This window comes from Oryza glaberrima, chromosome 5 (genome assembly GCF_000147395.1).
Source record: "Oryza glaberrima chromosome 5, OglaRS2, whole genome shotgun sequence".
NCBI lineage: Eukaryota > Viridiplantae > Streptophyta > Magnoliopsida > Poales > Poaceae > Oryza > Oryza glaberrima.
In genome coordinates, this window is record NC_068330.1 from 4,484,759 (window position 1) to 4,550,280 (window position 65,522).

General features: G+C 40.5%; 4 protein-coding genes across 4 annotated transcripts; 3 read left to right on the plus strand and 1 right to left on the minus strand.

The window, feature by feature from the left end:
• Positions 1-12,987: 12,987 nt before the first annotated feature.
• LOC127773410 (uncharacterized) lies at positions 12,988-15,637 on the plus strand. The gene is made up of 5 exons (XM_052299473.1): positions 12,988-13,166; positions 13,273-13,642; positions 13,682-14,014; positions 14,141-14,269; positions 15,422-15,637. The coding sequence occupies exons 1-5, from the start codon at positions 12,988-12,990 to the stop codon at positions 15,635-15,637; spliced, it is 1,227 nt and encodes a 408-aa protein (XP_052155433.1).
• An 11,702-nt stretch (positions 15,638-27,339) lies between these two features.
• On the plus strand, positions 27,340-33,948 carry LOC127772765 (protein IQ-domain 26-like). Its single transcript, XM_052298729.1, has 4 exons — positions 27,340-27,844; positions 30,947-31,431; positions 31,518-31,730; positions 31,812-33,948. The coding sequence occupies exons 2-4, from the start codon at positions 30,988-30,990 to the stop codon at positions 32,553-32,555; spliced, it is 1,401 nt and encodes a 466-aa protein (XP_052154689.1). The 5' UTR covers positions 27,340-27,844; positions 30,947-30,987; the 3' UTR covers positions 32,556-33,948.
• Positions 33,949-53,527: 19,579 nt separating this feature from the next.
• Positions 53,528-55,710, plus strand: LOC127775184 (aspartic proteinase 39-like). Its single transcript, XM_052301505.1, has 6 exons — positions 53,528-53,771; positions 53,902-54,031; positions 54,115-54,581; positions 54,674-54,836; positions 54,920-54,990; positions 55,443-55,710. The coding sequence occupies exons 1-6, from the start codon at positions 53,563-53,565 to the stop codon at positions 55,708-55,710; spliced, it is 1,308 nt and encodes a 435-aa protein (XP_052157465.1). The 5' UTR covers positions 53,528-53,562.
• A 4,983-nt stretch (positions 55,711-60,693) lies between these two features.
• On the minus strand, positions 60,694-64,402 carry LOC127775107 (derlin-1). The gene is made up of 7 exons (XM_052301414.1): positions 64,243-64,402; positions 62,413-62,548; positions 61,990-62,063; positions 61,793-61,886; positions 61,561-61,689; positions 61,282-61,442; positions 60,694-61,170 (listed from the first exon to the last, which is right to left on the minus strand). The coding sequence occupies exons 1-7, from the start codon at positions 64,257-64,259 to the stop codon at positions 61,053-61,055; spliced, it is 729 nt and encodes a 242-aa protein (XP_052157374.1). The 5' UTR covers positions 64,260-64,402; the 3' UTR covers positions 60,694-61,052.
• Between the last annotated feature and the right edge of the window lie 1,120 nt (positions 64,403-65,522).

Below are 65,522 nucleotides of genomic sequence, written 5' to 3' on the forward strand. Positions count from 1 at the left end.
ATATACATATCTAGATTCGTAGCTAGGATTTTCTTTTTTTTTTGACAGAGTAGTATATATGTATCTAAGAAAATATTTTATGATAGATTAATGATGAAAGTTTAATCATTAATAGTTTTTAGACTAAACTATGAGTACGTGTTATAAAAAATCACATGGCAGGAGCAGTAAACTAGTGATACAAGGCCTATCTGAAGGTGATATCTCATCCTATGTCGTGATCCCTCTACATCTCTTTCACTATCTACTTTTGATGTAAGCTGCAACCTTTGACTTATGAACCACTTCAGTATACGGCAGAAATTTAGGCCTCTTATGATACGTATGGATTTTTCATTTCTTATTAGTGATTTTTTTATCTTTTTCCTTACAAAATTTTATATGATCTTTATATGAAACAACAACAATTGTTGTCGTAAACAAATGCGCACGCAGCCTGTATTATTAGTCACGCATGTGCTACATCCTTTGTCTCAAAATAAGTTTGCATTTATATATGGATTTAAAGATGGAGGGCGCAAGTGATATGGCTAATATTATACGGTTAGAATACATTTTTTTTTGTTAAAAACAATTGGAATACACAGACTACACAATATAAGTTCATAGGTTTTTCCTCCTTTTTTTGAAAAGCAATACTTGTGCGGTTGGCAGTTGAACACACAGTTTATAGTAGTAGTTGCTTGGAATTTATTGTCTTGATACTCCTATTTGAGAAGTGTGTCTTCAGGTTCAGAACAAAAGCTTATAGTCAAAAGATACGAGTAGTATTCCCTACACAAATTTTGGGAGCTACTCCATCCGTCCTAAAATGTACTTCCTCCGTTTTATAATGTAAGACTTTCTATCATTGTCTATATTTATTTAGGTGTTAATAAATCTAGACATATATATGCGTTTAGATTCATTAACATCTATATGAATGTGGGCAATGCTAAAAAGTCTTACATTGTGAAACGGAGGGAATAAGTATTTTTAGTTATGAATCTAGATAATTGTGTGTCTATCTTAGCTAAAAATTGCTATATTTTAGGACAGAGGTAGGTGGACAAAAGCAAAGACTTAAATTTGATGGCAGCAGCAGCCAGGTTAGTTGAGTCAAACCAACAAACTAATCAGCCACTGATCTAAAAGACTAGAAGAACAAAAGAGAATTATCTCAACATACTCCCAAACCAAAATCGTTGGACAATCCTAGTGTACGGCTCTGCAAAAAAAAAAATACAAAGCAGGTGGCTGCGAGAGAAGAGGCCGGTTTCAAGGAATTTGACCTGGACTCCCCTCGTTCTGGACTCGGAATAGCCATTAGCCAATAGCAGCCGGGTTTGGATTAGATATTTTAGGTGGATAAGGGTTTCATGGCACCTCACTCTGACGTGAGAAAACACTGCCTTTTGCATTGTCATGCTATCAACATCCTACTAACAAATAGTAAGAGAATAAAAATTTAAGATAGGAGAGCGTGCATGGCATTGTTATTAGTATTATTTAAAGTAGATACAGTGTTTGAGCTCTCGATTTTCAGTTTTAGATTTCTGTTGTCTTTTGTAACTTATGTCCCTTTTGGTCTTTTGGGTCTTATGCAGTAACGGAGGCAAGATTTTCGTGAAGCCGGGGTAATTCTAATTAAAACTGTTACCCACATATTACGGTTAAAAAAGTAAAACTATTTTATTGAAAACAATGGACTATTAGTAGGCGTGATCTCCTGCATGCATTGATGCTTAGGTGTTTTAATTCACATAACTAATTATTGTGGCCTCAAGTGCATGCACAAACAGACTCAACCAAACGGGCATGCATGGAACAGGAAAAATCAGGCACCATCTTGTTATTTGCGTTCTAAAGTATGAAATCCATATACTCTATGAAGTGTCTATATTACACTTTGTCAGGGTTACGGATAAGACATACCCTCTATACTACGACTTATGAAATATACCGATAAGGTATACCTTCACGTATACGGCTTATTTCCGTATACGCTGTTGGAAATTTATCTCAAGTTATGAAAAATATCTCTATGAGTTAGTGAATAGCCGGAATCCTACTCGGAGGGGATAAAATCCTTGGTTATACTATGCCAGTTTACATATCTCTAAGTCTTTCTTGGGGTCAAGGTATTCCACGGTATAAAAAGGACCCCTAGGGAGAGGCAAAGCGCATCGCATCTCATCGCCAACACATCCACCAAAGTTTACGAAGCCAGAGTCCACGGAGCCAACTCGCCGGGAAATCTCGTCGAGACCTTTGACTACGATCTCGTCGGTATCAAGTGTTTCGGTTACTCTCTTTGTAATCTGTTCTCATCATCATCAATCCCATATAAACTGGACTAGGGCTATTACCTGATAAGAGGCCTGAACCAGTATAATCCTTGTCCTTTGTCTGTTTTGATGTCGTACTACGTAGGCCCCTGTTCCAATGTACCACAATACTCTATTCATCCGGTCCGCGAGTATCACTCGTCGACACACTTTGACCGGGAAGATAGCAAATTGTTGCACAAAAGTCACTCTATCTCAATGGGTCGTGGATGGGGAGCTTGGGCAACTGCCCGCCCTAGTCGGGCGGTAAATCCGCCGCTGGTCTTATGCCTTGAACCACTAAGAGCTTAAGGATAAAGGTTGTGTACTTTAAATTTTCATTTTTATTACCAATCACAAGAATTGTGAATATAGGTTACGGTAGGTTATTGCCATGTTCGGCAATGCTGGGTTATTCGTCCGCCACGTGTATGCCACATAGGATAATACCGCTTTAGATTAGGTCAGGGGGGCTATTTGTCCGGTATAGACAGTTCAGGGTATAAAATATCTGGTTTTGTGGTTAGGGGGTAATTTATACTATCGTCATAGTTCGAGAGGTAATTCGTACTTTTTTTCCTTCACAATATAAGCGCGTAAAACACTACTACAGGATAGATTTTCCTGGACGCCCCTCTTTTTTTTCCATGCGGTTTGTAAGTGGAACCACATGGAAATATAGAGGACAGGCTCCAGGATGTCGCCCGCACGGGATAACACATTATCCCGTGCGGGCGGGTTAAGCCAACCGCACACCCGCGTGGTCCACTGCATTTAACCTGGCTGCCCACCTCCCTCCGCCTGCTCTCCCTCGATCTCTCCCACTCCACTCCTCCCTCCCACTCTCCTCTCCTCTCCTCTCTCTCTCCCTCAGTGCACAGCGCGCCCCTCCTTCTCTCCCTCAGTGCACGGCGGCAGGCGAAGAGGGCGGCGGATCCGGCGGCACCCGCCCCATCCCCTCCTTTCCCTTGCAGATCCGGGGGAGGGGGCGGCGGATCCGGCTGCGCGCGGAGGCGAGCGAAGGGGACGGCGGCGGACCCGGCGGCGGCGGTGCACAGCGGCAGCAGCGGCGCGCCCCCACCTCCCCTCCCTCCCCGTGCAGATACGGTGGAGGGGAGGCTTGGGGGCAGCAGATACGGCGGTGCCCGCCCCCTCCCCTCCTTCCCCTTGCTGATCCGGGGGAGGGGGCGGCGGATTTGGCCGCGCGCGGCGGCGGGCGAAAGGGGTGGCAGCGGGCGAGAGGCGCGGCGGCAGGCGAAGGGGACGGCGACGGATCCGGTGGCGCCCGCCCCCTCTCCTTCTTCCCCTTGCAGATCCGGGGCAGGGGGCGGCAGATCCGGCCGGCGAAGCGCGACTCTCCTCCTCTCCCTTGCAGATCCGGCGGAGGGGAGGGGGAGGACCGGTGGAGTGGCGGCATACGTCGGCGACCGGCGACCGGATCTATCTCTCCCTCCTCTCTTTGTTATTTGTGATTGTTTGTGTGATTTGTTCATGTGAGATGTGTTCTTGTTGATATGAGATGTGTTAATGTGTGTTCTTGTGATGTGTTCTTGTGAGATGTGAGATGTGTTCTCGTGAGATGGTTCATTTGCGCCGGCGACGGGAGCGAGCGGCGGATCCGTAGTCGGCGACCACGAGGGCGACGGCGGCGGGCCTCGGCTAGGCGGCGGCGGACTAGGGTTAGGGTTAGGGTTTCTTTTTTCTCTTTTTTTTGTTTCTTTTTTTTTCTCCGTGTGGGCGCCCGCACGCAAAGATCGGTTTTCGCGTGTGGGTGCGCCACCCGCACGCGAAAATCGCGATTTTTCCAGACGACTGGGTGCGTGCGGGCCACCCACCCGCACGCGAAAATTGGATAGCCCGCCCGGAAAATTCGGTGTCGTAGTAGTGAAAGAAGCACAGAGGTCAGCAACGAAAGAAATTAACGATGAAGAGATAATAAGAAAGCCAAGTACACCATTTGCTTTGATCGAATTCGGCTCCAACTTTTCTTCGCGTTTTTGCTCTCTATTATACGTAGGACTAGCAGTAATCAAATTGCAATTGAGATGATCCATAATTAATCAGTTGTTTACTCTTCGCCGACTTGTGTACATCGGAATCAGGTCTGTGGGCCGGCCACCTGCATCTCCGTGTCGGCCCAGTCCAACAAAACTGATCATGATCAATTGTGCAGCCATGATTCGGTCCAATCTTATTTCAGAGGCCGAGATTGTTAGCCCGTTCACAAAAATTAGGTACCAAAAATGTAATAATTGTAAAATATAGGTAAAAATATATGAATGCACTGTTTGGATAAACAGCAGGAATTAGAGAAGAGATTCAAAGTGAATTTTTCATGGGAGTCGGATCTCATGCTAACTTTTCTACAAAACCTCCTTGTCTTGACCATAGGAATTTCATAGGATTGTTCAGTCTCAATCTTTTGTTTCAATAAATCGAATAGGAAATTTATGATTCAAATCGTACAAATTTCATATGTTTTCCCTACAAATCGGTGCCCTAGGTTTTGTTTTTTCACACGGAGAGAAGTATAATTCTTATAGTTTTCTCGTTGAGATCAGACTAAACTCCGAAAATCCTATTGGCACATAATCCCTCCATCCAAAAACAGCCAAATAGTAGCTATGTATGTGTGGACATCGGATGTCCTGATACATAGCGAAGATTTAATTTAATTTATTCTTTTTTAACGAAGGGAATAAGTGCTGGCAGCCAGCGCACGCGCATGTGCATGTTGGGCCTGGTGGGCCACCTTTGGAAACGACAAGAATCAAAATCACGATTAGCGCTAATTACTGATTCCGCATTATCTGTTTTCCTATAAGTACGGACAATCCATGTGCTTAATTTGACGAGCCTCCTGCGGTTTTTTTTTTCCTCAAACTGTTGTTGCAGTTTTTTACCAAAAAAAAAAAAGAAATCTATACTTAGAATTTGAAACTTTTAACCAGAAATTGTAAAACTCTACTTAAATTCTGAAAATTTCAACTTAAACTCTGAAACTTACAACTCAATATTCCAAACTTTCATCTCAAAATTCAAAACTTTAAACTTAAATTTAAAAAACTTTCAACTCAAGTTTTGAAACTTTCATCCTAAAATTCAAAACTTCCATCGTAAAATTAAAAAATTTCAACTCAAATGTTAAAATTACAACTAAAAATCTAAAATCTTTCAACAATTTCTTAAAACCGTTTAACTAAATCCGCTCGGTCGACCTCCGCCCGGTAAGGCTAGTGAGGGGGCGGGGAGGCTAGCGGCAGCGACGATGTCGTCGAAAGGAAGGGCCTTCGACGGTAACGGCGACGGCTTTATCTCCACCACCAAGCTCGCACGCTCTATGGCCGACATCAACACCGACCTTTTCGACCTGTCCCTCTCCGCCTGCGCGATGGCCTCTCCCTCTCCCCTGACATGGCGCTCCCGCTGGCCACCCTTCTCTCTGTCGTCCGCGGCTGGTCGCCGGATGCCATCAGGGGAAGAAGCAAGAAAAGACAAAAAAAGAAAAAGGAAAGGAAAAGAAAAGGTGAAGGATATAGAGGAGAGGGGAGTACTGAGGATGATATGTGGAGCCACATGGCCCACTTTTTTTTATTTTTTTATTTTTGTAACTGATTATGTGGGCCTCACATATTTTATTATTATTTCGCATTGAATTGCCTCGTAAGTGTGAAGTCAATGCCATTTGGCAACGAAGACCTAGTCAACTGATCCATGTATACGCCACATCCGCTAAAACTAGGGTCAATACTGCCGAGGGACCTCGTTTGCATTGTTTTGTAAGTTGAGGGATGTGTTGTATCTAGTTTTCTGGACTGAGAATGGAAAATAAGACTACAGGACAATGGAGGGACCTAGAGTGAACTTATTCCAAAAAATCACAAGAACAGGGGAAGGTCCAGTCGAACAAAACAAGCCATGGTTTGGCCCAAGCTTATTTCAGAGGCTGAAATTGTTGGCCCAAGCTTATTCAGAGGCCGAAATCGTTGGCCCATTCCTGTAGATAGGAGACTTTACTCCAAAATCCCTGCAGCTTCAGTTTTTTTAGAGAGAGACAAAGTCGTACAACTCGTACAGTTCCTGGTTGAGATCAGACCAAGCCCAAGTACCCAACTGCAAATCAAATCCAAAACAGGTTAGCTAAAAAAATATCAACAATTCTTTTCTTGACAAAAACAATTACAATTTACAAAGGCACCGATCAATCCCCAACCTCGCAGATGTATTTTTGTATGTGAGTTGCATACAAATTACATTATATTGTAACTATAACATGATACAATTACATCATAATTATATTATATAATGATGATATTTGAAAGTGTTTCACTCCAGAACTGACTAAAGCTGTATAGGCAGCCTGTCTAAACTGAAAGAAAAAAAAGGAGCAACAGAAGAGCAAGGGCGGCATGAGCGTGGCATGTACAGTATATATGCACGTGCCTGCATGATAATGCAACTTGTCCTGTCTGCCTCAGGTCGTCATGATTCTTTGGGAGCTCGCTCGCTCGCACGCAAACATCGGTGGTAGCCTTCATTGTGTCGCGAGGCCCGCCCGGGCAGAGACACCATCGTTAGTCCACAGGCTTCTTTTTCTTTTCTTTTTTTTTTAATTTCTCCCAGTTCTCTTCTCTGCTGGCTTCAGCGATGAGCTTAGATCTACTCCGTCCGTCCCAAAATAAACACAACCATAAATTTTCGTGTCAAACTTTAATAGTTCACCTTATTTAATTTTTTATGACTAGTATTTTTATTGTTATTAGATTATAAAACATGAATTATACTTTATGTGTGACTTATTTTTTTAGTTTTTTTTTTAAAAAATAAATAAAACGGACTATTAAAGTTGGACACGGAAACTTATGGTTGAGTAGTAACTACTCCCTCCATCTACTTTTGATAGTTATATTTTCAAATATGAAAATTCTATTTTTATAAGCATATTTCAATCCAACAACATATCCTCTTAATGACTTTCTCCGATTTAATACATGACTCTCCATTATTCTACACAAGATTGGCTACATGGGCATCGAAAAATGTAAATATTAATGAATCGCTTGTTTACGAGGAATGACTAGTACCATGTTTAAATTAATGATAAGTAGAATTACTTATCCTTAGTCTGTATGTCAAGATGAAATATGACTATCAAAAGTAGATGGAAAGAGTATTATACAAGTTGCATTGACTTTTTTATTTAAACTTATATTTTGATTAAATTTATAGAAAAATTTAACAACGTCTTTAATACTAAAATGATTTTATTAAATCTTAGATTTGTCGACGTTTGATGTCGCGATTCCGGCATTTACATAGTATAGGGATTTTTTGGTACTAGGATATACGCGAGACTGAGGTAAAAGATGGAGACGGGGATTTTTATACAGGTTCGGGCCCCTGAATTGTGAGGTAATAACCCTACATCCTGTTGGCCGAAGCCGGTGTTGCTCTTTATTCATCTGGATCACACAAGTACAATATTTGGGGTAGCCTATCTAACTGTTGCCGACATGGCGGTCTGAATTGAAGGTCTGACTCGTAGTCGATAACAGGGTAATCTTCCTCCTCGAATCCGTGCCCGGCGAGATCAGAAACAGCGCTAGATCCCTACGGCCGGCCTCTGTAGGTACCGAATAGGGTTGATCCAGGCGTATCTCTGAAGTCGATATCCCGCGGCTTGTCTTGGCATATGTTGGCTTGTATGTTGTGGCTTCTGTTGTTCCGTGTATGTTGATTGTCCCCTCTCCTCCTAGGGGGTCTTGTATTTATACCCATAGGTATCCCCTTGTCCAAATAGAACTAGGGAAACCAATATGGATACAATCCGAGTAGTTCTTGTCGTTTCCATGTACAACTCTGGTTGTCTTTCCTTATCTGGAACTCCTCCTATATCCGCAGGTTGTTTCCATATAGGACATGGTATGTGATGGGTCATGCCGAGATTTAGTCAACTGCTATTAGGTATGTGGTATTCATAACCCTAACAATAGCCCCCGACTTCGATGCAAATGAACGAGTTCATATTCTCAACCGCCCGCAGACCTTGGAGTAACTGTTATCGTGCTCACGTGACCATTCTCGGTGAATTCAGAGATAACGTTAGACTTCCTTTTTCAGCCTCGTGCGGGCATATAAAGGGTTTATCTGAGTCAATCTTACACGACCAGATCTTACCTTTTTCAGAACTCTTACACGACCAAATCTTACATGGTCTTTTGTCTCTACAGGATCCGACAAGGCCTTATCGGCTCTGGGCATCCCCAGCTGAAGTTCCCTTAGGTTCCTCGGAGGCCTTGTCAAGACGGTGTAAACGGAAAGTAGGATAGGTTTCAACGCTAGGTGTCATCATGGTAAGGGATCTCTGGGTAAAACACTTGACGATATTGTGTACCTGATATCAACTTCGTTGAAGTAGAGGTAATGGGAGAATCGCTACACCGCTGGTCGAGAACCAGATAGTAGTCGTAGCTCGACCACTAGAAGTGGAAATAGTGGGAGAATCGCTACACCACTGGTCGAGAACCAGGTAGTAGTCATAACTCGACCACTAGAAGTGGAAATAGTGGATGAAATCGCTTCACCGCTGGTCGAGGACCAGATAGTAGTCTAAACTCGACCACTTGAATTGGAAATAGTGGGTGAATCACTACACCTCTGGTCAAGAACCAGTTAGTAGTCGTAACTCAACCACTAGAAGTAAATGTACGAGAGATCGCTACGATTGACTGGTTGAGAACCAGTGAATAGGTGTCTCTCGATCATTTGGAGTCGTGGTACGAGGACCGCTACGCTGCCGGTCGAAGACCAGTCGTAGCTGTTCCTCAACCATTTGAAGTCATGGTGCGAGGACCGCTGCGTTATTACTGTAGTCGTACCTCGACCATCTGAAGTTAAGGTGCGAGAGATTGCTACGTTTTACTAGTTCGAGAACCAGCGAGTGAGTAGAATTATCTCTCGAACACCAATGGAAGTTGCGGTGCGAGAGATTGCTACGTGCTGGTTCGAGAACTAGCGAGCGAGTAGAGTTATCTCTCGGACACCAATGGAAGTTGTGCCGTGAGAGAGATTGCTACGTGCTGGTTCGAGAACCAGCGAGCGAGTAGAGTTATCTCTGGGAACACCAATGGATGTTGCGGTGCGAGAGATTGCTACGTGCTGGTTCGAGAACCAGCAAGCGAGTAGAGTTATCTCTCGAACACCAATGGAGGCGCTAGAGTTGGTTTATTACACGTGCCTCTCATGTGGCCAGCATGACTCACACACCCAACTTGTAGCATATCCGGATGTCCGTTCGCAATCATGTCGGGTGATCAAGCCGACAACGTTCACGAGGAATTATCTGTTAACATCCTTTTCTCGAATAGTCCAGCCACAGCCAGTGCTATGAGATAGGTCGTCGGTCTTCATTGGTAGGTTGGGCGCGACAACTCTGCATTTGTCGAGATTATTCTCGATAATGCGGTGTACTCGACCACAACCTACTCGAGTGCTCAATTGTTCCTGAAAAATATTTTCTAGAAGGCAAGACATACAGCAGAGAATATCGAGTATGTACTCAAAAAACTGTATGGGTCTTCTAGTATTATCAGGATATAACAAGCAGATGTAAATATCAGGCATTATGTAAACCGTAAACAAGCATGATTTATACAGAAGAAAATAGAGCGAGCCCCCAATGTTAGATCGTAGTCGATTTAACATCGGGGACACTCGCGCAATAGATAGTGTATAAAAGACATGCTCTAGGTAAACGTAATAAATTATTGATCTGACAATGCTGTATGATCTGAATATGTATGATAAATTCGTAGATAAAATATTACATACCTTTATAGATACATGCCAGATGTATCTACGAAATTAGTAAATCAATTTAAAAATTGATCTAACTAATTACCTTCTGTGCACCTGTCTGAGTAGCCCAGACATATCTTACCAAAGCAATTGTACATATGCACTGTGTGGATAAATGTTGATTGGTCCAAACATGCATGCACGTTTTTTTGGCTTGGATCTGTCTGTTGGTGTACTCGGTCGATGATAGTAGATGCCGTGTCCAGCTTGGACTCAGCGGGCCGATGCCTTGCACCAGCTAGCCGTAGGAGTTGATGCCACGCGCGGAACGATTTGTTTGCACCTTAACCTGGCTAGGACAGTGCGACGTTTGATCTCGATTCAAATCGGGCCCGTGTCCGAGGACACCCCATTGGGAATAGGACCGACTCATATTGGATCAATCTCTCGTGCTGTCGATACCGTTGGTCTTCCACCGCGACGAAGGCTTGAACCTTGGTCGATCTCGCCGGATCGAATATAGTTGATGACGATAATTCCGATCTCAACGGGAGACATATTTCGGTCGGGTTAAATCTTCCCATAGCCGAAGTCGTCGAGTAGCTTGTTGTCGGAGAATCCATCTCTTGAACCCATCTCGTCAAAATCCTGAAGCACCAAAGTCCCCTACCTGGTGCGCCACTATCGACGTTTGATGTCGCGATTCCGGTATTTGCATAGTATGGGGATTTTTTGGTACTAGGATATACGCGAGACTGAGGTAAAAGATGGAGACGGGGATTTTTATACAGTTTCGGGCCCCTGAATTGTGAGGTAATAACCCTACATCCTGTTGGCCGAAGCCGGTGTTGCTCTTTATTCATCTGGATCACACAAGTATAATATTTGGGGTAGCCTATCTAACTGTTGCCGACATGGCGGTCTGAATTGAATGTCTGACTCGTAGTCGATAACAGGGTAATCTTCCTCCTCGAATCCGTGCCCGGCGAGATCAGAAACAGCGCTAGATCCCTACGGCCGGCCTCTGTAGGTATCGGATAGGGTCGATCCAGGCATATCTCTGAAGTTGATATCCGGCGGCTTGTCTTGGCATATGTTGGCTTGTATGTTGTGGCTTCTGTTGTTCCGTGTATGTTGATTGTCCCCTCTCCTCCTAGGGGGTCTTGTATTTATACCCATAGGTATCCCCTTGTCTAAATAGAACTAGGGAAACCAATATGGATACAATCCGAGTAGTTCTTGTCGTTTCCATGTACAGCTATGGTTGTCTTTCCTTATCCGGAACTCCTCCTATATCCGCAGGTTGTTTCCGTATAGGACATGTTATGTGATGGGTCATGTCGAGATTTAGTCAACTGCTATTTGGTATGTGGTAGCTATAACCCTGACAAGATTAAATAAATTTGTTTTGTATTGAATAATTTGTCCCACATAAGGCGACACATATCTTAATTTAATTCGAAAAAAAAAACTAATCATGCTAACTCCTCCGCTTCAAAATGTTGTTTGAGAGTTTGAGGGGCCGTACATAACACGGCGAAATGGCGGTGGTGCCCTTGGGCGCCCTGTTTTGAATTGGAGAGTTGATTAATCTCCAATGGGCTAATGGATGGGGTCCGGTGGATCGCCTGCTCCTGCTCCGGCGCGCCAACCGGGGAGGGGAATAAAAAACCGACCATGACGTCACCTGACGTCACCCCCGAGAAGATTCCTTTTTCTCTCTCATCGCTCGCCTGTCATCTGTATGAGTATGCAGGTACGGGTACGTAAGCTTGCTGTCGCCGTACGTGTCCACAACCAAACTTCAAAAAGATTCCGCCCAGGATCCTTCTGTAAAAGACGAGTTGCTAGCTAGGTGACCATTTCTTTTTTCTATACTCCTATTATAATACGGCTACATGCGTATACGGTAGTGGCCACAGCAACCAGAAACCAACAACCAGAAATATATGGTAGCTAAAATAAATCTTACTCCGTATCAAATTTTGATAACATCATCAAGTTTTAATAAGATTTCTCATGTGTCTATCAAAGTTTGGTAAAAAGACTAAATAAATATATGTATATATATTTTTATAAGTTTATCAAAAGAATAATATGGTTTAAAATGACATCGACGGTTTTTCACCGTATCTTGCGGCACGTACGCTCCGGAATCCGGTACTACTCCAACTTGTGGGATCGCCGTACATTTGGAATCCGGTGGTCCACCAGGCGGCAGACGCGCAACCCGTGCAATCCTGTGGCTGCGAGCATCCTACACGTACGTACGTACGGATCAAACTCACTCACCCCTTGTAACAACGGGTTTACCGTTCACTTGCTTGATACTACTACGACTGCAGCAGCACTAGCTACTGAATATTTGTTGGACGACCAAATCGCACTGGTGTTGCATCAACTTAATTAATGTGCAATCTGCTTAGTACCACTATCACCTTTCAAAACGCCAATTCCACCGTACCAATTTTTACATGGTACTCCCTCCGTCCCAGAAAGGAGGACGTTCTGCTCCTAACTATTTGTCCCATAATTCTTGACGCTGGCAGCCTGGCAGCCTGGCAGGCACTAGCAAACTCCTAGACAAGCACACATAAAAAAAAGGGTAAATAAAAAAAAGAAGTGGGGCCATCTAAAACAGTACTAGCGAACTCTTTCTCCTCCAAACGATTTTTGCTCTAAAGCGCTACCTTATCCTCTCCTCTCGTATTCTCTTCTTCCCCATCGCTCGTCTCTCGTTTTCTTCTCCTTCCATGCCGCGTCTTCCACACCAGCACCCCGCTTCTCCCTCCCATCAGCACACCGCACCAATCCCCATCCATCCCCCCTCCCCTCCCCCACCCCCAGACGAGCAAGCCATATCCGGTGTGCGACAACATGCTCAATGGCCGCGGCAACACTGAGAGCGCCATCAGCAGCAATGGCAGAAACCCTAGGGGTTGCAGCGGCGGCGAACCTAGGGGCTATGGCGGTTGAGGCCGTAGGGATGGCTACGGCGCTGGCTTTGGCGAGAGATTGGGTTGTGGAGGTGATGATGGAGGCGGAAACTGTAGGGGCCGCGATGTCGGAGGCCCTAAGGGCTACAACAGCAGCAGCCCTAGGGGTGGCGGTGGCGCGGCTTCGGCGAGAGATTGGGTTGCGGCTTCGACGATGGCAACGCAAACCCTAGGGGCTGCATCGGCGGCGAACCTAGGGGCTGCGGAGGTGGAGGCCCTAGGGGCGGTGGCTTCGGCAAGAGATTGGGTTGTGGCGGTGATGACAGCGGCAGGTTGCGAAGTGCCAGACAGATGCGCGGTAAGAAACGGCGTCGAGGCATGTGGTACTGTCGAATATCTGGCCAATCATTGGAAGAAGGTGAGAATTTTGTTTTGGATACACAAGATGGGTCCGACGACGACCAGATTGAGTTCATCCCTGATTCTGATGATGAAGGCATCGAGTACTGCTTCTCCTCAGATCAGGAGTTTGTGCCCGAAACTGAGTTCCAGGATTGTGGGGAAGTGGAGGAGAAGGGTGGTGGGATTCAGGATTGTGGGGAGGTGAACGAGAAGGGTGGTGGGATTCAGGATTATGGGGAGGTGAACGAGAAGGATGGTGGGATTCAAGATTGTGGGGAAGCGAAGGAGAATGGTGGTGAGATTCAGGATTGCGGGGAAGTGGAGAAGGGTGGTGGGATTTGTGGCGGCAGCAACATAGTGCACTCAAATGATGAATGCAAACAGCCTGCCCAGATGTGGTGCGGGCAGCGGGTTCAAGGCAAGTGGTTTCATCGTGAATCTGGCCGATGTTTAGAAGAAGGCAAGAACGTGATCTTTGATACCCAGGATGGGCCCGATATGGATGAGTATGAGTTCTGGCCTGATTTGGATGATGAAGGAGGCGACTTCGTATTTGAAGATTGGTTCATTGACGTTGTGCCCAAGAAAAAGATGCACGATGGTGTTGCAATGGAGAAGAAGCGAGGCGGTAAAATTGGCAAGCTGATGAGCTCCAATGTGACTTATGGCATGGGACGACCCAGTTCTACCATTACTAAGGCCTCCTTTTCGTCGAATGCTTCTTACCCGCAGGGAGGTGACCTGTGGCAGGGGACAATGGCCAACCACAGTGCTAAACCGAGCAAGCACTTTGTGGTGGAGTCCTCCAATATCAGCGAGCAGAGCAAGGTGTGTGCTATTAATTTATTTGAGTAAACTTTGCATAAAAAATTGAAAATATATTATTTAATAACTATGGAAACTTACAGATAAACTCCTGAGGAGCCTGCTATGTATAATATATCCATATACTTCTAGCTAGTAACAATTAGGTAACCATAGATATTTAATCACTCTAACTTTAATGCATTATGTAATGTGCAACCAAAGCCACAAGTTAGTAAGCAGTATAGTGCCATATAGCTGGAAGACTTGATCTGTTCAATGTAGAGTCATGCACCATCTAATGTTCTAGCCGTTACCACACAGGATCTTTATTGCATTCCATTTAATATTGTTTTGCCATGATAAGAGTCCTGCAACGCATAATATTACTATTATTAATTTTAGCTTTTATAAAACTAAGATAATAAAATGTGTTGTGAAGTCTGAACATAGTCTCTATCTACCACCTACTGATTTTGTAAGTATGTAACAAAAATAGAAATTCATACTTTTCAGTCCTCTTCTTCTCCAATACTGCAACTTGCCTAGTAGACCAGATATTATAATTATTAGACATGTGCTTAAACATCAGAAACTGGCTGCAACAGAGAAAGGGAAGTTCACCATTTTAACTCCATTGAATAAAATTATTGGTAATACATAATTTAGTACTGCATTTTAACTCCATTAAGGAAGTTCTTACTGCATACTTTGTCAAACCGGTGTAGTACCATTATGCATGGTTTGGTCAGCCGATCATGAAGCATCAATTCAATTCGCAAATCACAGAATTGGGGAATGGAATTGAACAACCAAGAATAAACCGAGTGTATAGTGGATCTATAAACATGTGCCAAACACAAAAATTCCCTTCTTAAAAATAATATAATAAACAATACAGAAAGAATAAGTAATCTAATCTTTTTTTATGAACTGATACTATAAATAAAAGCAGGAATAGCAGTCAGGATGTCTACACCTTCATATGAACTAGAAAAGACTATGAATGGTTCCAAAGTGATAAACTAAGGAAATTCTTGAAAATAGGTGCTTGACATGAATATTTCACACGAACAAAATATATGATCTTGTGCAAGCACTCGGCATACAATGTATTGATTACTATTATTAAATTTCTGTAGCTTCCAATTTTGATTTGTTTTCATATATGTTCAGGAGGTGTCCATCCAATTTATGCCCAACGAGGAGGAGATACCCAGCGAGGAGAAGATGCCGAGCGACAAAGAAAATGGTGATGGTCAGTTTGTAGGCGTGGACCTTTGGGTTGATTCACAGGAGGAAGAATACGAGCTCATTGATGACACGAAGTTGGAAATTCTACGTCTACTGATCCCAGGTTACACCGAGTGTTTCCAAGTAAAAAAAAAGTAGTGTGTTGATTAAGTGACATGAATAGTGTGCCGTCTACGTACTTCTTGTTGTTAGTCCAAAATACGAACTCATAGTTAGTCAGCTGCATAGTGGCATCCTATCATGTTATATATTATGTGGTTCTGTTTGGTGACATCTTTTGGAATATATGGTTATTCAACATCTTATTGAAATGTCATGCATCTCTATGAAATACTAGTGCTTGTTTTTTTTTATTGTGCATATGGACAATCAACTTGTTAATAGAACCTAGGATAAAACATTCATACAAGCAAACATATTATATATTTAGTTTCCACAATTACATAGACGACACATGTACATAGATGACAAAAGTACATATTATGACGCAAGTGCACAATTAGTTGCCTAGAAGTTGTATGACTTTCTCATACAACTGACGATCACAGCGAAAGGCTTTAGGAAGAATGCCAAGTGCCTCTAGCCTCGCTTTGCGGATCTTTTACTTATTCCCTCCATTAGCTTCCATTACTTCAATGCAACAGCTTTGTAGTGTCATGAACACTCTATTCAGAGTCTTTGGATCGTAGTCATTATATTCCTTCTGAACATTCTCTATTAGCTCCTCCATGTTTTTAGACACCCTATTAGCAGTTAAGGACTGAAGTGATGCAAAGAAGCCAAGATCTAGACAATTCATATCGGGGGAATTGGGAGGTTGATTCACGAGGCGAATATCAAGCCCCATTTGAGCTACTGCAACACTGAACTGCTCATCGTCAATTGGTACATGAGTTCTAGCATTGTCTTGTTGAATAAATATTGTTCTTCTTGCATCTTCTAGAGGCCAACATGCTCTAATAGCTGGGAGAACTTTAGAGATTATAAATGATCTCATAGTGTCTCTATCAACCTTAATTGTCTTTGTTACAAGTGTCCCCCTCTCTCTATTACGGCTTCTCCTTTGTGCGGGTTCCTGTTAGTACATCAAATAGGCTAGGTTTAAACATAAAAAACAGAAGTAAATAACACTTGTATAAGAAGGTTGTGTTACCTTTCTAACAAAAGGCCAAATGTCTATCTTACCATCAAAAGTACAATTGCCTTCAGCATCATACCTAGGCCTCGCAACTGCTGATAGAAACATTACTTTCTCAATTGCATTCTTATTTTGGACAGGTCTATAGGGTTCCTCCTCAAGGGGATGCAGGTAGAAAGTCCTGTCCTTTTTGGTGGCATTGAACCATTTTCATCTATGTGGACAATGTTTTCCATTTCAATAAACTTGGGGTCATTTGGTAACGTACGATGATCTAGCATACCAACACACCACTGCAGCCTTTCTTTTTTGTTTGCCTCCTTCAAATAAGGCTTTAGTGAGTTAGAGTGACGTCGTAGATGCCCTTCTTTGAACAACCTATGCAATGTGCTTTTTGACACACCTAGGGCTTCAGCAAGTGACCGTATAGTGCTTCTTTGGCGCAATGGAATAGCTGATACAACCGACAAGTCTATTACAACCTTTTTGCGGCCACAATTGTAACGCTTCCTCGAGTCAACATTAACTTGTACTCCATGTGCGATGCAAAGCTTTGCTCTCTTCCAAATACGCTGGACTGTACGGATGCTGACATTGAACACTTGAGCAACTGCACGTGTGGTGTCTTTTTCTAGTTTTCCATCCTTACTTTTTGCAAGCAACAATTCATAAATTCTTTGCCTTTGTGGGTTTGTCAATTCTCTAGAACTGTTTTCCTCATTTCCATTTGCATCTGGATTTGGATTTGGATTTGGATTTGCATCTTCTTCTTCTTCTGAGTCCGACAACTCCTCTCTATCAAAGACAACATTGACAGTATCTGTATACACGCCATAGTCCCGAAGCTCATCCTCCAAGGCTTCCAGCTCATGTTGCAATTCATTGTCATTGTCTACAAAAAAATTTACATGGTAAGTTAATGTGTGTTAATCAGATTGTGTAGATTTATTCAGTCCTAAAATCAAGAATGTAAACATGTTTGTAACTGATCAAAAAGTAATGAAATTTTACCCAGTTGAATTTCTTGTTCCTCATTTCCATTTGCATGCATATCCAGGTCATGCTCCATGTCTTGCTGATAATTGTCTAAAAAAAACTACTTGCTGGTCAGTGCCGCACAAAGAATATTGAATATGTTTAGGATTTGCAATGTCATGACTCATAACTATAGTTTACAATAGTACTAACTCTTCCATATTTCCATATCAAGATCCATGACTTATTCATACATCTGTTCGTAAGGTAGCATTGATTTGTTGTCATGCTAATTCAGTTATGTATTTAATTCTACCTCTAGCTCTATTTAAGTTCTAGTGCTGTACAAGTAATTTTTTTCAGGTACTTAATTCAGTTCTTGCTTATTTTCAGTAGCAGGTCAACAGGAATATTGTGTCTGGGACTAGGAGCTGGAGTTAAGGATGTTTCACAATTCAAATTTCACAAGTATGTGACCATCTAAGCATGATTCAATATTTCGCATCATAAACACGTGATTTGTTGATGAATATTAAATACTTAAATTTGGCAAGACGTGTGGGTTCTTGGCAATAAATTGGTTCTTTGTACTAGCAATTAACAAAATTAGTTAGTAAATCTTGACATCGTTCTGCTCACCAATAGGTTGTGCCTGTTAATTCTTCCAACATGCTCTGGCCATGACCAAAGTTACTTCCTCCCTAATTCGATGTTAGGTAACAATGTACTATTTACAGTTCATTTGTTTTCTCTATCTTCTGTAAAGTCCAGATGCTCTAGGATTCTGAAAAGAAATGGTCAGATGTGAACTAAAATTTCATACTAGGCTTTGAAATCTAATCTATTTGTTTGCCAATGCTTTAATCTATTTGAAACCATAGTGACATGTCTTGAGTTTTACTCTCTATGATTACTACACTTGTTGTCTAGTTTCTAAAGTGTCTTCTGATACATGATAATGGAACTAGAAGAACTAAACTCTACAAAACTGTCACAGTAGCAACCTTTTGTTCTTTTCAGATCGTGTGTGTGTGTGAGAGAGAGAGAGAGAAAGAGAGAGAGAGAGATAGAGCATGTGTGCTGATGAGGGGGTATAATCTGCTGTTGCATGTCATACAACACCATAGTTTTTTAGAGCCAGATTTACTAATGCAATCAACATGCACTGAGAAAGAACCCATTTTATGCATTGAGAAAGATTAGATGAAGTAAAAAACCTGGATGCAGTTGTTCTTGTTCTTCTGTTGCTTCCAAGTTGAGATCAAAAGCTCCCAAGTTGAGATCAAAAGAATGTACAACTTGATCATTTCCATGGCAAGCAACTCGAGCAAGGTCATCTACCTGGATAACATGCCTTCCAGGAACTTCTTCTTCTAGATTGGCTTGTGCTTCATTGAGGTCAGGTAAAGCCCCTCCATCTTCCTCTTCTTCTGCTAATATGTTTAGATCTATAGCCATTGTGATGGGTGGGTGTGGAGTTGGTTTGTAGGATGATGGATGAAGTGATAAAAGGCTTGTAGCTGCCTCTCTGCTTGAGGATTATGGAGGGTACCCTTGGGCGGCAAAGCACCATCCATGGAGTTTTTGAATTTGATTAGACCGGTTGGATTCTTTTAAGCCCTTATGTTTTGGCGCCATATCACTCGAATTAGGTGTATAACACCAATCTGTAGTGTTGATACTAGTAGTAGCACCCAGCATTAATTGGATGCTTCAAATATTCCTTTTGTACAGATGTGGCAGTGTACTTGTCGTACTCCTACTAAGCATTCAAATGATTAGCCCCAATTCTATAAATTGAGGGCAAAATGGTCATTTTCACACAACACTAATTTTTCCTAACTAACCTAGAACGTCCTCCTTTCTGGGACGGAGGGAGTACGTACTACGCACCTTAGTATACGAGCCCAAGGACGAAAGGATGATAGTATGATATACCATGCCTATGAGAAACTTTCAGGGATCTTCCAGCTAGCTTCACAAGGTGGTGGGATACATGATCTGAGTTCGAAGCCTCACCCCTCCTAATTATTTGATATTAGGTCATTTTCTAATATTCTCGTCTTTTTTATACCATGCCTATAGTATATATTTGAGCCCAAGAATGAAACGATATATCATGCATATAGTCTTGTTAAGTAGGCGCTGATTAGAACGTCATGTAGCAGTGATAGAAATAGTACTAAGTATATGAGGTTATTTACCTATACTACTAAATAAATGATCTTCACAGAACCCCTTTCTCCAACTCACATGCGGGTCGTTACAACGCCTGCCTACAATATACTCTATCCCCGAGGGAGGGTAGATGGGCCACCTGCAAAAAGACATCTTTGCAGACGGGCCTCTTCCCTCTACGAAAAAACCTCCCTTCACTTGCCTCTCTTTTCACCTACGAAAATACATTTCACAGGCGGTATCTTACCACTACAAGATAATTGAGCTATTGCCACCAAATTATTACAATAAAAAATAATTCGTAGCAATATATTATACTATTGCAATGATAATTTTTCTATGGTAAATAAGTATATTTTATTGCAACGATCTACGATCGTTGTTTTATTAGTACTTTTGTTGCAATAGAAAATGAGATATCGCCACAAAAAATCGTACTGTTGTAAAAAACATGTTCTATCGCCATAATTTTAATTTTCGTGGCAATTTACATAGTCCATGGTACTTTTCACTATTTTTTTGTTGCCACAATCAACAAATTCATTGCAATAAAAAAAATTGTCGTCTCATAATGTAACTTATTTTTTTTATGTGGACACGGATTGAGACAAATTTTATATGGAAACTAGAAAGATAGCCCGCACACATGCGCGGGCACCTTATATAATGTGTGTGAATTTTATTATGAATATGTATGTGTGGCTGACTTTTTATTAAAATATTTTTTACTATATTCTAAACTAAAATTAAGCTTATTTAGTGTGCTTTGGATGCTAGTTATTTTCTTACAATTACACTTGCAACATATAAATTCTAAAATAAAATTACTTGAGATCATCCAGTTTTGAAATTATGAGAAAGCATTATGTCAAAACAAAGAAGGTGGTTCCTATGAGAAAATTTAGGGTATTTTGACTCCCCAGAAGGATATCTCAATACCCAAAAGAAATCCAATAATATCAATTTTTGTTTGATTTTATTTTAAGTTATATATATATACACACACACACACATATATATTGTCACAGTCCTCATAAAATGTTTTTTTTCTATTTAGAATGGGTTTTAAATCCAGCAACATTTTTTTAGTTTTCAATTTATTTCAAGCCCTATTTTTTTTCAAAGTTCCATTCTATGAATCATCCTTGAAATGCTTTAATCTTTGCAATTTAGGGTGAAAATATAAATGCATTTATGGCATGGGGTAAAGGTATATGTTATAAATTTTATCTCATGAAATATTGAAGTAGTGGTCATAGTATTTTTTGTGAATTATCACTAAATTGAAGTGTCTTATAACAAATAATACTCCCTCCATTCCATAATATAAAGCACAACTATTTTTTTCTGATGTTCCATAATTAATATAAGGCGTGCATGCATGCATGCAATTAATTAGCACATCTTATCCATTAAATTATTATTTTTTAAAATCCTCCACCCTCAAGATCTCTAATCTATTGGGTGTATGCATTATATTTATTAGGGTGATACAAATTAGGAGGTGATAATAATAGTTTCTTGGTATTTGGGTTAAGGGTGGTTGTGCCTTATATTTTGGAACGGAGGGAGTACATGTTTCTAGATTGTTCTACATCAGGACTCATGATTTAAAATGTTAGCATGTTTTACCAGAAAAATAAAAAAAATGGACATGGCCTTTAATTCTTATATGGAATTGACTTGATATATTTCTAAGGCCACCTCAAGGTTGTATCATTATTAAGATTCCTAGGTGCAATCCACATGCTTATTGGTATGATCTTCAACCGACCGCATATTTATTTTCAACTTGTTGTCTATAATGCTAGATGAGTACATTTATGATTAAAAAATTATATATGTCACTTAAAATTCTTTTTCTCTAATTTATTAGTGACTTCATAGATCATATTTGTAAGTTGGATGCTATGAACATCATTATTAAGAACATTTATTTATTTCTGAAAAAGATTGTTTTAAAAGTATCAAGGTCAATTTGTATAAGTACATCACCCCGTATGCATGTTAAGAGAAATTAATTAAGTCGGTAGAAAGTCACTATATGTCTAACGGGATATAAGTAATAGATAGAGGTCCATTTGTTTTTTTTGCCCATATAGATAATTTTAATTTTAATTGTTAAGGAGATAGAAAACAAAGAGAAAATAATGGCAAGGAGAGAGGGAGGTTTGGGATGTTTTTCTAAATGATCAATCTAACCATCTAAAATAATGTATTGGATGTTTAAGTCAAAACTGATGGTCGGATGTTTTGTTTTCTTGTCAGAATTTTTAGGATTTTATCTGATCTATGAGAGCAACGTAACATCTTAAGAGTGTTTATAGGTGGACTTTTAACACCGCATGCCGCAACGGAGTAAGAGAGATGCAAGGAGGTTTGGGCTTTTTTTTTTAAAAAAAAGATCTAATGACCCAAAATAATGTGTCAATCGACTGAAAATAATATTTCCATAGATTTAAATAAAAACCAATGGTTGGATTATTTTTTCAAAAATTCAAAGATTTTTCTTTGCTTTAAGAATGCCATATAATAGTTTAGAAGCATCTATGCGATGTTTAATGGATTTGAATGTCGCATAGGGGTGGGGAGAGGAGAGAGGTTTGGGTTTTTCTATTTAAAAATACTAACAATCTAAAAAAAAGTATTGGAGTACGTACGTACTCCAGTACGTGGGAGGACGAGAGGTGGGGTTTTACATGAGGAGGTAAAAACAGTCACAGAAATTCCTGATCGAACGAGCGTCGTTTCTGTATAAGGGGTATTGTTTCCGATCATACCTTTTTGGCTATTTTTAAATTTTGTTTTTTCTAATTTATTTCTGCATTGTATTAATGTTGACACTGAGAAGTTTAAATGATAAATATGGTCAGTTACCGGCCGATCGAGCATCGTTTTCGAAGAGATGCTACCGATTCCAACTGTTTCCGACCGTTTTCACCCTGGAGGTGTGCCTAATCAATCTAATCTAACGGTTGATAATGTTGGACCACCGATTTAATTGAAAGTCGAGGGATGGATGTTTTGCTTTATCTAATCTAATGGTGTAAAATAATGGGTCCACCAATTTAAGTAAAATCGACGTTGAGATTAAATAATGCCACATGGCAATGTATCCATCAATTTAAGTAGAAATCGATAATCGATTACTTCTTTTTTTTTATGATTTTATAGTATTTCTCTAATTTAATAGCACCAAGTAGCGGTTTAAAAGTGTTTGTTGTAAGATGTATAAAGTGACAGAGGGAGAGTTAGTAGACCTAGTAGGTGAAAGTCTATTTGTGGGGCCTTTTTGCCTGTGAAAATAATTTTGGTTTTAATTAATTTTTCATAAAGACAAAGAAAGAAACATATAGAAGTACGTAGGTACATTGCACGTTACGTACGCTTGTTTGTTTGTAGAGGGGAGTTTCCAGATGTGATTTTTACTGCCAAATAGATCTAACGATCTAAAATAATGGGTCCACCAATTTAAATTAAAATCAATGGTCGGATTTCTTTTTTTTATTAGAATGCCACTTGGCGACTCGAGAGCGTTTATAGGAAGTTTAATGGACTTTTAGTATATAATAGATTATAGCTCTCGACGAGATCTACAATTTTGTAGGTGATAACTTTTTCATTTGAAATCTTTTAGATATTCAAATCTATGATTCAAATCTTAGTTAGGTAGGCTCAAATGGAACGATATGCATTTTCCAACATAATTGATGCATAGGTGAGTTGGTAAAAGAGAGCACGTGTGAAGGATATATCTTAAGTTTGAATCCTAGCCAAGACACGATATCAAAAAAAATAAACAGATAGGATGATAGATTAATATTTGAACTTTTAATTTGGTACGCAAAACTATTGCCACATATGGAGTGGTGGCAATAATTTTTATTACAACGATGTGAAGCGTTGCAATATGACTTTTTACCACATCCATTCCATGGCAACATCTAAATTTATTGCTACTAAATAAAAATCGTTGCAATAACCTATTACTACGCTATTTATTACCACGGCTAGCAACAATTTTAAAATTGTGGCAACATGTATCTATTGTCAAAATTTTAGTATTGATGCCACGTTTTTTTTCGTAGCATCAAATGATTTTTCTAGTAGTGTACCTAAGTACACTTATATTTTGCACTATGTGACTATTGCTTCTGTTTTTATAAATATGATTTCTATTTTGCAGACAAAACAAATAATATCTTCAATATAATGTTAAGTTTGAACCCGTCACGTTCAAAGATGAACATGTACATTCATGCATTTGCAAAAAGGTGAACCTACCCATCGGACAAGGTGGGTCGATCGACCCAGCTATAGCCCGTGTCACCCCCACACCCCACATAGACACCTCTAGCCCTCCTAGCAAGAGTATCAAGCATATCCTGTCAACCCACCAGCCTGATAAGTCAACAACTGCCCATCATCAACGTTAGTCATGTACTCCCTCTGTCCCAAAAAGAGACAACTCCTAGCTTCCCAATGCATAATTAAAAGAGAGGATAAAGGACCAAAACACCCCTCATAAATAGCAAATTAGTATTGATGGATAGGTAGATAAGGGGTACTAAAGGAATAAAATTTTTCGATTTGTGAACCAAGAGTAGATGAGAAGGTAGAAGTTGATTTATTTTGGGATAAAGTTTAAATTGCAGAAGTTGATTTATTTTGGGACGGAGGTAGTACGTCTCACGTACATGGAACGATCAACGTCTTTCTTTTTGAACTCCGATTGGCATCACTGTTGGAGTTGGATGGTTCGTCTTGCAACCAACGCCGATGTTATACCGCCGTTCTGCCTGTTATTTTGGTGTATGGTGAATGTTATGGAGTATTGCTTCATTTTTAAATGAAAGGCACCATCTTAGATTTTTTTTTCTTTAGTTGATTGGTTGTAGTACTATATTTTCTAAGTTATTATAAAATAAATATGCGATATATATTTGATTGCCATTATCGAGTTAGTATATCTTCACTCTGTTTATATTTTAAAGCTGTGTACTCCTAGCTATAGCACTAAAGACCGAACTTAGTATGGACTAATTACAGCGATAACCATCGGTAATTGCTACTACTCCATGCAGTACTTGGTTTCCATATTTTTGCATGCGTGCTGTCTGCGTCGGTCGTTGGAGGCAAGCAAGCAAGCTGCAGCGTCGTCAGAGGTAGACGCATCGATGTTGTTCTTCCATGTCCTTCGAATCTTCATGATTGCCGCTCTCTGCTTAATTACTGTTCTCTTCACGCACACCGTCCAAATCCCATCCATCTATCCATCCGTCCACACACCTGCAAGTTTAAATTCCCATGCAGTTACTACATGAACAGTACTGCTGTCAAGTTTAATTAATTTCTACTACACACGAATTGAATTCAAATGGTACTAGGTACAAGTACTCCACTAGTACGACCATGATGTTTCCCACCTGAAAGCAACACAGAATACGTTCGTACGTACACGTACAGTAAACCACAATAATGCACAAGAGTAGGGATCGATGGAGAGTACATGCAATTGCTCATCACTTGTCACCATCACTGGTTCAAATTTGCCTACTCTAGATCTCGATCGTGGTACTGCTTCTAACCATAATGATCGGTACATGTTCAAATTCGAAACTCAAAAAATGTGTGTACAATACGGCCGGGAGAGATGAACATATATATATATACAGTACTCATAATTATTAACCATGCATGGGCATTAATAAAAGTAGTACTCCGTATATAGCTTCCAAGCAAGGCTACATACTAGAATCATACTGTATCTTGATTGCCAGAGGTGCAATCATGCATAGACATACTTAAGATCAGGGCTAGCTAGTTCAGGTGATGAACACATGCTTTGTACCCCTTGTAGGATGCATGGCACCAAGTCGACATTGGAGTACACACACCCTGGCCCTGCTGCACGTGTAGATAAGAGTACCACCTATCATCATCAATCACGCAATATGGTCTACTGTGTCTCTTTGATTGGGTGTAATATAATATCGGCCACTGTAAAAATTTAAAATTTAAAACTTAGTAATTTTAATTTCGAAGTTGATTTTATGATATGCTCAACGTATCTCTTTTTTTTCAAGCTAGCGTTGGTCTTTAAAAGTGCGTTTGTTTATAAGGTTAGGGTGAGACTTTTAGCTTGTGTTTGGTTGGTGGGATATGGAATGAGATGGGTTAGGTCGATCCCATTTTTTAAGCTGTTTGGGTAGAGGGATGTGTAGGATGGGATGATCCTAGATGGGAATATTCTTCCCAGATCCAGGACGAGGTGGTCCGCCAAAATCGGCTGGACTAATCCATCCCACTTTGATGGAGCGAACGGCGTTAGCTCCTTCTACCTCCTGCTCGGCTCCGCCACTGGCCGCCCGTTCCTCCTCCTCCGTCTGCTCCCTCCCACGGCGTCCATCCCTCCTCCTCTTCCTGCTCCCTCCCCCGATGCCGCTCCGTCCTCCTCCGCCTGCTCCCTCCCCCGGCGCCCGTCCCTCCTCCTCTGCCCGCTCGCCAAGTTGCCGGCTGCACCGCCCGCTCGTGCAGCTCCTCCTGCCATCCGCGCCGCCGGTCGCTGATCGCGCCGCTCCTCCTTCTGCCTACTCCCTCCCCCGACACCGCTCCTCCTTCTGCCTACTCCCTCCCCCGGCACCGCTCCTCCTTCTGCCTACTCCCTCCCTCGGCACCGCTCCGTCCTCCTCCGCTTGCTCCCTCCCCCGGCGCCGCTCCCTCCCCCAGTGCCCGTTAGTCCTCCTCTACCCGCTCATGCAGCTCCTTCCCTACACACGCTCGCTCGCCCGCGCCGCTCCTCATTCTGCCGTTCGCCGCTCACGCCTGTGCCTGCTCGCTTGCGCGCCGCTCCTTCCATCCATGCCGCCGGTCGCCGGTCGTTTGCCGCTCCTGCTTCCACCGCCCGCCGTTCGCTGCTCCTTCCTCACTAGGAGTAGACGTGGTGCTAACATCTCCAAACGTCATTCATCCCATCCCCACCCCTATCCATTCTACCAAACAAAAAACTGGCATCATCTCATCCTATAAACCAAACAAGTAAGTGAGATCACCCAATCCCTAAAATCAGGGATGGTTTCATCCTATCCCACATAGTCCCCAAACAAAACACATGCTTAGTTGTACGCAAAACGAGAAAGCTTATGAGCACATGGTTTATAACTATCATAAACTCAAAATTTTGGTTTTTTTGAAAGAAACTAATTATATGTAGAAAAGTTTTTTTAAAAAAAATAAACATAGTTTAACAGTTTAGAAAACGTACTAACAGAAAACGAGACAGTTACCGCTCAGATCTTAGACTTAACTCCATAGACACATGAAAGGTCACTCATAAATTATTTTTCACGAATAAGCTGTTTGGTATATAAATCAGCTCTCGGTCAACCGATGAGGTTGTACTTTGGATACATGTGTGCGAGTGCGTCTTTTGTGTATAACGTGGCCCTGTTCTTCCCCTCCCCACACACATGTATGTGTGTGTATTTAAACGGCTTTTGGGGGGTCACCTTTCGCAGGTACTATACCCCAAGAGCTGCAAAAATTGCAAGGCCGGGGCTTAGCCATATCTGCTAGCAGAAACCTGTAGGCTGGATCATGTACCAGCTGCATTTGATGCATACCCTATGCTTTAGCTAAGGAGGAGTACGATCGATTCATCAATATCGCTCGATCGGTGACGACGTCGTCCCTGCGACATCAGATCGTACTACTGCTACAGTACAGCTTTTGCCTGTTCCAATCACTAACCAGCCTGCCTCTCTCTCTCTCTCTGCCATGGATGGCTAGCTAGCTAGATCGATCTATCGATGCAGAGTGATTAGCTAGCTAGCTAGAATTGGTGAATTGTGGCGACGACGAGATCGTTAGCAACAGTGGCCACGAGTCAAGATGCTGTATATATGTATGGATGAGTCATCAGTGTGATGCATGATCTCACATCTCGTCACTGATGATCTCCAGCTTGAGCTTGAGCTGAGGTGAGCTGAGCTACACTGCTGCTTCTTTCACCTTCTCCATCGATCGAATCCCGTGGTGATAAACTGTTAACTGAGGTAATTGTAACTACTGCAGCTTCGTCTCTCTCTCTCTCTCTCACGAAAGATGCGTGATGCTGATGCATATGCGGTTTTTTGGATGTACTGTTTGGACGGTTGCATACTGTGCCCGTTCAATGTCAGCATCTCCAACTTCATATGTTGCTGCCCCGCCTCATCTCGATCGCCAACTTCTATTGTTTCGCTTGTGCTTATACTTATAAGTTAAAATTTAAATTTTAAAATTTAGTTTTGAAGTTAATTTTAAGATTTTTTTTATCATAGTTTATTTCACACCATTATTTGCTTTTCAGTAGTTTAATAACATATAAATAAAAGTTATATTTATAGGTTAGTTTTGAGAGCACTGCTCCCGTCCAGCAAACGGTACCCCCAGGTACCGGTACCCCGGTACGAAACTTAATCTGACCATTGAATTAGAGCGGGGCACGATCGGGATTGAACTTAATCTCGCGAGGACTCAGTCTCCTACCCACGCGCTGCATCCGCATCTAAAGTCTACGCCGCGTCACCGCCGCAATCCTTTCGCCCTACTCCGACGCGGTGTCCAAGTGCCGTCCTCTTCCGGCCTCCGATGCGGTGGTGTGGCGGCTCCTCCTTTGGCCGCAGCTTTTCCCCTCCCCTTGGTCCCCTCCTCCCCTACGCCTCTCGGCTGCCCCTGTGCGGTGCGGCAGCTCGTCCTTCGTCCACGGCCACAACTTGTCCCCTCCCCTCCGTCCTCTATGCATCTCGGCTGGTGGCACCTACGCAGTCTCCGGCACAGGATCACAACACCCTAAGTTTCTTTACGGAAGATGTATGAGAGAGATGAAGTATTTCTTTCCTACTGGACATTGCTTTGCTGCTATATTCATTGGAAGAATCTGCTATGTTGATGGGAGAGGCTGAGTTTGATTTATGTTGTGTGCCAAGTTCTGGACCTAGTTCCTTGTCTTTTGATATATATAATGAACCTACTTGATTTTGCTGAAAGTATGAATGTAATAGTAGTAAAAAAGTAGATGTTCTGAAAGTTTGTAGTTTCTTGCTCTGATGTGTAAACTGTTCTTTCGTTGTAGACCTTAAGCTTACTGTTTCATCTTAAACAAAATTAACATCGGCAGTCATTGAGCAAATTGTCAACTATCTTGAATAAAAGGGACACTATTATAACTAGTGATCCCATAAATAAACTTCTGAAATTCTTCGATCTCTTTTCTTTGCTTGCCCAATTTCTTCTTGCTTGTGCGATCCATGGCCAAAAGCCTTTCAACCATCTCAATATCTAGCTTCGTTTTTTCTTCTTTCTGTCCCCTCCTTCCAGGTTTGCTAGTGCTCGCGATCCAATGCATACCACAGCGATGGCAATTCCACGAACAAAGGCTTGCGATGGCGTCGGTAGACGAGCTGTCGAGGCCATATTCGCCGCGCTGAGCTCGTCGCCATGGTCACCTCTTCTTGTTGGTGCATTGAGGTCATCATCATCCAGGGGTAGATCGACTCCCAGAAGTCGGCGGCGGCCGGCCTGGACCGGCTACGGGAAGGGCAAGTTGGGAATGGGCAGGTTGGCGACGGCTGGTTGCAGTGAGGGAGGAAGCGAAGTCCGGCGAGATTGGCTGCGCCGCCGCCAGGGACGACGGAAGGGGATCGGGAAGAGACAGATTACCGGGTCGGGGACTTGTACCGTCTCTACGAAAATTGACTAACCACGCAAAAATCCAATTCTGCCCTTCCACTAGTTCCATACACGCGAACAAAGGGGGAGGTACCCCGCACCGGATTCCTGTACCTCGCGGTACCGATGATTGTGGGTCGTTTGATCTGGCTGAATGGACGGTTACGATTGCAGTACCGCGCGGTACCAAAAATTCTGCTGGACAGTAAAAAATCTCTAGTTTTGATTTGCTAATAAGCAGTATGAATAAACATATGCATAAGCGAAAGGCTAGGTGCTACTACTTCTACTGTGGAAGTGCTCATGGAGGGGGGCCGAATGGCCGATCGATCGAGAAAGCATTCATCCATTCCATTCTCTCGCTCTCTCAAAAGTTGCAATCTTTTTTTTTCTCCTCTTCTTTTTCTTTTTCGTTTTCCAGCTCATCTCTGATGGATCATCTCTCTCTCCCCGTGTGGTAATTCCGATGTGATCGATGACGCGTGCATGCGTCGGAGTAGGAGTACAGCCTCTGTTGTTCTTTTTGGTCTTCTTCTTCTACTTCCTCCCAAAAATGCGTTGTGAGCGAGAAAAAGAGAAGCTTTTTTTTTGGTGTGCGTGAGTGTGCAACTCTCAATATTTGTTGCCCGAAATCTTTCGAGTTTGCGTCTTTTTGGGCTTACACTGTCCCTTTTTGATCGCTGCGTCCAATCCTAATCCACTATTTATGCCTAATTAATTACTCCGCCTGTTATTGAATATGACAACCTAAGTAGTGGATTGAACCTTACGTTGTACTGTACTATATATCTAGACATACATTATATCTAGATAATTGTACCAGGTAATATCTCATATAGTACTAGGATGTTATATTCTCTGGTACTCTCTACCGGTAGTCGGTAGTACAGTAGGAATGGTCTGAATTGTTCGTTATTAAGGGTAAATTATAAATTTACTAATATAATGATTACGGAATACTTTATTATTTATGTTTTTTTTGTCTAAATCAATTTATGGTCATCCATTTTATTGGCATCACTCATATTTTATCGAAAAGAAAAATAAAAGAGAAAGAAGATTTAGTCACTAATAAATGACGATTATACCTTACACCTATTTTTTTACAATAATACCCCCTCAAAATATCTACAACCACTAACCGAAATGGTAATACAAATAGATCTAAAGCACTAGATAAAAAAGATAAACTGTTCATATTGCTTTCTATCAGTAGCCTGGGATTGGGACGGAGGAAGCGAAGAGAGAGAAAGAGAGAGGTGGTTTTGTTTTGTTTGTCCGGTAATGGCTGCCGCATTGGTGGTGGTGGCCTCCTCTCCTCTTCTTTTATTTCGAACGCGACGCCACCCACGCGCCTCCCCCTCCCCCCTGCGGTTTCCCTCTCTTATTCAAAACCTGTCTCGATTCTCACTCACTCTCACTCACTCGGACTCCTCACCCGCTAGCTACCCCGGAGCGCGCCGCGCCACCGCTCGACAGCGGCGAGATGGGCAAGGCGGCGCGGTGGTTCCGCAACATGTGGGGAGGAGGGAGGAAGGAGCAGAAGGGCGAGGCGCCGGCGAGTGGGGGGAAGAGGTGGAGCTTCGGGAAGTCGTCGAGGGACTCGGCGGAGGCCGCGGCGGCTGCTGCTGCGGCGGCGGCGGAGGCTTCCGGGGGCAATGCGGCGATCGCCAGGGCGGCCGAGGCGGCGTGGCTCAGGTCGGTGTACGCCGACACGGAGCGGGAGCAGAGCAAGCACGCCATCGCCGTCGCCGCGGCCACCGCGGCGGCGGCTGATGCCGCCGTGGCGGCCGCTCAGGCCGCCGTCGCCGTCGTGCGGCTTACTAGCAAGGGCCGCTCGGCTCCCGTCCTCGCCGCCACCGTCGCCGGCGACACGCGCAGCCTCGCCGCCGCCGCCGTCAGAATCCAGACGGCATTCAGAGGCTTCCTGGTAAGCAACGGGTGCTCGTCTTCTTGCTCTGGTTTCGTCGTCGTCATCGTCGCCATTGTCGTTAATCATGGCGTGTGTTCGTGCAGGCGAAGAAGGCGCTGCGAGCGCTCAAGGCGCTGGTGAAGCTGCAGGCGCTGGTGCGCGGCTACCTCGTTCGCCGGCAGGCCGCCGCCACGCTGCAGAGCATGCAGGCGCTCGTCCGCGCCCAGGCCACTGTCCGCGCCCACCGCAGTGGCGCCGGCGCCGCCGCCAATCTCCCGCACCTCCACCACGCTCCCTTCTGGCCCCGCCGCTCGCTGGTACGCCGCTGGCTAAATCTCGCCGACGACATCGCCATGTATATGTTCGATGTTGACGTTGTGTGTTGGCGATGGATGCAGCAGGAGAGGTGCGCCGGCGACGACACGAGGAGCGAGCACGGTGTGGCGGCGTACAGCCGGCGGCTGTCGGCGAGCATCGAGTCGTCGTCGTACGGGTACGACCGGAGCCCCAAGATCGTGGAGGTGGACACCGGGAGGCCCAAGTCGCGGTCGTCGTCGTCGCGGCGGGCGAGCTCCCCGCTGCTGCTCGACGCCGCTGGGTGCGCGAGCGGCGGCGAGGACTGGTGCGCCAACTCCATGTCGTCGCCGCTCCCGTGCTACCTCCCCGGCGGCGCGCCGCCGCCCCGCATCGCCGTCCAGACGTCGCGCCACTTCCCCGACTACGACTGGTGCGCGCTGGAGAAGGCCCGGCCGGCGACGGCGCAGAGCACGCCGCGGTACGCGCACGCGCCGCCGACGCCGACCAAGAGCGTGTGCGGCGGCGGCATCCACTCGTCGCCGCTCAACTGCCCGAACTACATGTCCAACACGCAGTCGTTCGAGGCGAAGGTGCGTTCGCAGAGCGCGCCGAAGCAGCGGCCGGAGACCGGCGGCGCCGGCGGCGGCGGCGGCCGGAAGCGGGTGCCGCTGAGCGAGGTGGTGGTGGTGGAGTCCAGGGCGAGCTTGAGCGGCGTGGGCATGCAGCGCTCGTGCAACCGGGTGCAGGAGGCGTTCAACTTCAAGACGGCCGTCGTCGGCCGCCTCGACCGCTCGTCGGAGTCCGGCGAGAACGACCGCCACGCGTTCTTGCAGAGGAGGTGGTGATGACGTCATCCGAGCAATCCATGGGAATGAATGAGTGAGACGACGAGGAGAGCTTTTTGAGCTGGTAATTAGAAATAAGAATGCGTTTTAATGTGTTCTTGGGAGCTCTCTCGTTTTTATTTTTCATTTTTGTTTCTTTTTTTTTTTGCTTTTAATTTGTGATCAATCATGTGGGTTTCTGTTCTTTTCTGAACTGTTTTTCATCCTCTTTTTTTGTGTGTGTTAATGGGTGCCAAACTAGTGTGTATGAGGAAAATTTGATTCATACTACACTTGGATGTAAATTCTTGCTAGCTATTCTCTCTGTCCCAAAATGAAACCTAGCAGTTGTCTTGTTATTTGGATGGTTCTTAAATGTTTTATCATTTTTTAAAATTAAGATATTACAAATACTTGAATTATGTGAAACTATTAAAGAAAAACTAAAGCTCCGGGTAATTTGTTGAATAAAAAGCACAATTTAGATTAGTCTCGGATTCATGAAGTCATGATCCTGTTCTCCGACACTGGGACAGTAGCATGGGAAGTGGGACCAATTATGAATGATTTTGTGTGCTTGTTTTGGTTAGCTTCCAGGCTTTCTTGACATCCAAATCTAGGATATGTAGTACTACTACTAATCACTTTGTTGTGGAAAAAAATATAGGAGTATATTAGTTATATGATTTCGACAAAACTGAGAAACTAATCAGTGTATATGATAAATGTGCTCTATAGGAAAATGCAATAATCGAGACAAGAATGGATACATGGGTTTTATATAACCTGGTTTATTCGAAGTGTTCTATAATGGGCTTTATTCATAAGTAGTAAAAATTAAATCTAGACCGTCTTTTTCTTCTAATATATATTGTAATGTATATGTACCACTATCTCAATTACTGATAATAGAATATTTTTCTATTGATAGTATAACTCATAAATCAATATTTTTCTGCTGGTAATAACAGTAGAATCTAAGTAACATTAGTAGAGACCACATCTACTCAGTTTATTTAATGTTCTACAACTTATGAAGTTATTAGGGACGGTCATAGCACAACTCATCGAGATTTTTTCATGGATTGAGGGAGTTTGAGGTAATGGTTTGAAGGAGACCGAGACAAGTTTGCATATAACGTGGTAACAAGATTGTTTTGCCCTTGGGCAGGGGCAGCGGGGGCGATAATTATATACACAACAAGTAAGACGGTGATATGAGTATATTAGAGTCACGCTTGTGATGGAATCAGAATCTTATTCCTAAGCCTAGTGCTAAATTAGTATTATTTATATAATTTTATCTTCATGTTCTAATTTTTAGAATTTTAAAGTACAATTTTAATAGATATTTCAGGTCGGGAGTGGGATTGCACAACCCTACTCCTATATCTGCCTCTAAGTCACACCATTTGGCAGATACATCTAGGGCATGTTTGGCTGTCGTTCCCGCGGCAGCGCTGCAGAGCAGCGCTTGTGTTGTGCGGTTGCAGTTTTGCTGCTGCTAGCTATCGTGCAGCTGCAAAAAATATCAGCCGAACATGCCCTTAAACCTTTGAATTTTCTCTAATTGAGAACACTCAGATTAGTTTTGAATTTAAAATTTTATTCCCACATGGACCATTCCTTTCATTATTTAGCAACCATTTAAATAGCTCTATCTGCTTGTGATTCTTCCAATTCTCTAGCAAGAACCAATAGCCTATTAGTTTCGCTTATACTTATACATACAAGCAAAAATTTAAATTTTAACCTTAATTTTGAAGTTAATTTGGTGACTTTTTCATTGTAGTTTATCTTCAAACATTTGCTTTCAAATCACTAAGGACATATGTATATAAAACTTTTACCTATAAATTATATTTGGTAGCTAATAAGTAATAAGCCACACTGATAAGTAGTATAATATAAGGGAAACAATGGGGTTGCAGGTTTTGTTTTGGTCTGGAATTACATTTAAGGCTAGTTTTGAATAGCAAAATCGAACATAGATAATTAAATTTCCACAGTTTTGGTCTGGAATTATGTTTATTATGTGCAAATAGGAGTTTTTATTTGGGGGAGGGGGAGGGTCTTAGTACAGTATGTTTGAACAAGAATTACAAAAGGCCGAACCTTTTCAGAAATTTCCTGTTGTCTCTCTTTGCCAAAGCTTTCTGACCTTTTTTGTGTCACGTGTGCTTTATATCAAAAACTATTTTGAACCAAAGAACAAGCTTTGAGTACTAAGCTGGAAAAAGGAAATGAAATGTCGGTAATGGGAAATTTGGATCAGTACCAAAATTAATGATTATTCTTTATTCCACGGTTTGGTTTGTCCTACCGTTCACTCCTCCTGGATTAATATGATTTTCTTGATTAACATCTACATGGAAATTTTTTACACAAAACACATATTTAGTAGTTGGAGAAACGTGTTCATGGATAATGAGGAATTAGCTATTCCAAATAGCTACTTACTCTCTCCGCCCCAAAATGAAAAAAAAGAACAATCTAGATGAGAATTTAACACTACCTAGGACAATGAATTTGTACAACCTCTTATCCATATTTATTGTCCTGAGTGGTATCAAATCATCACTTACCTTGCCTTCTTTTTTTAGATGGAGGGAGTAGAACTCAAGCCTAAGATGATGGTACGTGATATGGTACGGCAGGAGTATTAACCTTGCACCATGAGTTGTTGAATTTTTATCAAAGTAGAGAACACTGAGATTAGTTTTGAATTTAAAATTTTTATAACCGTACATGGACCATTCCTTCATTATTTAGCAATCATTCAAATTAGCCCCACCTGCTTGTGATTCTCCAAGTTCTGTACCGAGAGGTATAAAGCAAGACTTCATTTGGCCAGTCCTCGACTGTGATTGTGGTGCATGGAAGCAGGTTTTGCTGCTTGCTGTTGCTGCAGCCGCAGCCGAGCATCCCCTCTGTTCTTTTAGCGAAATCGAACATAACACTAGCTAGAAGATTAATTACTTTTCTTTTTTTTTTTGAAATGTTTATTATCTGCAAATAGGAGACATCACTCCGTTTTTCCCTTTTTTGCGAGGAAACATCTCAGTACGTTTCAACAAGAATAAAAAAGGTTGATGTTTTTTCTTTTTTTTTATTGGCGTTTGAGCCGCGGAAAATTTTTAAATTTTATACTTAATTTCAAGTTGATATTGAGGTTTCTATTATAGTTTATTTTTCAGACTTAGCTTTATTACTATCAAAAAATTACTTTTAATTACTTCATGAAGTTTTCCACGGCTCATCAACCATAGACCAGATGATGAGAGGCTGTCAGAAATTTCCTTGTGCACGTCTTTCACTTTGCCAAAGCTTTCTGACCTTTTCGTTCCACGTGTGCTTCATATCAACAACTCTTTTGAATGAAAGAACAAAGCTTTTTGGGTTTTATAGAAGCTATTACTAATTGGGTAGAGATTGCGGTAACGAATTAACGATCACTACAAACAATAAACCTATCATGCAGCTCGTAGGCTGTTATTAACCGGGTAGAAAAATCGAATTGAATCCTACATGATCTACTAGCATTCTAGCTAGCTAACACACTTGTATTATTAAGTACTTGCATATACTATATAGCTAGATTGGGCCTCTTTTCATAAGGTAATTAGAGTATAGAGATTGTGATATGATTAGAACAAATACTAATGAGCATAGCAGCTCGTAGCTATAGGCGCTGTTATAAATTGGACCGCATAATCGAATTGAATCCTAGCCATATGATCTACTAATAGCATTTTTTTTAGAGAAAATACTAATAGCATTCTAGCTTGCACAGGCTGCACGGTACTCTACTTATCATTTGGAATTCTTTCTGTAGATCCTACTACTATAGGGTACCATGCATGTAGATATTTGACCTCCTTCTCTAGATGAGCTACCAAAGCTAATGGAATACTCCCTCCGTCCCAAAAAAACAAACCCTGGTTTCCGTGTCCAACGTTTGACTGTCTGTCTTATTTAAAAAAATTATAAAAAAAATTAAAAAAATAAGTCACGCATAAAGTATTAATCATGTTTTATCATCTAACAACAATGAAAATACTAATTATAAAAAATTCCATATAAGATGGACAGTCAAACGTTGGCACGGAAACCCAGGGTTTACCTTTTCTTTTTGGGACGGAGGGAGTACAGTATATATGGGCCTACCAAAAACACTCCAAGCTTCGTGCAAAGCGAGAGGCTCCCATCGGATGGCCTATTCAGTCAAAGAAAAGGCCAAAATTTAAATTTTCAAATTTAATTTTGACATTGATTTTGAGATATTTTCAACGTAGTTTCTTTTTCAGCATTGACTTTTAAGTCACCGAGAACACATATATTAAAGTTTTACCTACAAATTTATTTTTATTCTCTAATAAGCCGTTTTAACTTATTACGAAAAAAGCCAAATAATGAGGCCCAAAGACTGCACCTCCATCTTTTGTTAGCTTAGCCTAGCTAGTCCAGCTAAAAAAGACAATGTATACTCCATATATCACGGTTTGTTTTGAATTCAGCTTGATTTGATTTGATTTGATCTCAATAGAACATTTGAGATTCGTGCTTGGATCGGAGGGAGAGGGTAGGAGGAGGATGAGGAGCGGACCACAGAGACAAAAACTGTGCGCGGCGTGACAGAGAGGGAGTAGGGAGCGCTCGTGACGACGCGTGGGGCATATCAGTGTGCATCTCTCTGTCGCTCGGTCGGACTCCCCACTGCCAACCCGGACCCACCTGCTCCCTCTCCTCCAAAGCTTATCCGATCTCTCTTTACAGAAGCGCTCCCATTGGCCCAATGCCCATCGTATAATCCTAACAATAATATTATACTTATACTTCCTTTATATTAAGGTTATTTTTAGCTCATTTATTTTATCTCATAATAATTTTATTTTAGATTAACCATTGCATTCGATTTTGAAAATAGGAATTTGATTGTATTGGCTGTAGATAAAGTTATGGATAGTTGCATTGGATTTGATAGATTATGGACATTCTAGTCTTTTTGTTTTTTATTGGTATGTGCGGAATGAGTGAAAAATGAACTTATTCTGAGATAGGGGAGTACTACTTTTTTCTTTTGTGATTAGACGGGAAACACATATGCACATACACCACTGCACAAGTAACATCATACACACATCCATGCAAATACATTATTTAATACATGCTCTAAAAGAGATGGAAACCCACCTACATGTGCCTAATATTAATTTGTGGGAATTAGGATTTTAATTCTGGTGGGTGGAATCATGCACTCATGACTGCTCCCCCATACCACTCGTGTTTTCCCAAAATCTCACACTATTTTATTCCCTCGTTACCAAAATAAGTTCATTCAAAATACATTGATTTTTAAGCAGAATTTAATTTTATCTTAAAAATAGGTTGAATTTCATTTCTCAGTGTATGCATCAAGAAATTTTATTTCCGATGCCCCTTACTTATCCAACTGTCAATATTGTTAATGAGAGTCCCCCTCTCTGTTAACATCTTTTTTAGATACTAGCAGGGGTGATTTCATTTTAAAACAAGGGAAGCATTTTAAAATTAGATAAATAAATTATTCCGAATAAAAATAAATTTATGATTATGAAAATACAAAGACCAAACATATGTAATCTTAGAGACTATATCAATATCCAAAAAACTATTTTAAAAAATAATGAAGCGAGAAATTATTCACAATAAACTTATAAAAAAATAAGGGTCTTAAAAATGGATAGGGGTTTGTTCCATATCGACGGATTTAAATTGCCTTTCTAGTGCAATTTATTGATTTTTTTTTTGTTGAAAACATAGTGATTCAAATTCATAATTGCCTTATTTTTTTTTCCCAAAGGAATGAGTTGTTTTGTTTGTTTGCTAGTAGGGCTGTATCTTTTGCTCCCAGCTTGTTAAGTTACTGCTTGTGATCGATTTGTCATGTTTCCGGCAACTAGCTCCAACTCCTGACTCGGGTTTGTTAAGTGGGCCTAATATGTTTTCGTTTGGTTGTGGGGTGGTATTCAATTTTCAAGCCTCCTGAGGTTAATTGTAGTAAATAGTTATCGAAAAGGATTTTTCTTTTTTTTTTTTGCCAACGCTTCAACTATATATATATATTTTTATCAAAACACAGTGAGGGGTCCCCACGGTTTTGATAAAAAAAATAGAACTAAAATAATATACAAAACTTGGCAGATGCCAGGAAAGAAAAGAAAAGTCAATCCATGATTGCACTAAAGGTTTATAAATCACCTTGAGCCTAATTAAATGTAGACTCAAATCTGGCTTTAAATTTCTTCTCCAAAAAGAATCAAAAGGCTGAATTTCCTGAAAAATCTTAAATCACACCGTAAAGTCTTAAAAAAACAGAGGACGAAGATAACATCATGCAAAATCGTGATGCTGGTGCTATGTTGTCAATATCACACACTTTCATTTTCTAGCTATGTATGACACATAGCCAGAAATGCCTATATAATGTCGTACTTAGCCAGAATGCTTATATTTCAAAATGGAAGGAGTACTTATACTAATATAGGAGTATATACTGACAAATTTAACTGCAAAAGATAAAAACAATTATTAATACATTTGCATACATGCAATTTAGGCCCCATTCGCTTCATTGTTTGGAAGTTACAACTTCCTCATTTTTCATTAGCGCACGTCTCAAATTGTTTAACAGAGTGTTTTTTTTTTAAAAAAACAACCTTGTATATGATAGTAGAAGTTTCTTTTCTAAAAAATCAATTAAACTTGTTTTTCAAGTTTATAGTAATTAATATTATAATTAATTATGTGCTAATGATTTGTCTTGTTTTACATGTCACCAGGCCCGGCCCTGAGGAGGTCGAGCTATGCCACCGCACTGGGCCCTCGAAGTCGAGCGGCCCAACCCCATATATGTATGCTATGGATATAGGAGCCCATAGGCCATAGGAACTTAGATTTAGAAAGCCCGGGAGAGGAAAATATACAACTTATTTGATAAGAATGTTTTTTTATACATTACATTTGTTAGAAACATCATTATATTATCAGAGTTGTATTAAAGAGCCTATCTTTCTAGCTTCGCTCCGGGCCACTAAATTGACAGGATCGGACCTGCATGTCACAAAGTTACCACAACGAATGGCCGAAAATAACTCAGCTTAGGTCGTGTTCTATAGTCCCCTCTCCCAATTTTCACTTCCTCGTTTTTCGTGCGCATATTTTCTGAACCATTAAATGGTGTATTTTTTTATAAAAATATAGGAAAATTGCTTTTAAAATTATGTTAATCTAATTTTTATAGTTTTCTAAACTAATGCTTAATTATTTATGCGCTAATGAGTTATCCCCTTTCCTATGCAGGGGAAAAGTTCCCAATCAGCATATCCCAACACAGCCTTAGTAGTAGTACTCCAGTTTAAAACATGGCAAGGAAGGGGTTGCTTTGATACTGGCACACAAATCATTTCATGTTCCAAATTTGAATGTGATGCTATCCAGATCCATATGCACCCCATCCATACATTATACCACCACTTGAGCATGTGAGATAGTAGAAGTTGGCCTGAACACAGTCAGGACTCAGGACCCAGGGAGAGACTCTGGCCACTGCTGTTGCCTATTGCTGCTAACTGATCTAGCAGCAGCAGTGAACTGAAAGTCTGAAAATCACCCTCTATTCAACCATCCATGCATGTTTTGCTCTGTTTGTGAGGGGCTACTTGCTTTCTTTTCAGCAATGATTAGGTTCTGATTTGATAGATGAGGAGGGGATAGATACGGTGATGCTGATGCTGGTGTTTGTTCCCTGGAGTACATTGGGGTAGTACTGCCACATTTTTGTTCTTTTCTCAAGATTCTTGTCCTTGAGCTCTGTTTTCCTTTCACCTTGTTCCAGGCCGGTCTCTGCACCTTTCCAATCACTCCGTTCTTTGCATTTGCCACTTGTTGGTTTTACATTTGGCATCCTTTTCAAAGGAGGGACTTTGGAGGGTTTTTGAAGGAATTTGATCTAAATTCAACAAAAATCATTAATACCCCTAACCTTCTGTCTTAGTACGTGTTGGTTGGATAGAGACAGAGTAACATGTCCTAAGGGTTATTTTCGTCGGAAACAAGACAATGTCAAAACCGGTAGAGACAATTGGGCATAACTCATCGGGGGTTGAACGAATTGTGCTATTTGTAGTATCTAAACAAACCTTTGTGTTAGATCGGTTTTTAAGATATGGACATAAACTTATATCTCATTAGAAACACATAATTTCACAAAAATTCTAAATATAGCTTAACATGAATCGATACATCTACAAGAATCAAAGAAAAAATCTTGACATTTGAGATGAGACCTTATAATAGTTTGCGATGAAACAAGTCCTACCAGTTGGTCCCATGCATGAACCATGGGGGAAGAAAACATATGGCCAATTTGGTTATCATCAAACTTTGTTACAACTGGTGTATTGTTTGGTTAGAGAATGAGCAGTCCCACCATTTTATCTACGGTTAATTATGAGTTATAGAGCTTGTTTGGGGGAGCTTCTAGCTACTGCAGCTTCTCTCAAAATCAGAAGCTCTCCCAAACAGTCCAGCTTTTGGTCCAAATTCTGAGAAGCTGCAGTTGTAGAATCTAGAAAATGAACTAGAAGCCAGAAGCTGTAAAACTCAACTTTTCCAGATTTTCAGAAGCTGGCTACCAACCACCTGCTTTTCAGAATCTTAAGCTCCCCCAAACAGGCCCATAATGCTTATTAGCGAATAAAAAATAATTTATGATTACAATTTTTATATATGTATTATTAGTGACAAAAAGCCAAGCTAAAAAAACTACTATGATAAAAAAAAACATCAAATAAGTTAACTCTAAAATTAAGACTTAAAATTTAATTTTGACTACAACTGATAGGCTGAAGAGTAAATGATGGAGCATACTCTCTATATCCCATAATATAAGGCATGGTCAAAGTTGGCACGGTCTCCAATACTAATTTTTAGCTTAAAATTTCTCATATACTATAAGGTTTGTAACAAAAAAATTATAACCATATGAAAATAAATTTAAATCTTAATCTATTGATATAATTTTTAACAAATAAAATTCATTTCATATTATACTAAATGGTGGTCAAATATTTTAAGGGTTGAATCTTGAAATACGTGCGCGTCTTATATTATGGGATGGAGGGAGTATAAAGTAATAAAACATGTTATACCACAACTGATAATATCTAACCTAATCACAAACCTAACAAACTATGATACGTCTAATATTTGATGCGTGTGATAATATGTGGCAGATAATTAAAATCAAGGGCGCTACAATGATTCAAAACACTCAGCACACTATAAAAAAGATCAAATCATAATTACTCTTAGATTATACTCTATCCGTCTCATATTATAAGGAATTTTGGATGGATTTAACACATCAATAGCATTGTAAATCTGGTCAGAGAAGGTGTCCAATTTTATAGTACTACTCCCTCCATCCCAAAATATATGGCACAACCACTTTTCTATCATGTCCCATAATATAAGGCGTGCATGCATGCATGCATATATTAATTAGCATCTCTTGGTCCTATAAAATTGATTTGTTTTAAATCTTATATCATCAAATCTCCCATCACATTGCTTGTATGTATCAAGGTGATCCAACCAAAAAGTCAATTAAATGTTTTTTCTGATCTTTGTGTATGAGTGGTTATGCCTTATATTTTGGGATGGAGAGAGTAGAATGTATCACATTTATCTAAAATCCCTAATAATATAGGATAGATGGAGTATTTAATTGGTTGGCCTGTATTGTGAATGGATGATGGAGCAGTTGGGGGTGGCAATGGCATTGCTTCGATCCCAGCTAGGGCAGCACATGGAAAGCGTTTGACCGGTCGGCAAAATGCAGGGGCTGCATATGCATGCTGGCTCGTTTCAATTCAATTCGGCGGCTCAGGTCTCGAGCCCCAACTACACCTCAGATATCACTAGTGATGCTCTCTGCTTGTCTAGCTAATGCCACCATCATGCATATCTTACTCGCATAATAATATATATAGGAGGAGGAGAGTATCTCAGTGCTTGGGGAGATGGGACAAGAAAAGAGCAAATTTCGCCGAATTCGAAGCCTGACCGGACCAGACAAGGCTTTGCTCGCTTGTGTTAGCCCCACACTGTCTGCATAGGATTTGTTTATTTGAGCAATTGTTTAATCCTTCGTTACAACAATAAACCTATGATAACCTGTTCTTTGAAGATATTACAACCATCTTAGATGAAAAATATATAAAACTAAAAAGAAAATTAAGGAAAACGGAAGAGTAGAGAGATGGTATTACAAATGACCGCAGCCACAATGCTAACTAATTCCCGCATGTCCATACGGATATGGATAAGTACCTGTCATCATTTTCATTCCTTTGATAGATTAGCAACTGACATCACTAAATAAGTCAACAATTCGAACTATAAAGTCGACGCCATTTATTGGATTATCAATAACCTAGCAGATTAGTCCTTCTAGATCTTGATCAAAGATGTCACTAATAAAGTAGACATCGACAAAGATTCATAGAAGAAAAACAAGCTCTACACATCTAATAGATTCATAGCACTAAACACGTTATTTCAGAAAATCCTAAAAACTTATGCTTGGTTAGAAAAAGAGATGGAACCCCTTCCCCCTTGCCGTTGGTGAGAGGGGGACCAGGGATGCAACATTGTCTCGAGAGTCATGGTGTCGACGAGCTGTTCAATATGTGTAATTTGTCGTGGATTTAGGTGACTTGTTTTGATTTTAAAATGATATTGGATCAATAGTAGAAATTAGGTGTATCAACTATGGGCTTTACATTTTGGAATAAAAAGCTATTATGATAACATAGAAACTCCGTGATTTTTAGAAACTTCACAATTCTTATTGAAATTTGAACATGTTTTCGCTAAAACTAATCAATCTTTTGCTAAGTTTAAACAAATTATTTTTTACTCGAGATATGTCAGGGTACACTGGTACAATATTGTATAGGCCATACTATTAGCAATAGTGCAATTTAATCAAATAGTGGTAAAAATGAAAGGTTTGGTTAACTAGGGTTGGCAGTGGCGCAAGAGATGGGTGGTTCGACTTGTTCAATTTGTTGTGGATTTTGATGACTTATTTTAATTTTAAAAAGATATTGGATTAATAGAAAAGTTTAGGTGGATCAGTATTTTACTGTATTTGTAATGAAAAAAAATATTAGGATAACGCAGAAACTCTGTGATGTTTAGAAACTTCATTTTTATTGAAATTTGAACATGTTTTTTTTCCAAAACTAATAAACCTTTTGCTAAATTTAAACAAATTAGTATCTTTTTTTTTCTCAAGGTACACCTATTGGGACCCAAAAAGTACAACTTTGTGAGCCCTACGATCTATGTGGAAAAATAAAATCCAAGAACCAGCTTAGTAAGTGCCTGAAGGATCTATGTTCAAATTTCAAAACAGAGTGAGTAATTTTTAGAACCGTGACTTGAAGATCAAAAACTATCAAGTGCAACAACAACCTTCTGGGAGAGACATTTGCTCCGGACCAACAAAAAAATATCTCGAGGTACCGGTACCTCACGGTACCAAATCGTTTTCAATCGTTGGATCTAACAATGTTTATCCTGCCTAGCAAGATCCAACGATCAGAAACGATTTAGTACGGTGAAGTACCGGTACCTCGAGATACTTTTTGTTAGACCGGAGCAAATCTCTTTGGAAGAATTTGAGCCAAGTGCCCAAACATCATTAGCACATTCCAACCACACCACCAGTAAAACCCATATCATATCAATTTTAGATTTTTTTTAAAGATAATAGATAAAATCTGGCATTGCTTTATCAGAAACTACACTCACTTATAACATATATTTATTTCTTAGGTAAAAAAAAAGTATAATAGTATCAGTTTCAAATAACTGCAATAACCAATGGGCCCTCACAAATGGGAAGGAGTATTTTACAACCCACAAACAGACAACCACTGATGCAGAGGAACGCATCATAGGATCTCTCATCATACTAGCGATCTGTGATCCGTATATATGGCCACTGATTTTGTCTGGAGAAAGGCAGGAATATGGGTAACTGTTATCCACTGCAGTGCCTGTCCTCAGTGTCCTGGATACACATTTACACATACTCCGTTCATAAATATAAACATTTCTAAATTATGTAACACATATTAAGAATAAGTGGAAAGACTTTCGCTCATCTCTTAAATCAAAATTTAAAGTTTTAACTTATTAGATTCCCTTTCTAAGCACCTAACAATTACTGATAATGCTTAGATTTTCGCACATTAGAACCGGTATCTTAGAACTACTTATATTGTGCACAAAATTTAAATTACAGATGTGGCTGGCTGCATCCATCAGCCAGCCCAGCCCGATTCTGATGCTGATCGATTGATGAACTGAAAGCTGATGATATCATCTTATCTCACCAACACTCGCACGAGGCCTGCACTGTTCTACACACAGATGTTGTGCAGCTGCTAGCTGCTTCTTCTGGCAGCTAGCTAAGCCTTCAAATTTCAAAAAGAGACACATGGAATCATGCTTGCGTGGATTAAACATTGTTAAGCCTGCATCTCAGATGAACTATTATGTACATGTTGATCGAAAGAAAGTTGGAAAACAAGAGGAAGGAGCCAATGCAAGAATGCAGGAAGAATCCAAGAATTTCCAAATAATAATCAATATAATGGGATAGTATTTGTTTGTCGCATTCTCTCATCTCAGAAATTCCATCCTCATAGCATAGGGGTACCATATTTTGGATGCCTTTTTTTCCTCTCTCTCTCTCTCTCTCTCTCTCTCTCTCTCTCTCTCTCTCTCTCTCTCTCTCTTTTCTTTTGCCTTAAGCCATCAAAATTCAACTGTTCATGTCAGAATTTAACTCACATCTATGGTCCTAAAAATTCAGAAAACTTTACCATATTATTAATTGTTCACCTAAGTTAAATTAAAGGCACTTCAATTCTTGTCGTAAGTGTGTCATTTCTTTACAACTAATGTCACGTACTATTATAGTACTTACCACACAGTACTGCCTGTTCATACAGAAGTAATTATAAACACGATTTGAAAATTTTTAATATTGCAGCGTGACTGATATCATGTTCCAAGTTCTTCCTTTGATGTATATAGGCGATATATTAACACCTAAGTACACGTACTTTTTAAATCTTGTTAACTAAGTCTGACATGGGGTTAGTTAGTTCTGCACTGTACTTTCAAAACTTTGGGATTCTCTCATGTTTTCTACTACTGTATTTCATAGCTACTACTAGCTTCTAACAGTTAATATGATCATATAGCACTAATATTTTACTGCTACTATATGGTTTTAATTATTTTGTTCAAAAATTTGTGGTGCTGCAGCTGTAACAAACCGGCATGCATGACGAACGAGATGCTGGCTCTTAGTGTTGTCCTTAAATTTGAGCAAATTAAGTAGTAGGTGAATCTTCCACGTAGTACGACGCCCTGAGGTTAACATTGGATCAGGAAGCTAAGCATTTAATTTACTGTGTATTATTAATATATCAGGTGTGTACTTGGTTTTAGTGAAGAGCAGCTAGATGTACTTCAGAGTGCCTAATATGGGTAGTCTTACAAATTGAGATTATATAATAATATATATAAAAGAAAAATGTTGTTGTGCCCTGTCACTGTTGTCGATGCTTATGTCGCCAAAAGATGAGGATTTTTACTGTATAATCTACTGGTAAGTATATATACTGACAAGGGCAATTTTAAAAAATTATTAAAAAAATAGTACCAATTTAATTAAGTATATACGGATTTATGGAATCTCGGCACGCAATGCACAATAGGTATACAGAGGCAATTCTACCGATTTTAGTTTTATATTGTAATATATTCAAATGAGAGGGCAAATTAATCTAAACCTTTTGATCATTTATACTGGCAGAATACTGTAAAAGTTCTCACAACTGTTTATACCGAACCACGAGTTAAACTACATTTCTGTTTCCAGTGCTCAATCTCTCTTGTAGTTTTTTATCTTTTCAACTTTTTGTTTAAATATAATAAAACTCTAAAAACTTGTTTATAAAAGATTTTTTTTTGCCAAACCAGCTTTATGTCCTTTTATTAAGTACCTGAATGATTTGTAATAATTATTTGAGATACAAATGAATTAATTAAAAAAATATAAAGTTGAAAAATAAATTAAAAATTACTCCCTTCAGGCTGATAATATTAGTCGTTTTGAACAAGGGTAAAATCAAACTTTAAAAATCTTTGACTATAAATAATTTCTAAAATATTTGTCTTAAAAATATGAAAACCATATGTGTAGTTTAGTATTAAAAAGTACTTCAATAAAATCATATATATTTGTTGATATTTCTAAATATATTATAATAGAAATAGTTGTCAAAGCTACTTTTTTGGAGACCGTGCCCTTGTCCAAAACGACAAGTATTATCAATCCGGATGGAGTATAAGAAATTTATATATATAATTTTTTGAGTAAATATTTCTTAAAACTACAAATATTTTGATTAAACTATCGCAAAACTACATATTTAAGATGTTACATCATAAAACTACATATTTAATATTGAAATTATCACAAAATTACTAATTCTAGAGTTTAAATCACTGGCACTATTGTTATGTTGGAGCTACAAACGTTGTTGTTTTGTGATAATTGGCACTAAACCTGTAGATTGGGATACATTTTTTACTTTATTTTTTTTTACAACCATCCTAAATTTGTAGTATTGTGAAAATTTTCGCGCTAAATGTATAGTTTGTGATGCAATATGTTAAATCTACAATTTTACAATAATTTCATCTAAGTATCTACAGTTTTATGAATTTTACTTAACTTTTTAGCAAATACTCCCTCCGTACTCGTAAAGGAAGCCGTTTAGGACAATGTTTAAGTCAAACCTTGGGAATATAAATCATGAATAACTCTCAAGTTGTTGAGTTTGAAAATGTAAAAATTATATGAATAGATTTGTCTTGAAAAATACTTTCATAAAAGTATACATATATCACTTTTCAATAAATATTTTTATAAAAACAAGAAGTTAAAGTTGTGTTTTGGAGACCGTGTCGCTGTTCAAAATGACTTCCTTTACGAACACGGAGGGAGTAAATGTTTAGAAGTTTGAGAAGTGTGCCGGTAAATAGGATGGTTCTGTTCTTTTCTCTCTCTCTCTCTCTTAAAAAAGAAAAGAACACAAAAAGTTAAACTGCTTGGATGATAGGGTAGTCTTGGAGGATGACATGTCAAAAAGATCTAATCTGGAAATAAGTTCTGCAGAATTTGTTTTCAACATTTATCAAGTTCAGAAATTATAAAAAATCCTCTTGTACTTTAATAAAATATTTCATCCACTTAGGGTGTGCATTAGCATATGATTAATTAAGTATCAACTAAAAAATAAATAGTGGGTTAATATGATTTTTAAAGAAACTTTCCTATATTTTTTCTAAAAAAACATTGTTTTATAGTTTGGGCAGCTAGCGCGTGAGAAATGAGAGATTTGATATTGGGAATATAAACTTAAGAATACAGCCTTAGTAGTATACCACCACCTTTGTTGACATGTGGTAAATGGGTAATTGGCAGGTGGTAAGTGGGTTAAATTAGAGTTATGTATGACATACCATCTGTGTTAGCAGCAAATCTGCCATGTAAGTACTGCACTAATAATTTACTCCCTGTTCGAATATGATGGAGATGAGGATTAGGTAAGAACATGTAAAACGAGAAATCCATTATTACGTGATTAATTAAGTTTTAATATTTATAAACTTAAAAATAATTCTATTCGATATTTTAGAAAAAATTCTAGAAAGTTTTCTTACAAAACACATTATTTAACGGTCTAAAAAAATGGCTAACACAAACCAAGATAGAATCTACTGTACATCATTCAACCAACAGCCAAACTTTCTCAAAGGAAAAAAAAAAGGAAAAATCCGGTATGGAAGCATATGTGCAAAATGTACCACGCATCACACAAGGAGCAGAGAGACAGCACTGAAGCTCATAACGACGAGCCGTACAAGTACGAACGGTGTTGCTTTGCTTGCTGCACTCTGCAAGATTTATATTTGCTGGCCTGGTCTGATCTCTCTGCAAGATTTCGTTTTTATGGCTCCTGGGGTATTACCACTGTAGGTTTAAAACAAGCAAAGCATGGGTCACTCTGCTTTCTTGTGGTCCAGCTTCTTCTGTGACTCTGTGTGTGTGTGTGTGTGTGTGTAACTACTGTTTCTCTAGTCCTTCTCGGTTTCCTTCAAATTTTGGTCCACAGTCCACACACACAAACAATACTGTTAAGGCCAAAAAGAAAACATTGGGAAATGTAAGGGAGAGGGTAGAGAGAACATAAGGGCAATGTGGTCACTCCATGATACTATTTCATCTATTTGACTATATGTGTTTATTTTGTAATGACAAGTTTTAAAGTGATCTCTACTGATAGTGTAATCAATTTAAATCCATTATATTTTCTTATCTAATTCACTATATCTATTTATACTTACAAATTTAGCTATTAGTACTACCTTTTTTTCTAATAACAGTAAAACTCATAAATCGATGGTTTATATCGTTTCTAAGAGTAATAATACTGGTGGTAGAATATTAGTAATAGGCCACGGTCTAAATTAAAGATAAGTTAGAGTAGAACTTCTGTTCAATTGTTCTTTTTTCTCTCTTCTACTCTTCTTAAATACTACGTTTACAGTCTAAATTTAACACAAGTTCAGACGGTTTTAGCTTGTAAATATATCGATTTTAAACAGAAGATCATGTTCAAGAAACATATCTGACGCTTCCATTCGTTTTTTTTTTTCTTTTGATTAACAGGAGAACAAAATATCCTGTAAGTTTACAGAGACATAGTAATCCAGCAGGGAGAGTAATTGCTGAAGCAGCAGCACCAGTTACACTGAACAAAAAGAAACAAAAGATTCAATGAGATGGAGATTGATCATGTAGCCGAATTAATACTTTTTTCCATGAGCAATGCTTCAATCAGAGACATTTGAAAGTACTCCCAATTGATTAGCCATATCTGCAGGCATAACAAACTTTACATATTCTTTTTTCCCTTCTGAATTGTAGTACATTACATGAGTTTCATCAACCAATTGTAGGCTTGTTCAAATTTCACTGTCATCCCCAAGCTTAACCCGGGTGCATTGGTTATTTATTGTTGTTGCACAAAAGAATGCTTAATGCACTGTGCTGATTTCTCTGTCTGCCTGTTCAACATATCTACTCGGAGTTAAGAGCCTATTTTTCAGTCAGGATCATCTCTGTGAGAGAGACAGCCAGCACAAACAATTGTCTGAAATGTGAAAGAAAATCTGTTCATCCAGGATGCGTTTCAGTGGCCTTCACTTCTCTGCTCAGCTATAACTACCATGGACACCAAATGGTTCAAGAATTTGCCAATGTGCAAAGCTCAGGATACCATGAAAGTTATTCTACCAATGGTCAAATGCGATAAGTTTCGAACATTGGGAATATAGAATATTTGGAACACAGGAATCCAATATGAATTTCATGGTTCTCGCTCCTGTAGAATTCATGTGAAATAACGATTCAAAAAAGAAAGAATTCATGTGAAAGTTCTTATTTCCAATTGGGCTATAATCTCTTCATCTGAAAACAACATGGGTAGTCACCTTGTTTGACAACTAGTGCCATTGAACACTTTGTCAATAAATCATGTGAAAATTTGCACTACTATTAATCTGTACAATCGTACATGGCACACACAATCATACACTCCTGAATTCTGACCTGCACCTCCTGATCACATAGTTTGGCTGATGAACAGGTGAGAATTAAACGGGCAGGCATACTTCCTGCAATTCAGTGTGAGGAAATCAAAGGGAATGTGCTGTTGGTGTACCTGAAAAAGGAAAGATAATATACAGTATACAAACTCCACAATCATTTTTTTTCTCAGAAGCATGTGAGAGAGAAATACCTTGCAAAAATGTATCAGGAAATGTCAGGCTCTGAATTCATCAGTTCTCTCTTCCTCCATTCCTCCCAACAAGAGAATTTACTGCAAAACAACATATGGCCACTCCCTCTCAGTTCTCAAGGCACACTCTATTTATGAATTCCCCTTATCTGAATCACAAATACTAGTGGCTGCTCCTGCTCAGTTCCTACCAGAATTCAGATTTTGCGCACACAACCAAAGCCTGCATTTTCATGTGACTTTGTCATGGCAGGAAGCAACATCATAATAAGTTGCTGAAATGAAGATGTAGGGAGGATGGTACAGCGATGATGGGGTGCAGCAGGAATTGAAAGCCTGGGATCATTTTCTGACGAAGCCTGCAGTGAATTGATCAAGAGCCTGCCTTATGTTGCTATGCAGGTAGTAGTAGGCATGCAAAACGTTGGTAAAATGACTGCCTAATTAAATGGTTTGCAAAATCGAAGGAGAAATTTGGAAGACAAATTTACTTATGGTTGCATTGCGAGCTCTGGATTAGCATTGCAGCTATGAAAACCAAAAGAAAAAAAAAACTCCCAAATCTCTCCACATGTAGGATGAAAATGGGACATGTATTTCCCGCCCGGCCGCCAGACCAGAGACTCGTGGGAAGGATATGAAAGAGAAATGGGGTTTGAATCCAAATCCACAAAAAATATTGATTAGGATATGAAAATAGTTGTATTCGTCCGTTTATCCCGTATTATCAAACATATATGAAAATTTATTCTGAATCAACCTACAAACATAATGGTACAACGGTTAATCACTATTTTATAAGCTCACAAGTAATATTACATAATTTTTTCCTTGATGTATCTTCTTTAAAACTCTAATTGCCTCCCTAGACTTAATATCTATGAATCAAAGATACAATAGAAATTCGTTCCCGAGTCTGACTCAGAGGACAAAAAATATGAGATAAGATAAAGGATGAGTGAAACGTTATCCGGGACTATCCGTACCTAGTTCTGAATTTAAAGGAAAATATAGGTTAATATACGAGAATGTCGTGATCCAATGGTTCCTGACCTAATTTTACCACCACAGGAATTCCCACATTCTCCTGTCTGTTCAAAATTTCCGCTACTTTTCTAAAATATTGACTTTTCATTTCCCATGTCATTCGAAATGCATCATAATACATAGAGCTAACTTCATGTTGGAAGAGATTGATCATTTGCATGTACCACTTCCCTTTTTCTCCCTTTGTATACATGGCATAAGGTTATATGGGGAATATATCCCATACAAATAATATAATCCCCATTTTTATACTTCTGCAATTTTTTTTCTTGTGATAGAAAACCCAATTTTTTTAACGAGTTGAGGGAGTTGGTTTTGGTTTTGTTAGCAGAGAAGAAGATGTAAATTGGGATTTATCGGGTCCCATATCAGAGGTAGGCCCAAGCGGGAAGGAAGGAGGCAAGTGGAGAAGGGGAGGAATAGGATACAAAGAAGTGAGGGGATAAGGTGGAGGAAGTGGAGCCCACTGACATGTGGGTCCTACTATTTTTTAATCTTCTTATTTGACTGACATGTGGACCCACATATTTTGTTTTATTTTTTAAATTATTAAATTTTGCTTCATGTGCCTTGTAGATATAGACCGAGTCAAATTAGCCACGTAAGTGCCACTTCAGCTGAAATGATAGTCGAAACCGTCTTGGGATTTATTTTGCATCGGTTTTGATAGTTGAGGAACCCGTTGTATCTAGTTTTCCGGTTGAAGGACGAAAATCAGATTTGTTGAGAAGGTAAGGGACCTCAGATGAACTTATTCCATTGAAAAGTCGAATGGCAAAAAGGTAAACAGGCCTGAATTTGCAGCCCACAATCCCTGCCCCATACCAAACCAGGCCCAAAGAAAATGTGCCGGTTGATTCCCCAATATGGGCCTCACCGGCCCATCTTGGCAACAGCCCATTTTACCACAGGTAGGCCCAAGGGTAAGCCCAACCCAGTGGCGCCCCTCTGCTTTCATTCATAGCTAAGCTTCCAACGGCTTCCTTTCTTCCCTCCCTCCCCTCTTGGCGCTCTCCTCTTCGCTTCCCGCCCTCTCCTCCAATCCTCGCCGCCTCCTCCCCGAAACCCTAGCGGAGCTCGAAGAGGCGGGCGGAATCCGGCGGATGCGTGGAGCTTCGCGGCTCGCCGTGGTGGTGGGGAGAGAGGAGGGGGCGTCTTCCCCGGTTGACGGAGTCGCGTCCGACGAGGCGGGATTCCGGGAGGGAGGAGAGCGCAGCGCGGCGCGGCGGCGGAGCGAGAGATTCCCGCGCGTGAGAGGAGCGCGGAGGAGGGAGCTTCTTCGGTTCTTCCCCGTGGAGCGCGCGCGGCTGGAGCGAGCGAGCGAGGCGGCGTCGGATCCTCTCGCGCACGCGGTTTCGCTGGGGATTGGTAAGTTCGTGCTCATCACAACGTTTCTGATGCCATTCTGCACGCAGATGTGCTGGATTGGGGATTCTTATGGCGGCTTGATTGTGTGCGCGCGCGTGGGTTGGGGATTCTACACGCAGATGCTGGATTGGGGATTCTTATGGCGGCTTGATTGTGTGCATGTGGGGGGTACATTGCATATTGATTATGTGTGTCATCTTCTCGCGGCTAATGGATTTGCATTCTGCATTCTACACGCACTAGATTGCGGGTGGTAGACTCTGTTCTTATCGTGCCTTCCGCGGCTAATCGATTTGGTGGGAGACACCACTGTGGCACGATTGATGCAAACGAATGCTAAATATTTGGATTAGTTCATCCTTTATCAATCAGCTCTGCTCAATTGATTGTTCAATATGTCTTAAATGCTTATTGGGTACTTCGTAACTCCAATGAAGTTATAACTATGAAATGTTTACTGTAAATATCTTGTATTCTGTTATTATGGAGTATTTATCAAAGTACATTCAATTATCCCTTCTATTTTTTTGCTTCTAACTTATGCATGTGTCCTCTGGAGATAATATTATGTGTCCTCTATCAAGTTCTAATGACTTTCCTTTTGATATTGTTTGATGCAGCTTTATTGTGATCCTATAAAAGTGGTCATAAAAATGGTTGTTCCACATTGCTACATTTACCTTATATTGCCTCTTCTATGGATAACAAGTGCATCCGCCGTTACCATCTTCAATGTGAATTATATGCCCATGGAAGACAAGGTCAAAGGCCGCAAATTATCAGTAGCTGATATCCACCTAGGTGGAAATGTACTTCAATCTGGGTGAGGAACTTTACATGATCTATGTTCTCTCTTTCTCTCTCTCTCTCTCTCTCTATATATATATATATATATAGATCAACCGTTTGTGCACTTACTGAATTCTAACTTTGGTTGCAACAATTCATTGCAGGAACTATTATGCTGAACTGATACTTGGTGAGCCACCAAAAAAGTTCATTGTGTTGATTGACACCACATCTAATCTTCTGTGGGTTAATTCTATATCTTGTAAAGATTGCCCTACAAAAAGTGCATCCAGAGTAATTATCTACTGCTTTATTTTTCTTAACCTAACAGGTATTTGGAGGTGACTAAATATTCTGAACCAATTACACTTGTGTAGGTCCTGAGTTTCTATGATCTGGAGAATTCACAGACTGGACAACTTTTACCATGTAGTGATGTTTTCTGCAAACACCTATCCAGCTCCACATCTATTCCATGCCAAAAAGACCATCCATGCATTCACTTTGAAAAGTATGGCACTGAAAATTTGCTCCACGGAAAAATTGTCCAAGATTTTCTTGTACTTGAAATTGTCATCAACCATTACAAAACAAGCAAAGTCAGAACTAAAGTTCAATTTGGAAGCATTTCTCGACACTTGAAATCCTTATCCTCAAGCTTTACAGTTGATGGTGTGATGGGCTTGGGGCCATCCAATACTTCTCTGGTGTACCAGCTGGCAAAGTCCCAAAAATGGAAGAAAATGTTTGCTCACTGCCTTGATGGCAAAAGGAGTGGGGGCATATTTGTGTTAGGCCATATTGTGGGTCCAAAAGTTAGAAAAACTCCTCTGGATCAAACAAGGTACTTGACATTGTTGTTTAATATGACTGTGGTGTAGATGTATTCTTAATTACGAGGTGATATTGACTATGTAGTATTTGCCAACGCTGTAGTTCTAGGTACAGAACTACTTTGCTGGAAATAACTGTAGGAGAAACTTCTCTAAGCCTTTCAGCTGGAAATGTTGAGATAAAAAGTCAAAACATGACAATATTGGAAACTGGTTCTCTGATTTCTTACCTGCCAGAGAAAGTATACCAGTCGTTTCTAGATTCTGTAAGAAAATTCACTTTCCTCTTTCAGCACCCTTTGCTACATTCATTTTACTTGTCAATATTTATTGTCATTTTTCTGTACAGATATTTTCTGATCTTGAGGATATCAGTGTCATAAACATTGGAGGCTATTCATGTTTCCACTATGAACGAAGGTAAATATGTTTATGATTTTAGAGATTATTTTTTCTTCTTCGGAAAAAATGGCATGTGCTTTCTAAGTTCTTAGGAAACATTAATGGTCTATCCTTTTTTTTGCCCTACATTAACATCATGTTCCATGAGATAAGAATGTAGTTTGTTCTATAGGTAATCTGTTCAAGTAATTAGATATATTAAATTTTCTTGCTGATAGTGATAGATTAACTTTTTAGCAATATATGAACATCTTTTTGATACATTTTGGTGTTGATTGCACAATCTTCACCAATAAATTGTTCAAAGTCACAGAATAACCTCCTCTCTCTCACTGGTCTGGGGAGTGGCGACATGTTTTGACTTCATGGGGCTACTAGTCCTCTCAGTTTTTCATCTTGGGGACAAGCGTACCAGTTTAGCTAGATCCATCAAACAACCAGATAACTAATCAACATGTTGTTTTTGTTAGTATTGATGCTAGGTTTCCAGAGGTTGTATTTCACTTCAAGGAACTGCTTACTTTGCGAGTCTACCCTCATGAATATATGTTTCACAACATGGAGGTATTTCCTTTTCGTAAAGAAACTATGTTGTTGCTCAAATATGCACTGAGAAAATATTGTGATGTATATTGTGTTATAAACTGTTTCTCTTTAGGAGCACTATTACTGTCTTGGGTTTTTGAGTTCAGAACAAAGGAATCATCGAGAGAAGGACTTGTTCATTCTGGGCGGTAAGTTACTAAGCCTGTACTAGAATTGTACTATTTGATGGTTTGCATATTTGACTTGGTGGTAGGTGGTAACTGCTTCTTGCGATTATAAACCTGTGGTGCAGGAAATTTGTTCACTGATAAAGTTGTTGTATATGACTTGGATAATATGATGGTTGGATGGACCGAATTTGATTGTAAGTCCTGTCAACGTTTTAGCTTCATTGACTTTCAAACTGCAACCAGTAAAATGTTGTTTTATACCAGGTTCTTTCGTATATTGTGTGCACTGTATCTGTTCAGGTAAATCCACTGTGCATGTGAGAGACGAACCGACAGGAAAAATATATGAAGTTGGATCGCACAGGATGAACTCCGATGTGAAGTGGGATGATGAAGACGTGTGGAGCCATGATAGAGTGAAGTTGGAAACTGAACATACAACTCCAGCTGATAACACGTCTGAGAAAACAGAAGTTCACAGTGGACTGCTTTCACGTTCAATAACCAGGTTGCTTGCGATGATTGTGTTAGCACCCCTTTGCTCCAATTCAAATAGCAACCATATATGCTTCAACACTCAAATATTTGGAGGAACAAAAGAAGAAATGGGGGATACAAGTTGCTAGTAACACAAGGAGGAGGAGGAGGAGGAAGAAGAGAAGTAGATCGACAAGGGATGCCCACCGGCTTCCCAAGTCGCCGCCGCCGCCGTCGTGAGCCTCAGCTCGCCAATTGATCAATCGATGCCTTTCCTGGAAGTGTTGCTGCTCTTATGTAAGGTTGTCTCTTGGGCTTATTTGGACTTACTTGAAAGTAATTGATTCAGCTCATGTTGCAGCCCAACCGGTTCCTAACAGATTGGTGCTCTGGTGTGTTACGCGAGACGGTCAATAACCAAGCTGTTTGCGATGATTGGTGCGACCATTTGTTACGGGATTCTCTTGGCCATGTTGTTCCTCTGCACCACCTTCCGTCGATCTACCAGCTGGAGAAATGAGTATGCTGAAATGGTTGTTGGCTCTAGTTGGGGAGATTTTGGTTATCATTGTAGGGTTCATAGTTTTGTAGACAAAGCACATAGACATTGTTTCCCACAGATATACAGTTTTGAAGAAAAAGTTTTACACGTAGTGGATGACACATACAACTGCAAACAGCCAGTTTGTATAGTACCGCACAAAACACTGAAACAGGGGGTAGAGAAAGTTAACTGTACATATTTCCTTCCTGTTAAAATTTGAATGTTCCATTGATTGTTAAACTGAAACGAGGTTTGAATAATGGTTGGATTGAGCCTGCTGCCTGCAGTGCAAAATCGTGTTCAGTTTTGGTTGTGAAATTGGTATCTGTAACTTGCAATGTTTGCCGTATTTGAGAAGCTTTTGTTTGTGTAAGATCATCTGATGCTGTTCGTCTTGTGAATAACAATAAAATCTTTGATGATATCATTGATATGTATATATACTTAGAAAAAATGTTCGTGCATTACAACGGGTAAATGATATTTTAATTTTATTATCGTTATATGGTTTAGCTAGGGTAAAATTCACTGTGTGAATTTGCATGAATATTTTTTAAAGAAAATCATGGACTGTAATTAGGAGTTTGTATTTCATCTCAAGTTAGCATGCGGGTTTTTTTAAAAGAGATTTCTTACATGACTCTTTTTGTATTTTCAAAAACAAACAAGCTTAAAATTCAACTCAAATAGGGATATGCATTTTCAAAAGCCGCAGAGAAATTAAAAACCGACTCAAACGAGGTACCATAATAGTAATAGAGATTACTTTACATTACATCGTTATGATCTCTTGTTGGCTAGAGATGAGAGGATGAATGTAACAGGACTGCAAAGACGGAGGAAGCGGGCGAGTTCATCAATGGTGAATCCGAATCCGAATGCATCGTCCGCGAGCAGCAGCGTTCCCACGCTATGGAAGAGCCAGGCGGCGGAGGCGGCGCCGAGCGTCAAGTAGTGGTGCACGCCGGCGACGCCGCGGCGGTCGGCGAGGCGAAGGGTGACGACGGCGGCCGTGGTGCTGAGCCAGTAGAGCAGGTTTCCCGCCAAGAAGTAGCGCCACCACATCCCCTGCATCCTCGCCGCGTCGGCCTCGGCGGCGGCCGGCGTTAGTGCGGTTGCGCCGCCGCAGAGCGGGCAGCTCTCGTCGGGGCCCTTGGCCAGGTGGCGGCGCAGGCATTCTTGGTGCACGGCGCGGCGGCGGCAGCACGCCGGCGTGGCCAGCGTGTCGCCCACCTTGAACTCGCCGAGGCAGGCGTGGCACCACCGCTCGGCCTCCGCTCCGGTGTGCCTCGGGCAGAGCGGCAGCACGACGACCGCGCCGTCGTCGTCGGTCGCCGGTGTCAGGTACAGCTGCACCGGCAGCCATTCTTGCGTGGACGGGCGTTCGTCGTACACGCCAAGGTATCGCACGTCGACGAGGAGGAGGTGGAGTGCGCCGCCGGCGCCATCGCCGGCGACGTCGGTGGCGAAGGAGCATAGCTCGTCGTCGAGGCGGCTGCTGTCGGCGGGGAGGTCGAGGAAGCGGCAGAGTGAGAAGGCGAGCCAGCGCCAGGGGACGGACGCGGCCGGCGTGGGCTCCTGCAGGGCGAAGCGCAGGTCGACGACGGCGTGGGCGTCGGCGCCGCTGCCGGCAGGAGGGTGGATGCCGAGGCGGACGACGATTTGCTTGGCCACCGCCTCCGCGTCGTCGCCATCGTCCTCTCTCGCCACGCCGACCGTGCCGATGGTGACCGTGGCGTTGTTGTAGTGCACGTGCACCACGCGGGTCGCCGCCGGCGACGATGCCATCGCCGTGTTCCGCCGTGTGCGGTCGCTTATTAGGGATACATAATAATAATAATAATTGTAGTTGATATTAATTTGTCGAAAGAGACGTATTGTGTTGGAGTCGGTTTTACAATTTACATCAGATCGATTGAACATAGTAGTACTACAGTAATTTCTCCTGATCCGTTTAGACTTTAGAGATGGTTTTCGTGGATATCATTATCATCTATTCCTTCCGCCCAGTAATATAAAAAATTGTTATGCCATTTTTAGCAAATATTAAGGAAGTGCTATAGGAACAAAGCATGGAGAAACATCAAGGGGTATTCCAGCTAGCTCTATAAAATGATAGGCTAGACGATCTGGGTTCGAAGCTTCACCTGTTCTAATTATTTGACATTAGATCATTCCCTGCTATTTACGTCTTTTTTAAAGGAACACAACATGATATAAAATATGATGGTTGGAATAAAGTAGTAAAAAAAGATGTGGGTCATCTATATGGAACCGGATCCTCTGATTCTACGTCAGAGGGACATCCACGTCCGATCACCGTTCACTACGCATCCAACGGCAGCATCATTTTTAAGCTCATAAGCATTGGATTCACAAAATGATAAAATAGCAAGGAATCTTAACCATTGAAATGATCGGAATCTTCTAGAAGTTGTAAAATACAGAGAGAAGGAGGAGTTTGAGCCACTCATTGCGTCTCATTGGTTATCTCATGTTGGCCTCCCAAAGAAGCCTAGGGCTGGCTTGGCGTGGCCAATCAACCCAAACGGTTCTTAGAATATACTCCATCAGTCCAGAATATAAGAAGTTTTAGAGTTGAACACGGTTATTAAGAAAGTAGGTAGAAGTGAGTAGTGGAGGATCGTGATTGGATGAGTAGTGGAGGTAGGTGGAAAAAGTGAATGGTGGAGGGTTGTGATTGGTTGGGAAGAGATTATTGGCAAAGAAGTTGTTATATTTTGGGATAAATCCTGATAGCTAAAAAGTTGTTATATTTTAGGACAAAGGAAGTATGACCAATTAAATAATTTTAGAAGAGGGAAAATTATTCTACATATAACACTTTATCAGTTAGCAACAATCAAAACAAATATGTAGAAAAAAAAGTTAACATCTCAAAGCTTATAACATAATTACAATTATGATGTGCAATTTTACTTAAATGTAGACCCAGGATATTTGGAACCAAAGGTAGTAGTGAAATTTAATTTTGATTCTTACAACAATATCACAAGTTTAGCATAATTATAGTAAATTATTTATTTCCATTACAATATGTATTTTTACATATCAAAACAATATAGTATTTGTATTGATCCTACACTTCCGACCAAATACTTTCTTCGAATATTAATCAAGTATGTAAAACAAAAATATATTTTCTAATAGTGGGGGATAAACATATTTATAATATAATATGATGATAATTGGGTTACACAGCAATAGAGATAACATGATTGCAAGGTGGTGGCCCAAGCAGTAGCAAAAAAAGACACTTACAGTCGTGCGAATAAAAACAGGAAACAACAAGGAAAAGATAAATACAAACCCTAAGTCTATACATTAATTATTGGTTTAGCTGAATGGTGAAAAAAATATTGTTAATTGTAATAACAGCTAATAGATAGGTTATAATCGCGCGAACGTGCATCATTCACTAGTTGCTTTGAAACACTAACAGAAAGGGATAAATTGATTGCGCGACGAAAAAAAATATAGTGTTATATAAAAAAGAATACTAGCTTGGAAATTGTTCACGCTTAGAAAAAATGATACAGGCCCTCGGCAGGTTTTTTTTTTTCTTTCTTTCTTCAAATGCAACACAAAAGCTCTCTTATGAACGCGCATGGATCTTTCTTCAAAATACAACACAAACACATACGCCCATATAAACGCGTACATCCGTGCATATCATAGTCAAAAATGAACCACGCAGGCAAATTAACGTTGTTATCTATACGCTCTGTTTCAATTGACGCACTAGTGATCAATATCGATACATACATTGTTCACCAATCCTCGATATATAGGATGGTGACGCGCCTCGCTAAAGGACGTTGGCCTCTCTGCAGCAAAGACGTAGCAAACAACGAATTGAATGTGAGGTTGGGAATTTGTTTGTGCCGGCCGGTTACAATGGAAGAGAACAGCGGTGGTGGAACAGTCTTATGGATTTTAAACACTGCAAACCAGACACAGATGCATAGAATTCCTAGAGTCATTTTGGTGCATCGTATCTTGAAATCAGTAACGTGCTAAGCATCATCCACTGTAGGAAAAAAAATCATGGCCAGAAGTATCCGAAAACAAAAGGGAGTATACATTTCTCGCCTACAAACATTTCATACGTACAATGCAAATGTTTCACATCGTTAGTACCCATAGAGCATTTCAGATTCAGCATTCCTGTTAGATGGGGAAACCCAAATTCCTGAAGCTGCTGAACAGTCTATGTCTAGTAGCGTCCAGGTTGACCCATTGATTTACCTTGCTTCATTCTACATTGCATCTCCCAGATAGGCGTTGCAGGCTTGCAGCACAGGGTGTCCTCTAGGTTAGATCTATTGACTGAGTCTGTAGCTCCTTCCTCTGAAGACGCCTGATCCGGTGTTGGCGGCCGCGGCTCGGACCGGAGCGTTCGCCTGCACACCTATTCTGAATCGAGCAACAATCTTATGTCTGTACAGCAGTTAAGGAACCATGGAGCGTGTACCATCGAAAATATAGTAGTAGTAGCTATTGAACATGGATTGAAATGCTTTGGCCATGAACCCATATAAAAAAGGATACACCCACATTGGTGTCTTCAGGTAGTTCTTTCCGGTGGCTAGCGGGTGCAACACTGAGAGGAAGTAGTACGTGTGTCCAACGAGAATTCCCAGAAGGCCAGGGAGTATCTCTGAGCCAAATATCACATCCAACCCAAGCATTGCCCATGGTAGATAAAAGGACTGCAGAAATGGAGTATATTAACCACAATCAAACATAATTTGCTCCACAAGACTTGAAACCAATATTGATGACCTATAAAGGGCATCGAGTTCTATATATGGTAGTAGTGAAGCTTACCCTCAGTTGGACAAGGCCATACATGCTGATCTGAGAATTCGGATATTCTCTGCTCCAGACATAAAGAAGCATGCTGACCATGGGTACTCCCAAGAAATAAATATCCAGGAAGGGAATAGCTGACAATGCCTGATCCAAGCAAGAAAGATTTATATGTAGTATGTGAGTCCAATGAATTGAATTTTTAAGGTCTGATTAAGCTGCTAAAAATACAGTACAAGCTAGCACTGACCAGCAGTGATATGGCACCAAATATCATCATCCACAAGAAATCAGCTGTGCGCTTTTCAAATGCACCCTTTTCTAACTGCACGCCGTATCTTGCTCTGCATGCCCAAACACACAATTGATTCAACCAATGGCTGCAAGTTTACTTATTGTAATACTCTGCATGCTTTCAAACACACAATTGATTTCAACAAGACTTACATCATCAGAAGGCGAATCCCAAAGTTGATAGAAAACTTGCCCAGGAAAAAGAAGCTTGTAAATAGCCTCCATATCTGTAAGGCCCAGAAACAGCTCTTATATTGAAAGTAAAATAGCAGGAGTGCAACAAATTACAGGTGCCAATTGCCAACATAAGCATAGGACAAACTGCAATGCTTGATTACATTGGCCAAATGCTAAACAAATTTGTTCATAGGGCATTGTGTGGACATACAACACTATGCACGGTATAGAAGGTGCATGTCGCAACTAAGTATCGGTTAGTGTTTGAGAGGGGAGTGGGGTAGACAAACAAATCCTCAGTCCTAATGTGTTTTTAAAAAATTCGGGTGCAAAAACAAGGGGCAACAATAAACTGTACTGGTAGATAACAGAACAGACAATATATAAACATATGCTGACCTGAAATTTCTTGAACACAAAGGGATAGTATAAGGCAAGAAAAGGTGGATTCAGTATCTGGAGCTGGCACAGTACAGTGGCAAAGAAACACAATGTTCCATATGCCTTGCTTATTGGTGGAAGTGAGTTGTAGTACCTGAAAAGGGAAAGTAAGTAATCGAGTATCCAGAAGCAGCAGTAGCAAAGAGTTATGACTTTGATGTGTTCATGTTCTAGCTGTAAACCTCGATTAACTAGTAAAAAATTACATCCATCAGTGAGCAAAAACAAGTGCAATTATCAAACAAAATGAATAGTTTATCAAATATGATCTTGTTCAAAATTTCTGATTACATTGTAAACCAATATGCTAAAGCATGCTCAAAGAGAGACTGTCACACTAACAGCAGAGGATCTAGGATGAAAATTACCGGATGTCCTGTACCTATCACAGTTCTAAAACTAACAGTCTAGTTATATGCTAACATGGTCTAAACTAATGGAATTCCAAACTCAGCCTGTGTCCCGTGTACCAGGCAGGTACTATATATATCAAGGATATCAACTCAGGTTATATATTCCATATACATTACAGACGAACAGTACTTCCCACGTGTACCCGACAATAGAAACAAACTAACACAATTGCAAAGCCTTTATAACAGAAGCGTCAATCATTGTCGATTCAGAAATTAGCTCAATACTTGTAGCAATTTCAAAACCCATAGCAGAGCCCCAAGCAGTTAAGAATTTAACATAGGAAAACAAAATTCAGCAAAGCTAAATGCATTTTAGAAAGCGACCAAATTATTTCAATAACTTTCAACTCATACCAAAACAGCGACCGCCTTTAATGACAACAGATCATAAGAGCATACCCAATGGCCAATGTCAACCCATGCTACCAAGCTTCAAGCCAGAGTTTATTACAGGCTGTTGTATTCACCGTGTGCAAAATTTATCAACAAATAAGCTTATAACTATCCAATTGTGCATCTAGGTTTTGAAGACAGTGAAATACTTCAACAAATAAGCTTATAGCTATCCAACTGTGCATCTTTATGTTTTGAAGGCAGTGAAATACTATAACATACTCTATAATTTATGCGCATTGGAGAATGAATATTAGCAGATATGTATTGGAGAACGAAGACTGCAACTATCTAATTTAGGTCTTTACTAGTGGAACGAACCGAGAAGTGTGCTTCTGACTCCAAAATTTACAAATAGCATCAGATACAACCTTCCCAACCAAAACATCAATTTGTTCCAGGCGCATGATTGTGCTTTAGCAAGGAGTGTAAACTCTACAACGACAATACAATAATATCCACTTGTAAACAGCCAATTCATATACCTCAATTTTCATCAAGTTTGTAAACAGCCAATTCATAGACCTCAATTTTCATCAAGTGAGGCCATGCCAAGGAATCCGTCAGAACACTCCTACTTCACAGTTCCCACCAATGCTAAAATTACTTGTCATAAACTCGTCAAAATCATCAAAAGTAGTGTATTAACTAATAAGCTTATATCCATAAAGACACCTGCAGTTACAACAGCCCAACCCAACCAATCAACCCAAAATCCTACACGCGATCTCTAATTCCGAACCCTAAGAGCCCAAGTTTAAACCACTAAATTCATTGCGCCAAAAAAAAAAAACTAAATACACCACAACGACCCACGCCTCTCTAACCTTGAAAAATGAAACTAATCAGCTATACTCACGATAAATTTAGCCCGGGCCCCTCCTGTAATCCCCCCTAACCCAGGCCAACCTCGAGTGATCTGAGACGCGGCATCAGAGACTAACAGAAACAGATCGGGGGGAGACTGAGGGAAGCTCACTCTGCCGGGGAGGACATCTCGTCGGCGGCGGCGGTGGCGGCGGCGGCGGATTCGAAGCCTCCTCGACTCCTTCTCGTGTTCGGGGGAGTTCGAAAAATCGAAGTCGAAGGAGGAGAAAAATAATAATGGGGAAGTCGCGTTCGCTTCGTCGCCGGGGCGGAAGGTTCCAGAGTCGAGAGAGAGTCGAGAAGGCCAGATGGGAGAGGCGGGATGGGCCGTGGATCCTGGATCGGACGGTCGAGGATGCTCGGACACGTCGACGTGGGCGATGCGGGGAAGGCGATTGGTCGGAGACGTGGATGGGGCGCTGAGGTGGCCGGGGTGGCGTGGCAGCGGGCCTCTTAGCCGTTGGATCAGAGTGGGATCGCTTGATCCTACGGCAGGAAACAGGAAACACTGTACGAGCATTTACCGAGAGTGAACATAGAAATAAGAAAAATATAAGAATATAATAGAATTGTATGTCGTAAGCAGAGAAACTCTATTTATAGGATAATTCTTACCATCGGCCGTCCGGCCAGAAAGAAAAAATCGAGCGTCCCAATTCAAAAGAACAACAATGTAGATGTATGGTGAACCAGTTCGTTAGATGTACTCACAAGCCAAGGGAGCGTGCATGCAAGCATGTTTCAAAATTTAAATGATTTTTTCTCTTAAACTATTTATTTGAATTTCTAACTAATTATATTATTGGATTCATTGCAATTAAATCTTTGTAACAAGATATCACATGACTACATTCCGACGACTTTTTTTTACTTTTTAAATGTTGCATACATTGTTAATGAAATGTTCCAACAAGTATTTGTTGATGTTTCACTAATGCATTTGCAATGTTTCATATTATCTTTTTTATATGTTTCAGCGAATACTTTTTTATGTTTCATCAATAATAATAATTCGATGTTTCAAGCTAAATATAAAAAATGTTTCACTAGTCGGGACATAATGTTTCATGTAATAATGATTATTGTTGCAGTCAATACTTTTTATATGTTGCATCTCTTCGAAACAATTTATGAAATAGGTTGAAACATCTCCACAAGTGATGAAACAAATTTATTAAGTATTTGTACAAAATATTTTATGTTTCATATGATATTTTTTTATGTTTCACTCATTGGTATTTAATGTTTCGTGTAGTAGTTGTGATTGCTTCATTTAGTAATTTCTATATGATGTATTTCTCTTAATCTGAAACATTTCACCATGTGAGTTGCAACGTGATGAAACAACTTTCTATGAATGGTGAAACAATGGTTGATTTTTCGAAGCATATG

What these genes read in the sequence shown, in the direction of transcription:
- LOC127773410 (XM_052299473.1), top strand. Translation starts at nt 12,988, where the DNA reads ATGGCCGCGGCAACACTGAGAGCGCCATCAGCAGCAATGGCAGAAACC. An exon ending in GAAACTGTAGGGGCCGCGAT is followed by an intron (nt 13,167 to 13,272) that starts GTCGGAGGCCCT and finishes CGCAAACCCTAG; the next exon opens with GGGCTGCATCGGCGGCGAAC. An exon ending in GGATTCAGGATTGTGGGGAG is followed by an intron (nt 13,643 to 13,681) that starts GTGAACGAGAAG and finishes GATTATGGGGAG; the next exon opens with GTGAACGAGAAGGATGGTGG.
- LOC127772765 (XM_052298729.1), top strand. Translation starts at nt 30,988, where the DNA reads ATGGGCAAGGCGGCGCGGTGGTTCCGCAACATGTGGGGAGGAGGGAGG. An exon ending in CGGCATTCAGAGGCTTCCTG is followed by an intron (nt 31,432 to 31,517) that starts GTAAGCAACGGG and finishes GTGTTCGTGCAG; the next exon opens with GCGAAGAAGGCGCTGCGAGC. An exon ending in TCTGGCCCCGCCGCTCGCTG is followed by an intron (nt 31,731 to 31,811) that starts GTACGCCGCTGG and finishes CGATGGATGCAG; the next exon opens with CAGGAGAGGTGCGCCGGCGA.
- LOC127775184 (XM_052301505.1), top strand. Translation starts at nt 53,563, where the DNA reads ATGCAGCTTTATTGTGATCCTATAAAAGTGGTCATAAAAATGGTTGTT. An exon ending in CTACAAAAAGTGCATCCAGA is followed by an intron (nt 54,032 to 54,114) that starts GTAATTATCTAC and finishes ACACTTGTGTAG; the next exon opens with GTCCTGAGTTTCTATGATCT. An exon ending in TGTTTCCACTATGAACGAAG is followed by an intron (nt 54,991 to 55,442) that starts GTAAATATGTTT and finishes TGTTTTTGTTAG; the next exon opens with TATTGATGCTAGGTTTCCAG.
- LOC127775107 (XM_052301414.1), bottom strand. An exon ending in TTGGTGCCATATCACTGCTG is followed by an intron (nt 61,690 to 61,792) that starts GTCAGTGCTAGC and finishes TGCTTGGATCAG; the next exon opens with GCATTGTCAGCTATTCCCTT. An exon ending in ATGGCCTTGTCCAACTGAGG is followed by an intron (nt 61,443 to 61,560) that starts GTAAGCTTCACT and finishes CCATTTCTGCAG; the next exon opens with TCCTTTTATCTACCATGGGC.